This window comes from Acipenser ruthenus, chromosome 38 (genome assembly GCF_902713425.1).
Source record: "Acipenser ruthenus chromosome 38, fAciRut3.2 maternal haplotype, whole genome shotgun sequence".
NCBI lineage: Eukaryota > Metazoa > Chordata > Actinopteri > Acipenseriformes > Acipenseridae > Acipenser > Acipenser ruthenus.
In genome coordinates, this window is record NC_081226.1 from 344,853 (window position 1) to 414,296 (window position 69,444).

Below are 69,444 nucleotides of genomic sequence, written 5' to 3' on the forward strand. Positions count from 1 at the left end.
GTCATGGTTTGAACGTGTAGTTAAACGAGGCTGTGAATTTGAAAGGGAAGGTGAAGCGCATGCGCGCCAGGCAGTCACAAGGTTTGTTTGTTTTTTAATATAAAAACAAAAGCAGTATATTCCAAAAAAATATTCAAAAAACTGTATTGGTGTGTTATCTGTGTTTTTAAGCTGTAGCCGCGGCTGTGAACGAGGAGGCGGTAGTCCGAGCCCAGCCCCAGGTCACGGTAAACACGGTCAGTGCTGCCTCAGATAAAGTCTTGTGGTCGTCAGGGCTGTACGACTGCATGAAGGACATCAAAATCTGTAAGTATGTCAAGATTGCTAATTAGTATAATGCTAGTGTTAATGCCTGTACATTTACTCCAGTCACTTCCCTAGTGTTAATGCCTCTGTGCATTTACAGCATTCAAGTACAGTAAACTTCCTGGTTCAGTCCCAGCTCAGCCACTGACTCACTGCGTGTGACCCTGAGCAAGTCACTTATTATTATTTATTTATTTATTTATTTATTTATTTATTTATTAGCAGACGCCCTTATCCAGGGCGACTTACAGTCGTAAACAAAAATACATTTCAAGAAATCACAGTACAAGTAATAATACAATTAAGAGCAAGATAAATACAATGACTTTGGTTCTAGCAAGTACAAGTATGACAAAATACGATTCAATAACGGAGCAGATAACAGTGTCAGTGATAGTTACATCAGGATATAATTAAATACAAAATACTACAGATTAAATGACACTTGACAGATTACAGTACTCTAAAGTACAGGATTAGATGCAGTAAAATAGGGGGCAGATAAGAGCAAGTAAAGCGCATTGAAGGAAGAGACATCAGACATACACGGTCCTATTGTAAGGGACTCTGCAGCAGCAGCAGCAGCAGATCTTGATGCAAAGTTCACCCCCAAGTCTGTAAGTCGCTTGGATAAAAGCATCTATTAAATGTCTAAATAATAATAATACTACTACTGTTGTGTGAGCTGCCCATGGAAAATTGTAGCGGAGCTCAGTTCTGGCTCACCGACCCCCCTGTTTGTGTTGCTGTTTGCAGGTCTGTGTGGCACCTTCTGCCCCTGTATCCTGGCATGCAACGTAGCTGAGGGGTTTTGGGGAGTGCTTGCTGCTGCCCTGTCTAAGCGGGACCCTGATGGCAATACGCACTGGGATGAGAGAGAGGCACCACATAGCAGTGAGACACACAGCAGCCCTGCCCCCCTGCAGCAGCATTTTCATGTTACATTTTTCAAAAAACTGGCACATTTTAAATTGCGTCCATATGTCTCGCTTCACATTTTTCTCATATATCTGGCATAAGTTACAGCTATGGCCAAAAGTTTTGCATCCCCTAAAATTTTAGGTTTGAGACATTTAAAAAAAATAAATAAATAAATAAAACTATGTTAACAAATGTATATGTTTTATTTAACATCATGTAACTACAAAATGGGATCGCAAATAAAGTCTGTCAGAAGCCATAATAGTAGTCCAGTAGTATTTGATGTTAGATTTCGAAATGCCACATTTTTCCATTTTTATCCATTTAATGATAAGGAAAACTACAAAGCAAACGCCATGCAGTTCAATATGTTAACGTGTCATTATTCCAGCGGGTTTCATTCGACTTGGTGAAGTAAAATGAGTTCATTCTATAGGGGGATGCTGCAAAACTTCTGGCCGTAGCTGTCAGTGGAAATTGAGTGTTTGTACATTGCAGCTAATCTAAACAAACAGTGTCAGCTCTTAGGTTGTGTCATTACAATGAACTTGGTCAGGACATTCTTCAACACAAGATCAGAATATAGAGGCACCTGTCAGACACGGCCGTCCGCACTTGAAACTTGACTTGATAAAACTCGACACACTGAGAAAGAAGGTTTCTCATTTCCCTCTCTCCTGTTTCTCTGGCTGCTGAGGGGGTTCCAGTAAAGGGTTCTCGTCCGCGTTTCTCAAAACATTTCTACCCGTATCTGAATACTCTGCTGAGCAGGGTCGGGGGACAATCCCTGTTTAAAATCTCAACTCCATTCCTTTATAGTCCATTCCAGCGCTTCATCTGTTAAAATGGAGCTCCTCGCAGAGGCAACAAATTCACTTCAATTGAAGAAACTGCAGAAACATACTGTGGTATACTTTATAAGGGTCGCTATACCAGTAGTGTAATTGTACTATGAGAAGTTTCCTGGCTGTGTTATACTTTATAATCTATCTATCTATCTCTCTCTCTCTCTCTCTCTCTCTCTCTCTCTCTCTCTCTCTCTCTCTCTCTCTCCTCTCTCTCTCTCTCTCTCTCTCTCTTCTCTCTCTCTCTCTCTCTCTCTCTCTCCTCTCTCTCTCTCTCTCTCTCTCTCTCTCTCTCTCTCTCTCTCTCTCTCGTGTGTGTTTCAGGGCACAGTGTGCAATGACTGGGTGGCGTTTACTTGCTGTACTCCGTGTGCTTTGTGCCAGCTTGCCAGGGAGATGAAGTCCAGAGGAATGGCGTGAGGAAGAGTTCCACTTTGTCTGTCTTCGTCTCCGTCTCCTGATGCAAGCCAGCAATCACTGGTAACGGCTGAGTTAATCTCCCAACTGCAGCTCCTGTACAAAGTATCGTGCGGTGTAACTGTAGTCCAGTAAAGCAGCGTACAGCTATGGCTAAAAGTTTAGCATCACCTACAATTTTAAGATTGAAACCCCCAAAAAAATATATGTATATGAACATAATTTAGATCTACAAAATGATATTGCTAAAAGTCTAACCGGAAGCCATAATAGTAGTACAGTAGTATTTTTAGCGGCGGTGTGCAGTTCAATCTGTTAACGTGACGTTATTCCAGCAGGTTTCATTCGACTTGATGAAGCCAGGTGAGTTCCTTCTATAAGGTGTGCAGCACTTTGAGTCAGAGCTGTACAGTGGTTGTCCCTGCTCCTCAGCGAATGACAGAGACCGTATGGTTCTGGGTTCATATACATGCCGATGTATTCACATGCCTTTTACATTCCTTTCTGTGAGCTAGGCAGGGACTACAAGTACCAGCATGCATTTGGATGCAAGTTTAAAACCCTGGACCCTGGCTCACTGTCCCAGCTATTCAGTAGCTGGATATCCTTTACACAATCAATTCTCTAGCCATAACATCCTTCCAGTGTTAGGACAGCAAGTAGCACAAAAAATACATGCAAATAATAATAATAATAATAATAATAATTAGTATCCCCCCCCCCCCCCCCCCCCCCGTGGTTTACAATTGTCAAAACAGCAGGATCTCCCCTATTTGAATCTTTTGAATTTGTTTCAGTGAATATTGTGCCCCCTACAGAACACTGTAATACACTAAGACTCAAAACTACCCAAGTATGTTTGTTTTGTTTTTTTTCACGGTGGTTGTAATTGCTTTGCATATATATATATATAACTAAATTACTTGTATTTTAACCATATAAAAATATGCAATGTTCTAGTTCTGGTGAGCAATCTGTAAATTCTGTTCAAGTGTTTTTTTTTGTTTTCTTTTTACTTCATCTGCAAGTGTTTGTTGTAGGGTGATGAAAGTTCAATAAACTGTTGAAAGTTTAACACAGAAAAATGTAATAAATAAAATACTAGTCCTGGCTTTTGTGTGATTAATGCAGACAAAGTCTGTCCCCGCTATTCATGGTTGTATTAAAATCTTCAACAAATAATAGTATTAACTAAATAATACTGAATTCATATTGTCTTGGTCCTGTACTTCCGCATGGACAGAAACTGCATGTAGAAGGTTATATGTTTTTATTATTATTATTATTATTATTATTATTATTATTATTATTATTATTATTATTATTATTATTATTATTATTATTATTATTATTTATTAAGAAGGACAGCCTTTTCCCCTTGTGAAATTCACATCCGAATGTGGAATATATTTGATCATTCTAACAGCATGACTTTGATCCAGCAGGACGGGACTCAGTACTAAGCAAGCGCTACCGGATATACAGAGCTGCGGCCAAACGTTTTGAAGCCTCACCCTATAGAATGAACTAATGCTGCTTCATGAAGTCGATTGAAACCTGCTGAATAACGTTACGTTAACGTAACTTGCGTACCGTTTGCTTTGTCGTTTCCCCCCATACATTTAAAAAAAAACACGTGACATTTCGAAATCTAACATGAAATACTACTGTACTACTATTATGACTTCCGGTACACTTTTTTTCGGTATCATTTTGTAGTTTCTTTGATTACAGGATGTGAAATACAAGGTCTACCTTTATATTTATATATATTTCCCCCAATCCTAAAATTCTAGGTGATGCAAAACGTTTGGCCACAGCTGTAGGTGTGGTGTTCTGGGGGGGGGGGGGGGGGTGACATCTGCACACAGATTAAAACGTGCAATATTCAAATTTTGGCAGATACTGTTTCCGACATGTGATTTGTAAATCCGAACTCATTGTCGCTGCTGGTTCACAAGTGCGTCACTGGATTTCGTGACTCGTTGCGATAGCTGTCTGTCTATTCAAGCCTTAATCCCATTCAATTGAAATAAATCCTTTTTTTTCTTTTTTTACAAGGTGTTAAGAGCGTAAGACCACTTGTTCAAGTGGTTGTAAATAAAAGTTACATGTACTAGACAAAGTTTAGAAGGCATCCTTACACAGGTTTACCATAGTAGAAACACGGTAAAGCATAGGGAAGCATTGCAAAGCACAGAGAGGTCTGGTAAAGCATAGGGAAGCATTGTAAAGCACAGAGGTCTGGTAAAGCATAGGGAAGCATTATAAAGCACAGAGAGGTGTGGTAAAGCATAGGGAAGCATTATAAAGCACAGAGAGGTCTGGTAAAGCATAGGGAAGCATTGCAAAGCACAGAGGTCTGGTAAAGCATAGGGAAGCATTGTAAAGCACAGAGGTCTGGTAAAGCATAGGGAAGCATTGTAAAGCACAGAAATGTCTGGTAAAGCATAGGGAAGCATTATAAAGCACAGAGAGGTCTGGTAAAGCATAGGGAAGCATTGCAAAGCACAGAGGTCTGGTAAAGCATAGGGAAGCATTGTAAAGCACAGAGGTCTGGTAAAGCATAGGGAAGCATTGTAAAGCACAGAGGTCTGGTAAAGCATAGGGAAGCATTATAAAGCACAGAGAGGTGTGGTAAAGCATAGGGAAGCATTGTAAAGCAGAGAGAGGTCTGGTAAAGCATAGGGAAGCATTGTAAAACACAGAGAGGTCTGGTAAAGCATAGGGAAGCATTGTAAAGCAGAGAGAGGTCTGGTAAAGCATAGGGAAGCATTGTAAAGCACAGAGAGGTCTGGTAAAGCATAGGGAAGCATTGTAAAGCACAGAGAGGTCTGGTAAGCATAGGGAAGCATTGTAAAGCACAGAGAGGTCTGGTAAAGCATAAGGAAGCATTGTAAAGCACAGAGAGGTCTGGCAAAGCATAGGGAAGCATTGTAAAGCACAGAGAGGGCTGGTAAAGCACAGGGAAGCATTGTAAAGCACAGAGGTCTGGTAAAGCATAGGGAAGCATTGTAAAGCACAGAGAGGTGTGGTAAAGCATAGGGAAGCATTGTAAAACACAGAGAGGTCTGGTAAAGCACAGGGAAGCATTGTAAAGCACAGAGAGGTCTGGTAAAGCATAGGGAAGCATTGTAAAGCACAGAGGTGTGGTAAAGCATAGGGAAGCATTGTAAAGCAGAGAGAGGTCTGGTAAAGCATAGGGAAGCATTGTAAAGCACAGAGAGGTCTGGTAAAGCATAGGGAAGCATTGTAAAACACAGAGAGGGCTGGTAAAGCACAGGGAAGCATTGTAAAGCACAGAGGTCTGGTAAAGCATAGGGAAGCATTGTAAAGCAGAGAGGTCTGGTAAAGCTTAATACAAAAAAATGGATGGCAAATTCACAGTATAGCCATTGGAAAGCATGGTCGGAAAACTGCAAAAAAATAAATACTGTGCAAATTTAGCAAGGTAAATTTATTAGGACGTAAGAGGATACAGCCAGTTAATGCTATGGAGGTGGAGTGCCATCTAGAGGGTGTTTGGTTAATTGCAGGTAGGTCTCTGCGATGTGATTTAACAGAAATGTCCAAATATATATATACATATATATAGACTTTTTTTTAAGTTGAACAAGAGGGTTCAATTTAATTCTCATCCCAGGAGAATTTCAAGTCAGTATCCTTCATCTCTTCCCGGTAAACAGAGTTAAAACGCTCTTCGTTGGCCGCACTGAAGTGGTTTCTCCAGTCCCCAGAAACACCTGATTTAAAAAGAAAGAAAAAGAAAGAAATATAAAAAGGAAATAAAATAAAGGTTTCTGTTTGTGTTCTTTAATTCAAAAGCAATCGGACTCTTGCATTAGGATGGGAGAGGATTAGAGACTGACAGAGCCGTGTTCCCCAGACCGGATGGATCAATGAAGTAACGCGAAAGCTGCTGTTGGGTTCTTGGGGTTGTTACAAAGCCAACAGTATGTACAGTTAAACAGCACAGTACAGTTAGGCCCTATTCTGCAGCTGAGTCTCAAACGTCCCGCGAAATGCCGGACAATAGATACGGTGGAAAGCAGGAGCGCTTTTGCCTTGTAAAAGAAATATCGCAAAAGTCAAATATCGTAAAAGAGCCAAAATCCTCAGTCCGGATGACTGAAAAAAAGTCTTGAACCCCTGCCTGTTAATGTCGCTTCAAAAAAAAAATGGACCCGGGTACAAATCGTGACCGCAAGACCCACCTTTTCTTAAAAACTCGGACTTGTCCTTGTTGAAGACCTCCCCGGGTACCAGGGAGTAGTTGGACATGGCGTTGTTTTTCATGCTTTCGAATCCCCCTTTCTCGACAATCCTGTCAACAGCCTCCTCGCTCAGAGGCCTCCCCAGAAAACGGCTCAACTTTACCACGGCGCCCCTTAAGTCCTAGAAATTCAAAAAGGCACGATTAATACACGGCAGGACCGGTCATATCCGATCCTGAAAGATACGACACCCTCTATTAACCGCACGTTTTATTATGGGGTCTCAAACAGTAAACTCAGCTCTGAGCAAGGCAGAATGGATTCAGTCGTGTTTAATAGCAGCGTGTTCACAGCGCTGCTTTTGACATCCAGCTGAACGAGGGCTTGCAGTCCGAAACGTTCTGAATAATAGATTTATTATTTAATCACATTGTGTGTATACTAAAGGTTTAAATGATTAAGAAATAATTTTAGCCACAGAATTATTGAACAATCACAAATTTACTGCACTGGGGGGTTGCTGTTCTTGCTAGACAGGTGAAGGCTTTTTGTCCGAAACGTCCTGAGAAACACACACACACACAGAGTATATTATTAGTTCGAGGTAGAACAATTGTTTGCGATTATTTTATTGTTGTATTGATATTTCACAGAGTATGGTCTACTTGGATCTCTTTGCATTTGTGCTGGCTCTATTCTCACTTAGTTTACACGCTACTTCCGGGGCGTAAATAGCAGGTAAAACATTGAGAATAGTAAACTGAAGGAAGCAGAGAGAAATGTGCTTCTGTACCTCCAGCATCTCCTCATACGTAACATAGAGGATGCGCTCCTTCAGCTCCGAGCTCCTCCAGCCTTTCACATGGTCAAACCACTTCCCGAAAAGCACTGGCAACACAAAACACATTGAAAATTGTTGAATGATCATTATATATAAAAAAAGAAACAAACAGAAATACAACAATCGCATTGTGGCGCCTTTCGCGACCACGTCCTCTCAGCGAAAGCTGTGGAAAAAAAAATTAAACGTAATGAACACTACAGCGTGTGACCACTAGGTGTCACTGTGGTCCCTGTAATGCTGCCCTGCAATATCCTGTTCAATGCGGGTGAATGTTTACTGCATTCTTCCCTAGCAAGACTGTCAGCACATCTCCTACATCAGAGCTTACGTTTGCCAGCCAAGAACTTTTCCATGAATTCCTCAAAGGTGCCGGGATCCTCCAGGAAGGTAGCCATGCCGTGGAAGTGGAAAGACGACACCAGGACATCCTTAGGGTTCCGAGTGACATAGATAACCTGGAAGAACGACCACAGCATCAAAACCAGGGTGAGCAACAGCAGTAAAGCAGAGGGAACACGAAGCCGCTTTCTTAGGAACAGTTCGCGGTTCCTGTATCAACCCCTTCAAAGTCTCCCTGCCTGGTGTGCCGCGCAGTGGCCTGAAACCTCGTCTTCTGAAACTCAGACGACACTGCTGCTGTACCCTTGAGCAAGATACTTTACCTAGATTGCTCCAGTAAAAACCCAACTGTAAAAATGGGGAATTGTATGTAAAAAATAATGTGATACTTGTAACAATTGCAAATACTGATACGTAAAACAAACAAGGTCCTATTGGAAGCGACTCAGCAGCTGTTCATGGTGCATAGTTCGCTCCCTAGTCTAAGTCGCTTTGGATAAAAAGGTCTGCTAAATAACAATAATTATGAATTAGTTATCATCATTATTATTATTATTATTATTATTATTATTATTATTATTATTATTATTATTATTATTATTATTGTAGGATTTCCATCTTACAGCAGGAGCCCGGGTGACATACCTTGGCCTTTGATTGGCTGAAAGAGGAGGGCATGAGCTGGTATGGTAAGTGGGTGACGATGCCTCTTGGGGAGGGACGGGCATCTAGCAAGTGCAGGGCTCGCTTCTCCTCGAGCCAGGGCATCCGGTCCCAGTTCGGGATGGTCTGTATCGGGGACAGGTCCCCGCCGCTCAGAATCACGGGAACGATCTCCTGCATCCACGTCGTACCTGAAAACAGAAGGAGAGATCGAGACGGGATCGGCCGGCAAACCGACCCCACAATAACCGAGGCGTGGGGGAAAATCCCGTTCGGACAAATCTGAATTTTTACAGAAAGGTCAAATCGAAACTCGCCTACCTATCCTCAAACAAAGGTTTCATTTGAAACCAGTTGTTGGATTATCTGGTCCGTGTTATTCAAGATACAAATAAATACAAAGACTCGTAACTTAGAAACGCCAGGTTTATACAAATTCCACATCTAGTAACGTGTCATTTTCTTTTCTTAGAGCTGGCTCAATACATATTGTACTTGGCATCCTGTTCTGCGCCGGTTCAATGCTTTTCTCCAGAACGCTGTAGTTTGATTTGTTCGAAGTATTATTTTCATCCACCTGCCCCTTTGTTCCAATAGAACTACATTGAAACTCAAGAAGTTCCATTTGTAATCCACCTTTATTTAAAGCAGCGAGTCACCCGAGATTCACGTGGAACAAACCCACCTAAGTCAGTGTGAATGCCAGGTTGGGGTCCGTGTAACGTGATCGCTGCCAGTAATTGCATGGGAGACCGATAAATATTTTATTTCATGGACTTGGAGACATGGAAAAAAAATGATTAGCTAAGAATGTGCTTTAAAATAAAATCAATTTAATACACAGAGGTGTGGTAACGCATTGGGAAGCATTGTAAAGCACAGAGAGGTCTGGTAAAGCATAGGGAAGCATTGTAAAGCACAGAGAGGTCTGGTAAAGCATAGGGAAGCATTGTAAAGCACAGAGAGGTCTGGTAAAGCATAGGGAAGCATTGTAAAGCACAGAGAGGTCTGGTAAAGCATAGGGAAGCATTGTAAAGCACTTTGAAGCATTAGGAATACCGTGCTTTAATAATAATAATAATAATAATAATAATAATAATAATAATAATAATAACAATAACAATAATAATAATAATAATAATAATAATAATAATAATAATAATAATAATAATAATAATAATATTTTTTTTAAATACAGTGGTATAAATCCTTACAGTAATGCTAAACTCACCCGATTTGGGGTAGGTTACAACGAAGACATCATCGTCCCTGACCTGAAAGTCCTCGGCGTATTTCAGGCTTTCTGATGAGTGTACCGCCTTCGGGAGCGGGATCCCTTTGTAGATCAAATTCTTCTCCTCGTTGTCCATGTCGGATTGCTACTCTGGAAGCTGAATTAGCGCAGCCTGCTCCGTATTTAAAAATGGATCCAATTGCTCGGCGAAACGGCACTTTATTTAATCAAGTCATTCCAGCGTTATCTGTGCATCTCCGCACACTATTCCCTATACAGCCAATGAGATTCTGCCTGAGCTTTACCACACCTCTCTGTGCTTTACAATTCTTCCCTAAGCTTTACCACACCTCTCTGTGCTTTACAATGCTTCCCTAAGCTTTACCAGACTTCTCTGTGCTTTACAATGCTTCCCTATGCTTTACGAGACCTCTCTGTGCTTTACAATGCTTCCCTATGCTTTACCAGACCTCTCTGTGCTTTACAATGCTTCCCTATGCTTTACCAGACCTCTCTGTGCTTTACAATGCTTCCCTATGCTTTACCAGACCTCTCTGTGCTTTTCAATGCTTCCCTATGCTTTACAAGACCTCTCTGTGCTTTACAATGCTTCCCTATGCTTTACCAGACCTCTCTGTGCTTTTCAATGCTTCCCTATGCTTTACCAGACCTCTCTGTGCTTTACAATGCTTCCCTATGCTTTACCAGACCTCTCTGTGCTTTACGATGCTTCCCTATGCTTTACCAGACCTCTCTGTGCTTTACAATGCTTCCCTATGCTTTACCAGACCTCTCTGTGCTTTACAATGCTTCCCTATGCTTCACCAGAACTCTCTGTGCTTTACAATGGTTCCCTATGCTTTACCAGACCTCTCTGTGCTTTACAATGCTTCCCTATGCTTTACCAGACCTCTCTGTGCTTTACAATGCTTCCCTATGCTTTACCAGACCTCTCTGTGCTTTACAATGCTTCCCTATGCTTTACCAGACCTCTATGTGCTTTACAATGCTTCCCTATGCTTTGCCAGACCTCTCTGTGCTTTACAATGCTTCCCTATGCTTTGCCAGAACTCTCTGTGCTTTACGATGCTTCCAGTCTTTTGGCTGCGAGCGCAATCTGTTGTTGCATTTTCGTACTCTCATGCACAGCACTTGTCTGAAGAGCGCATTGCCGCTTGCTTTCCTGTGCTGCAATCCTAACGGGCGGAATAAGTTTCTCAAAACTGCCCTGCTTTCCTGTCCCAAATGCAGGGGGAAAGGGGGCCCCCGTTGCTTCTTTCACAATGTGTGTAAGCTAACGGCGATGGCAATACAGCATTTCCTTGCACGCTATGTAACTGTAACCCCTGTATGCAAAGCGGCACGCGTCCCTGCTTTCAACCCATCAGCGCTCGTCCGGTTTCCAGTAGCTGGTTGATCTAAAAACCTTATCAAGTCGGGTTTCAAAGGATCCAAATGATTCAGCCTCAGCAACATGAATAGATGGTAACCCTTGCACACCTGTCCACTGCCCCTTATTTTCCGGGACTCTCCAGTTTTTTGGTCACTAGAAACATAAGAAAGTTTACAAACGAGAGGAGGCCATTCGGTCCATCTTGCTCGTTTGGTTTTTAGTAGCTTATTGATCCCAGAATCTCATCAGAAGGATCCAGCAGGACTTGGCTCCAGACAATTCTCCCAGACAGCTCCCAGGACAGATTTTCTGTAGTCTAGTCTTACTGTTAACCCCCCTTATGTCAACAAACCTTTAATTTCTGCAAAAGTCATGTATGGTGTGGTTACTGAGATCCCCGACTGTACCCAGCAGTGTTTAGGACCCAAGGGATCCTGTGGCTTCTACGGTGACTCCCGGTAAATATAAATAAATAAATAAATAAATAAATAAAATATTGACACAATTTCAAGCTTCTTGGACAGCAACATAATCTCACAAGCCTAAAAAACGTTGGGCTGATTTTAACTGTCCGGTATGGGACCAATAATGATATTTGTGGTACACACGAGAGATCACAAAAACACCAACCAAGCGAGTGACGCTCAGAAAACCAGCCCTTCAAGAATATTTTTCGTTGCCAAAGTCATAACGAAAATCTCGAAAAATGACCATTTGCAAAGCCCTTTGCGTGTTGTGACGAGTTCAACAGATCTGTACAACATCGGCTACTTGTAATAAATTAACAAGTCGTAACAAAAAAAAAAAAAAAAAAACATTGGAAACAAAAAAATTCAAAGGTCTTTGTGACCCAGCTACTGGCAGCTCTCTATTCAACGGGCTGACACTGCAACCCTTCATCCTGGCCACGTGATTACACGACATGTCTGTTCAATAGAGGCAGGCAGGTTCGTTGCCATCCCAACCAGGCCGGACTGTGCAACCACTTTTCAGTAACCGCAATGGAAAACCCAATTCATCCATCCCTGAATAGATGGTGAAGCACAGAGAAGCATTGTAAAGCACAGAGAGGTCTGGTCAAGCATAGGGAAGCATTGTAAAGCACAGAGAGGTCTGGTCAAGCATAGGGAAGCATTGTAAAGCACAGAGAGGTCTGGTCAAGCATAGGGAAGCATTGTAAAGCACAGAGAGGTCTGGTAAAGCATAGGGGAGCATTGTAAAGCACAGATAGGTCTGGTAAAGCATAGGGAAGCATTGTAAAGCACAGAGAGGTCTGGTAAAGCATAGGGAAGCATTGTAAAGCACAGAGAGGTCTGGTAAAGCATAGGGAAGCATTGTAAAGCACAGAGAGGTCTGGTCAAGCATAGGGAAGCATTGTAAAGCACAGAGAGGTCTGGTAAAGCATAGGGAAGCATTGTAAAGCACAGAGAGGTCTGGTAAAGCATAGGGAAGTATTGTACAGCACAGAGAGGTATGGTAAAGCATAGGTAAGCATTGTAAAGCACAGAGAGGTCTGGTAAAGCATAGGGAAGCATTGTAAAGCACTTTGAAGCATTAGGAATACCGTGCTTTAATAATAATAATAATAATAATAATAATAATAATAATAATAATAACAATAACAATAATAATAATAATAATAATAATAATAATAATAATAATAATAATAATAATATTTTTTTTAAATACAGTGGTATAAATCCTTACAGTAATGCTAAACTCACCCGATTTGGGGTAGGTTACAACGAAGACATCATCGTCCCTGACCTGAAAGTCCTCGGCGTATTTCAGGCTTTCTGATGAGTGTACCGCCTTCGGGAGCGGGATCCCTTTGTAGATCAAATTCTTCTCCTCGTTGTCCATGTCGGATTGCTACTCTGGAAGCTGAATTAGCGCAGCCTGCTCCGTATTTAAAAATGGATCCAATTGCTCGGCGAAACGGCACTTTATTTAATCAAGTCATTCCAGCGTTATCTGTGCATCTCCGCACACTATTCCCTATACAGCCAATGAGATTCTGCCTGAGCTTTACCACACCTCTCTGTGCTTTACAATTCTTCCCTAAGCTTTACCACACCTCTCTGTGCTTTACAATGCTTCCCTAAGCTTTACCAGACTTCTCTGTGCTTTACAATGCTTCCCTATGCTTTACGAGACCTCTCTGTGCTTTACAATGCTTCCCTATGCTTTACCAGACCTCTCTGTGCTTTACAATGCTTCCCTATGCTTTACCAGACCTCTCTGTGCTTTACAATGCTTCCCTATGCTTTACCAGACCTCTCTGTGCTTTTCAATGCTTCCCTATGCTTTACAAGACCTCTCTGTGCTTTACAATGCTTCCCTATGCTTTACCAGACCTCTCTGTGCTTTTCAATGCTTCCCTATGCTTTACCAGACCTCTCTGTGCTTTACAATGCTTCCCTATGCTTTACCAGACCTCTCTGTGCTTTACGATGCTTCCCTATGCTTTACCAGACCTCTCTGTGCTTTACAATGCTTCCCTATGCTTTACCAGACCTCTCTGTGCTTTACAATGCTTCCCTATGCTTCACCAGAACTCTCTGTGCTTTACAATGGTTCCCTATGCTTTACCAGACCTCTCTGTGCTTTACAATGCTTCCCTATGCTTTACCAGACCTCTCTGTGCTTTACAATGCTTCCCTATGCTTTACCAGACCTCTCTGTGCTTTACAATGCTTCCCTATGCTTTACCAGACCTCTATGTGCTTTACAATGCTTCCCTATGCTTTGCCAGACCTCTCTGTGCTTTACAATGCTTCCCTATGCTTTGCCAGAACTCTCTGTGCTTTACGATGCTTCCAGTCTTTTGGCTGCGAGCGCAATCTGTTGTTGCATTTTCGTACTCTCATGCACAGCACTTGTCTGAAGAGCGCATTGCCGCTTGCTTTCCTGTGCTGCAATCCTAACGGGCGGAATAAGTTTCTCAAAACTGCCCTGCTTTCCTGTCCCAAATGCAGGGGGAAAGGGGGCCCCCGTTGCTTCTTTCACAATGTGTGTAAGCTAACGGCGATGGCAATACAGCATTTCCTTGCACGCTATGTAACTGTAACCCCTGTATGCAAAGCGGCACGCGTCCCTGCTTTCAACCCATCAGCGCTCGTCCGGTTTCCAGTAGCTGGTTGATCTAAAAACCTTATCAAGTCGGGTTTCAAAGGATCCAAATGATTCAGCCTCAGCAACATGAATAGATGGTAACCCTTGCACACCTGTCCACTGCCCCTTATTTTCCGGGACTCTCCAGTTTTTTGGTCACTAGAAACATAAGAAAGTTTACAAACGAGAGGAGGCCATTCGGTCCATCTTGCTCGTTTGGTTTTTAGTAGCTTATTGATCCCAGAATCTCATCAGAAGGATCCAGCAGGACTTGGCTCCAGACAATTCTCCCAGACAGCTCCCAGGACAGATTTTCTGTAGTCTAGTCTTACTGTTAACCCCCCTTATGTCAACAAACCTTTAATTTCTGCAAAAGTCATGTATGGTGTGGTTACTGAGATCCCCGACTGTACCCAGCAGTGTTTAGGACCCAAGGGATCCTGTGGCTTCTACGGTGACTCCCGGTAAATATAAATAAATAAATAAATAAATAAATAAAATATTGACACAATTTCAAGCTTCTTGGACAGCAACATAATCTCACAAGCCTAAAAAACGTTGGGCTGATTTTAACTGTCCGGTATGGGACCAATAATGATATTTGTGGTACACACGAGAGATCACAAAAACACCAACCAAGCGAGTGACGCTCAGAAAACCAGCCCTTCAAGAATATTTTTCGTTGCCAAAGTCATAACGAAAATCTCGAAAAATGACCATTTGCAAAGCCCTTTGCGTGTTGTGACGAGTTCAACAGATCTGTACAACATCGGCTACTTGTAATAAATTAACAAGTCGTAACAAAAAAAAAAAAAAAAAAACATTGGAAACAAAAAAATTCAAAGGTCTTTGTGACCCAGCTACTGGCAGCTCTCTATTCAACGGGCTGACACTGCAACCCTTCATCCTGGCCACGTGATTACACGTCATGTCTGTTCAATAGAGGCAGGCAGGTTCGTTGCCATCCCAACCAGGCCGGACTGTGCAACCACTTTTCAGTAACCGCAATGGAAAACCCAATTCATCCATCCCTGAATAGACGGTGAAGCACAGAGAAGCATTGTAAAGCACAGAGAGGTCTGGTCAAGCATAGGGAAGCATTGTAAAGCACAGAGAGGTCTGGTCAAGCATAGGGAAGCATTGTAAAGCACAGAGAGGTCTGGTCAAGCATAGGGAAGCATTGTAAAGCACAGAGAGGTCTGGTCAAGCATAGGGAAGCATTGTAAAGCACAGAGAGGTCTGGTAAAGCATAGTGGAGCATTGTAAAGCACAGAGAGGTCTGGTAAAGCATAGGGAAGCATTGTAAAGCACAGAGAGGTCTGGTAAAGCATAGGGAAGCATTGTAAAGCACAGAGAGGTGTGGTAAAGCATAGGGAAGCATTGTAAAGCACAGAGAGGTCTGGTCAAGCATAGGGAAGCATTGTAAAGCACAGAGAGGTGTGGTAAAGCATAGGGAAGCATTGTAAAAAAAGAACTTGGCATTGAAACGCTTTGGCATTACTTAAATTCCCTTACATAACTGGAGACAGATTTTCGAAATGCGTATCCGGGATGGCAGACTGCAGCTAGAACCGGGTTAGACTGGAAAGAAATGCGTTTTACAAACGGGTTTTGGGGTGAAATATGAATCAAAACAAATACTTTGTAAAGGACAGCCGGTCCTTGACGGTTACGCTTGAGTGGAGTAACATCCGAAAAATGCGTTTCTATTATAAATTAGTAAGATAACAGAAACGAACTGCAGGCACGCAGTCTCTGAGTCTACTAGCGCATACACACCGCGCACAGAGGCGACGCAGACGAGAGATCACCGGTCTAGCGTCTGAGGGGGGAAAAAGCCGATCCATTGATTAGCTCTGTATTGCAGCCACACATGTAGAATGAATGTAATGTTTGGAACTAATGATTGGCGAGCATGGTTAAGATTTGAAACGTGGTGTAGTCTCATTCTGGGCGCGTTAGGGAAGTGAGCAGCTCCGTGAAAGAACGCGCTTAACGGCAAGTCCTGCTCAGAGCGCAGCACAGCGAGAATGAAACCCGCTCCGAGCCGCTCGGTTACTTAACTGAAATGAATGGGTAGAAACTTTGAACTTAAACGTAAAGAAATCAAGTGCAGCGACATCATCATTCTGTTGTTAGTTGTTGATATTATACATGTATACCATGCATGAAAACCTTTATTTACATTTATTAAGATTTTAACACTGGAAGGACCGAAGATATACTCATACCTAGAAGCCCCACAGCAGTCTTTCTGACGGCTGTATTCAAAACTTTCTTATATTGTTTCGTATGTGCTCCACGTCTGCCAACTTGTTTTTTTATCATCAGAGCATGCGCATTGAACAATTTGACGTCACTGGAATGACGAGGAAGAAACCTGTGCTTGACATCTTTTGACATCAGACCGGAAAGGGAAAATTGTAATGTCGGAGCTGGTCCGACATAGGACTGCAAAGGGTTAACGCACCCACTGTAAACGTGATAGCTAAAAGCCGGCCGTGAAAGAGACAGCGACCAAGTGGCGAGCTGTCGCCCGGTAACTCGGCGACAGAACCACAGTGTGCTCCTGACACGCATCGGCAATAATGGAAGAAGAGAGGCCCGTATGTTTCTGTAGTGCAGAGCTGTGCTGAGGGAGACAGGGCTGGGGTGCAGACAGATCGCTCACAAACACAAACTGCATTGAAACGAGAATGAAAGGTGTTGACTAATTGGGGTGGGTGACTACCAGATTTTCAAAACCTCTGAAGCTTAGAAATAGTTTTAAAAAACCACACGATTATTATTATTATTATTTTAAAAGAATGTTTATGATTTCAATAAGGTGTTTTTATTACTGGTTTAATATTGGCTTCTGCACGACCGCTGCACCTTCGTATAATGTACTTGTGACCTTTCAGCGTGCGTCTAAACATGCAGGCATTCATCAGTCCATCCATCCATTCAGTCACAAAACGGGGGCTGTTTTGTTTTTTGTTTTTTTTTATCATGGGACGAATTCACCCTGCTCATAATGAACAGCTGCTTGTGAAAGACAGTCAAGTTGACTCAGTGGCTAATGTTGTTGGTGAAGTCCCAAGATTGCGTTGGAAAACAAATGCGAGAATGGGCCAACGCTGCCGCCTGCTGGTGGAGTTAGAGGATAACAGCATTCATTCGAAAGCCTTTTCCCAGTGAGAGCACGCAGTTTATAAATAAATAAATAAATAAATAAATAAATAAATAAATAAATAATCTTCAACTCGCTAGTTTTCAACCGTCAATATTCTGTCGGTCACTTGAATGGAATTATTAGTACTGTAAATATATAGATTCCCCCCCCCCCCCCCAGCAGCTACTAAACAGAATCCCGTGTGCTGCCATGGACAGTGTGAAGATGAAGTTTGTCCAGATTAAAGAGGAGTTCCCTGAACTTGAACTTGTCCCCATTAGAGTGGAGTTCTCTGGGCTGGCTTCCCTCCCCATTAAACAGGAGCTCTGTGAGATGCAATGTGACAGCAGCCAGCCAGAGGTCTCTGAGATTAAAGCTGAGCACAATGAATTGGAGATATTTTCCAGGTTCCAGTCCAGTTTGTTCATGGGTAAAATTTTCCACGGTGTCTCTAATTACTGTGTATTTGCATACTAGTTACTTAGTAAATACGTGTAATTACAATGTATGTATGCATAGTTACAGGGGGCAGCAGTGTGGAGTAGTGGTTAGGGCTCTGGACTCTTGACCGGAGGGTCGTGGGTTCAATCCCAGGTGGGTGACACTGCTGCTGTACCCTTGAGCAAGGTACTTTACCTAGATTACTCCAGTAAAAAAAACAACTGTATAAATGGGTAATTGTATGTAAAAAAAATAATGTGATATTTTTATAATGCAAAATAATGTGATATCTTCTAACAATTGGAAGTCGCCCTGGATAAGGGTGTCTAAGAAATAAATAATAATAATGTACTTAATGTGAAAACACATGTCCATGGTATAGCCCTAACCCTACCCCTTTTCTCATATATATATATATATATATATATATATATATATATATATATATATATATATATATATATATATCTCACTAAATCAATTGAAGACGCGGAGAAAGACATCGAGTCTAAAACGTCTCTCACTGGATTGATTCATTCTGTGTTGGTATTTCTACTGACACGGAGAGGCACACGTTAACTTTGACCCTAACTCAGTCACAGCACCTAGACAGCGGTGTTAAACTCCAGTCCTCTATCGTGAGATCGGTATAGAGTATACTGCAGTACAGCGCTCTCTTCTCTGTCAAAACAAACGCAGCCCTGCAGCACTGAAAGTGCAACGGCCAATAAACAAATGAGCAAACTGAAGCTGTAAACCAACGCCCACCCTCTACAGCCAGGCTGTCCTGCCTCCACCCCAAGCCTGGCCCCTCTTGGCACGCATTGTGAAATTGAGAACGAGAGAGAGAGAAAAGCAGAGATACAGACACAGAGGCACTTACACAGGGAGCGCACGCAACCCCACACTGACAAGACTCCAGAGCTATCGAGGAACGCGTTTTCAGAGATGAGTAAGCAAAATCCAGGCTACCCCGGGCAGTACCCCGAAAAAAGCGACTTTGCCGATTCCCCTCCCGCTTACCAAGATCCCGGGATGGCTGGGTATCAGACGAGCTACCCCGGGCCTCAGCAGTACGTCGCATATCCCCCCGGACAGGGACCCTACCCTCCAGCACAGCCATACCCGTCCCCCCAGGGCCAGTACCCCATGGGGCAGGGGCCGGCGGTCACTATGCAGCCCGCAATTTACGTGCAAAGGGCCCCTCTGGTTCACCCCATGCCTGACTATTTGGGGTACTCCATTTTCACCATGCTGTGCTGTTGTCTTCCATTGGGGATCGCCGCTCTTATTTACTCAATTTCGGTAAGTAGACTTTTTTTTTTTTCTAAATTTGATTCTAAACGATGCCCAAGTTACATAGCATAGTGTTTACTCAGTGGCAGTAGAATTTGTACTGGTATTTTACAATGAAAAGTAAAATACTGCGTTATTAAAACACATTTTTAAAGTTATAAAATGATGAATAAACATCGTAATAGTTTTGTTTCCCGTTAACACACTATATATATATATATATATATATATATATATATATATATATATATATATATATATATATATATATATATATATATATAATGTGTGTGTGAGAGAGAGAGAGAGAGAGAGAGAGAGAGAGAGAAATTCTTTCGTGTACCGCCCACGTTCACAAACCTTTCACACAGGTGCTTATCCAAAACGCCACAGAATATAAAAGAAAATATTTTCTGTTTAGTAATAGTCGTCAACCATTTTGAGTAAGAGACGAACCGAAGTCCATTGGTTGCTGTTTGCTGTTTGCAGACTGGGTGGGTCGCACGCTCAGGATGGCGCAATTCTATCCTGAATTAAAAAATATATATAAATAAATCTTATTAAAAACACGAAACACAACGCGTATAATGTAGAGGGGCTTCAGTTAGGGCTAGTTACAGGTAAATAATTCCGTTTAGGGGCTCTGTGACGTCATCAATTCCAAGTCTTTTTACTGTTTGTATGTCATGTACTATCTCTGCCCTGTATTTCACTGTATTTAAATGCATTGTCTCTCACTATCTTGTCAAGCGCTTTGTGATGGCCGTCCATTATGAGAGGCACTATATAAAATAAATATTGATGTGTAATACACGGATACCCTTGCGATGCTAATAAAGTAGATGATGTCCAGCGGTAGTTTTTTTGTTTGTTTTTTTTTAAACATAGTGTCAGTGTTGTACAGATGTTCTGTGTCGTTATCCGTCGCTTCTGCTTCGTTTGGATGATTGCCTTTATGCCTTTTGTTTTAATTTCCCGTTCCTCTCCAGTTTCTGTGAAATACGAATGTACCAGCCTGACGTCATTTTTTAATGTATTCTTATTGTGTTGATCATTAATGAACATTTCTGTACTGTGGGTGTTGTCGAGTGATTGAAAACGAGACATCTTGTGTTTGAATTGAAAGCGAGGGTCTCGAGGAGTAGAATGGGTCAAACTTCAAGCATAGTTTCCTCGAGAGGAATTATCACGTTTTTTTCGAATGGCTCAGGATGCAAATATAGCCTTCATCCATGTGTGTGTGTGTGTGTATATATACACACACGTGTGTGTGTACATAATATATATATATATATATATATATATATATATATATATATATATATATATATATATATATATATATATATATATATATATACAAACACACACACACACATACAATTACTGAACCGCTAAATAATCCTGTAGGAGACTTTCATTCACACTTTACAAATGAGAATGTTCTCCTTTAAATACACATTCTTACAGTAACTCTGTGAGTCGAGCATTAATCTTATCCCTGTCAAGACTTTTTCACCTTCCCCTCAGAGTCTAGAAATCGCTTTAATACAGTGATAAACCACTATATGTAATTGTAAAATCGTGACAGCGAGAGATTTCTCTTCTACGGTGCACATGTAGATTTGCTGAGCGCTGCTGTCTTCTTGAGACAGTCCATATGCTGTATATCCGTTTGCCATGTGAAACAGTGTCGTTCATACAAGAAATACAATGTTGTGGATTCCAATATTAGAGTTTGGAGAAATATGGCTTGTGGAAGGTCCCAACTAATTAATTAGCACTACTGTCTAGAAGTCTGGTAAAGCATAGGCAAGCATTGTAAAACACAGAGAGGTGTGGTAAAGCATAGGGAAGTATTGTAAAGCACAGAGAGGTGTGGTAAAGCATAGGGAAGTATTGTAAAGCACAGAGAGGTCTGGTAAAGCATAGGGAAGCATTGTAAAGCACAGAGAGGTATGGTAAAGCATAGGGAAGCATTGTAAAGCACAGAGAGGTGTGGTAAAGCACAGGAAAGCATTGTAAAGCACAGAGGTGTATGGTAAAGCATAGGGAAGCATTGTAAAGCACAGAGAGGTGTGGTAAAGCCCGGACTGGCAGCCACACTGGGTTGAGCGGTGCAGGGAAACATGTCAGAAGACCTCATTTTGGACTGCAGCCACGGTCTCTGAATGACTCACGCGAGGCGCAGTGCAGTAGCACTGCATCCACAGCGTTTAAGACCAGTTTATCACAAAACATGCTCCTGGTTTTCAGAGAGCCACATTCAAGCGCACGCCCTGTCTGCAGGATCTGAATGGCTGACAAGCATGTCAATCTAGGGGAAAAGCAGCTGATTGGTTCGTGACAGGACAGACGCCCCCGAAGGGGGTTGGGGGAGAATTATCTATCACTCTCCATGCAAGACTATCAGAAATCAGGGCTTGCAAACGGAGAATGTTTGAAAACAAGTGAAAATACAGTGCGTGTCTGAGGAATGGATTTCTGTTCAAAACTGCGTGTATGAGACCGATATTCTGTCTCCTTGTTTATTTAATAGTTAATTTGAGGATATACGGTTCATGGAAAGTATTCACATCAACAGATTTTCCCTAAAACTAACTAGTATGAATGTAAAAAAAAAACAGCATATTTAAAATGATTTCCGGATCAAGATTATTCTTTCCCACGGCTTGTATCACTTTCAGAAATGCTCCTTTCCTTCTTGTTTCATACCCTCCTCTGATGTCAAGCTGAAATGCATTCGGAGACATTAAAAAAAAGACTTGAAGCCTGGACTGAAAGGGTTAAGGATATTCGGAGTTCTTCTTGTTCCTCAAATTCTGTTTATTTATTTTTTTCAAATCTGGGGAGGGTGGAGAGAAACGACGTACTTATTAGAGAGACACAAAGCGTAGTTTGTCTTTTTTTAAATTTGAATTCAGACTGCAGCCCGTTTGGATGCATCCCAAGTGACTTCGTGCCAGCCTAATCCAATGTAATGCACCACAATGCCTTAATTGAAGTGGTTCTCAAACTGAGTGGGTGCTTCGTGTAGTTTTGCAGAGCTTCTGCTCAGAGCTGTTGTTTGTGCCAAGATTAACCAGCCGCCCCCCTCCCTACCTCTCCATGAACTCTCTCCCTGCTGCAGCTGCTTCCGGTCTATTCCCATAGCACTGACATGCACGGGGGAGGGGGGCTGGTGGGCTGACTTTCTGCCCTTATGCCCCAAAAGTGCCCCTTTTTCTCAGTCACGCGATGCTTGAAAAGCGCCTTTTTTCCCCTCAACGAGCCCCTGCCCTTTTAAATGTCCTCTGCGCGTTACTGCCTCGCTGTAAATATATTAACCTGTCCGGGATTTGAACCTCCTGGTATCAAGCCCCTTTCTTTAACCGCTGGACCGCCAAGCCTCATTATGTATGTATTGCGCTGTGCGAAGGATTGAAGCATAATTTAATACGATAGGTTGAAGTTTTTTTTTTGACATTTCTCATCACGCAACTACTTAATGGAAAAAACTGACAGCAATTGAAAAATTTGACATTACAAAATCTAACATGAAATACTGTAGGCTTCCGGTAGACTTTTGCGATATCATTTTGCAGTTTCTTTGATTTGCTTGATGTGAAATAAAAAGATCTACATTATGTTTATTTTTTTATTTGCATTACTTCTCAATCCTAAGATTGTAGGTGATGCAAAACCTTTGGCCACACAGCAAACAAATGCGCCGCCCCCTCCTTCAGCGTATTGAGGGGAAGCACTGAACTCGCGAGACGGATTGCTCATTACAGTCCTGAGCATGTTTCTAAAAAAAGAGGCAGTTATCTATTCAGGCATGCCAAGATACTTAGTGAGCAAGTCGTCTTCAGATATCCAGCACATTTTTTAAAGAGGAGACCGGGTTAGCAGGGTATTGAGTGTGCAAAGGGTCCGAGTGAGGAAAAATGCGGCTCCCGTGTAAATGAATTAATTGGAGGTGTTTTTTTTTTTTTTTTTTTTTTTTAGACTCGAGATGCCAATAACATGGGAAATGAAGAACTGGCCAAGAAGAATTCCAGACTGGCCCGGAACCTGAACCACACCGGCTTGGGCATCGGCATTGCTATCCTTATCCTGTGGATCGCTTACGTGGCATTCGCCGCGTCACATCACTGAAACTGCGGGATAATCGCTTTTGCAGAAAAAATCCGTGCACTTGCCAAATGAATGGATCATTTCTGTCATGATCCTTCTTGTAATTATAAATATCGTTATAATGTAACTTGCATCCATGCCGCTTTGGTGTTACACATATGTAGGAACATTTAAAACTGCACACAGCTAATAAAATACAGTAAATAATACAGTAGCTAATAAGCATCGCTTGCATTTTCCATTGTAAAGGACGCTACGGTATTTGATTTTTCTTTTTTATTATTGTTTGGTATGTTTTATTCTTTTAATAAACCAAATATTCAGATTGCTCCTTGGATATTCTGTTTCATTGCTGCGTTGCTGTCCCTGCATTCCAAACTTGTGGCTCGGAATTCTCTTTAAGGAACTCAAACTCCCAGAAGCCCCCATGCTTTGGCTCAATGTTCCATCCAGTGTCTCCGCGTTCCTGAAGTGGAATGCTGGGAACTTATAAACACCTATAGAAGTTTGCCAAAATAAAAGCATAGCAACGTGCAATAAAGCATTGTAAAGCACAGAGAGGGCTGGTAAAGCATAGGGAAGCATTGTAAAGCACAGAGAGGTCTGGTAAAGCATTGTAAAGCATTGTAAAGCATAGAGAGGTATGGTAAAGCATAGGGAAGCATTGTAAAGCACAGAGAGGTCTGGTAAAGAATAGGGAAGCATTGTAAATCACAGAGAGGTCTGGTAAAGCATAGGGAAGCATTGTAAAGCATAGAGAGGTATGGTAAAGAATAGGGAAGCATTGTAAAGCATAGAGAGGTATGGTAAATCTTATTTTAAAAAAAAAGCTTGGAAAACTATGCTAAATGCATAATCAGGGGAAACCATGGGGGAACTTCCAAATGACCGCGCAAGATTTACTGTGGTCACTCAGCGTCACATGAAAATACATGCAAGGAGCAATCTGTAAATTAGCCAATAGCTTTGAAAAGCCATGAAAAGTCATTTCATACAAAATGCAGTTTTAAAATGCCTATATAATTTGCGGATCTAAATACCGCAGATGCATATGAGCTAATAGGTAAGATTTACTGGAATTAGTTTGTAGCTGTAGTAACATTATTGGGAGCCACGCATGTCTCTTATTCATACAAATATTACTATGAGAAAAATATCATTTTTTAATAAATGTAGGAAAACAACGTAGCCTAATGCTTTGTCTAATGCCTTAATGATACAAATGCAATACTAACAAACCTGCCAACCATCTCTAAGAAATGGGGGTGCTTAGACCAGGGGTGTCCAAAGTCACTCCTTCTACTCCCTGTCTTTGTTTCAAATCACACACGACTGAAAACAAAGTCTCACTTTTTGATTTCGTGTTTGTTAACTGGGTGTGTTTTTTGCCGTCCTGATTTTTTATTATTATTATTATTATTATTATTATTATTATTATTATTATTATTATTATTATTATTGCTAATAACAATTTAGTTTTGAGATTCCAGCCTAATATCTGTGCCTTAAAGGGCAAGCTTGATGATCCAACTTTCTTCTGTGCTCTACGTCATTTACTACATGTTTTTAAATATATTAACCCCTATATCGTGTGCCTGCAGCTTTGAGAGAAATCTGTTCTTGCCAGAATGGAAAATGTGTATATACCCGTAATGATACAATTGTAATCTGTGGATTCATTTTCAAATAAATAAATAAAATAAAAATAAAAACATAATTGAGATTTTGTTTGCAAAACACTTTCAATGGCATCTTTCTGGACTCTCATAAGAATGACGGTTAACACTTCTCATGAAGCGCCTCTAATGACCGTGTGTTTAGAGAGTAGTCACGTAGTAAATGCATGCCTGCTTACACAGCAATGTTAGCCTGCACAGGTACAATGTACTTAGTGTGTCAATCCCTTAACCTTTTCTATATGGTACAGTATATACTACAGTACAGTCACTAGATCAGGTGGAAGGAAACGCAAATGGACGGAGACACAGATGGATCACATTAGTTTACTGTAAAGCTACGTCTTAGTTGGTGCTTATCTTGGCGAGAGCCGGGTTCAAATCAGCATGAAGTTTGAACATCTTCTCTCATGTGATGGAAATCATTATTACAGTACTGTAGTACACACTGAAATAACTAGTGTAATATAACACTGCTGCATGATATTATGACGCATACTGGAATACACTACAGTAAATACTGCAGTATTTTCTATATTATTATTATTTATTTCTTAGCAGACGTCCTTATCCAGGGCGACTTACAATTGTTACAAGATATCACATTATTTTTTTTACATACAATTACCCATTTATACTGCTGGGTTTTTACTGGAGCAATCTAGGTAAAGTACCTTGCTCAAGGGTACAGCAGCAGTGTCCCCCACCTGGGATTGAACCCACGACCCTCTGGTCAAGAGTCCAGAGCCCTAACCACTACTCCACACTGCTGCCACATATATATCTCTATCTAGTTGTAACGGGGGGGGGGGGGGGGGGGGGTCAGATGTAACATTCTGTGAAGAACAATTACATAAACAACATCACACTTCCTTTAACTCAAGAATTGAATGTTTTATTTAATAAGATCAGTTTCCACATAAAGCAAATGTGTTTGTTTTTATTGAACTCAAAAACTGAATATCTTTATTGAAAAGTAGAAATGTTCACATAAGGCCATTTTTTGTTGTTGATCTACTGTTTAGAGAATGTGTTGCGTTAAGAACCACTTGACACCGAAGGGAAGTGGACTGTGTGAATGGATCGCAGTCTAAATATAGACGTCAAACCCCATTAATAATTATACGCTTTACAGTTTCAGCACCTGCAGTACGTAACCCCAGCCCGGTTCACTTCCTTGTGAGGTGACGTTGCGTCATACACAAACCCCCTCCACAGACATTTCAATATATTATTATTATTAGTTTATTTAGCAGACGCCTTTATCCAAGGCGACTTACAGAGACTAGGGTGTGTGAACTATGCATCAGCTGCAGAGTCACTTACAACTACGCCTCACCCGGAAGACGGAGCACAAGGAGGTTAAGTGACTTGCTCAGGGTCACACAATCAGTCAGTGGCTGAGGTGGGATTTGAACCGAAGGCCTCCTGGTTGCAAGCCCTTTTCTTTAACCACTGGACCACATAGTCGTGTTCAAATGTATTTCAACACCTCGAGATTTTTCATGTATATCCCAGTTGTATGAAAACCTCTGGTATGTGAGAATTTCCATTGTCCGTCAGTAATCAGTGATCTAGAAACAGTAGGCGCTTTGTGCTTGAATCAGGCGTCTTAAACAGCTTCTGAAAAGTCTCATGCGGTTTACCACGCGTGGCTCTGTGTTCCTGTTATCTTTCTTTTTAAATGAACTGCATGCGTGGCCTATTTAAAAAGTAATATAAAAGTAATCAGTAATATATTAATTCTATAGAAGTAGCAGGTGACATTCTAGAGCCGGTAATAAGCGATCGAGTCCTACATATACTGAATGCATGTATTATTACATAGATCTCAAAAGTGCAGTTTTGAACACCGTGTACAGCAGAACGGTTTGGAGCTCGTTAGACCGCTTTGTACTTCAATCAGGACTCTTTAACAACTGCTAGAAAAGTCTCCTGCGGTTTACCACGTGTGGCTCCGTGTTCCTTTTCTCTTAGTGTTTAAAATAGGAAGCTGTGTGGTCCCGTGGTTAAAGAAAAGGGCTTGTAACCAGGAGGTTCCCGGTTCAAATCCCACCTCAGCTACTGACTCATTGTGTGACCCTGAGCAAGTCACTTAACCTCCTTGTGCTCCGTCTTTCGGGTGAGAGGTAGTTGTAAGTGACTCTGCAGCTGATGCATAGTTCACGCACCCTAGTCTCTGTAAGTCGCCTTGGATAAAGGCGTCTGCTAAATAAACAAATAATAATAATAATAATAATAATAATAATAATAATAATAGAAATGAATTGCATGTTGTGTGACCTGTTAAAGTCCAATCAATTAAATTAGACCGTCAGACTTTCAGTTTCCGTAGTTTGACTTCACACGCACAACAAATCAAAACTACAGAAGCAATGTTCAGAGAGAGAGAGAGAGAGAGAGAGAGAGAGAGAGAGATTGAGAGAGAGAGAGAGATTTTGTATGATCTGGGGAAGTTTTATAACATCTGATTGATTGAAACGTGTTATCTCTACAGCTGTCTGTTATATTGATAAAGAAAAAACAATCTAAACGTAATAAGTGATATATTCATTGTGTAAGAAGTAATATGTAACAGGATGACATTATTACATAGATCTGAAAAGCACAGTTTTGAACACTGTGTACAGTCGCACTGTTTGGAGATGAGTAATTTCGGTTCAGATCTCGTTGCAATGACGTCACAGTGAGAGGACAGAGAGGAGGGGGGTTCCCACGTGACTTGGGAAACTTTGAGATTGCAAAACGAATTTCCTGTGTTCGTTTGTTATATTTTATTCTGGTGATAAAAAGACACGGTTTGGCTATAAATCTCAATGCAGAGCGGGGGGGGGGGGGGGGGAGAGGGGGGAGAGAAGGAGAGGGGGGAGATAGAGGGGGGAGAGAAGGGGAGGGGGGAGAGAGAGGGGGAGAGAAGGGGAGGGGGGAGAGAGAGGGGGGAGACAGAGGGGGGGAGAAGGGGAGGGGGAGAGAGAGGGGGGAGAGAAGGGGAGGGGGGAGAGAGAGGGGGAGAGAAGGGGAGGGGGGAGAGAAGGGGAGGGGGGAGAGAGAGGGGGGAGACAGAGGGGGGGGGAGAAGGGGAGGGGGAGAGAGAGGGGGGAGACAGAGGGGGGGAGAGAAGGGAGGGGGGAGCTGGTTAATGGTTACAGTCTGGTGTATCATCCATGCTTGGAAACGTTGTAGAACTCATCAAAGCCACAGCAGACGCTGAAACTTTTATAGGTGAACCAATTCACCAGGATGTAATGACCGAAACAGAAAATGAGACATTTTAAGATGATTTCGTTACAGTACCAAAATGGCTCTTTAACACAGCCCAGTTAAACGCTATTAGCTGAATCAAGGGAAGTAATGTAAAAACTTTACAATGCATTAGTAAGACCTCATCTAGAATACTGTGTTCAGTTCTGGTCACCTCGTTACAAAAATTATCCCGGGTTTAAAAGGCATGTCGTATGCAGACAGGTTAAAAGAATTGAATCTATTCAGTCTTGAACAAAGAAGACTACGCGGTGATCTGATTCAAGCATTCAAAATCCTAAAAGGTATTGACAATGTCGACCCAAGGGACTTTTTCAACCTGAAAAAAGAAACAAGGACCAGGGGTCACAAATGGAGATTAGATAAAGGGGCATTCAGAATAGAAAATAGGAGGCACTTTTTACACAGAGAATCGTGAGGGTCTGGAACCAACTCCCCAGTAATGTTGTTGAAGCTGACACCCTGGGATCCTTCAAGAAGCTGCTTGATGAGATTCTGGGATCAATAAGCTACTAACAACCAAACAAGCAAGATGGGCCGAATGGCCTCCTCTCGTTTGTAAACTTTCTTATGTTCTTATGAAAGGTTTGCCTAATAGTTTCTGGGTCTCAATCGTGTGAAATAAATGAATGACTGTTAATCTGTTGAACCCAGCACATCTATATGAAGTACAGCGTTGTCATCCCGTGCCTTGACTATAGAACACGATTCTGAAGTAAAAAAGGGGTTTTATTTTCAAAGCCTTTCCTCCAGTCTTTAATTAACTCCTAGTACTTATTTTGTTGAAAGAGGTATTCGAGTTTCTGTTTCTCAAGGTGTCTTGAACGCTTGCAGTGTGTTTTAGTTTTTTCGCTTTGCAATGTAAACATGTTTTTCTCCTTTCAAAATAGATCACTGAAAGAATGAAGGAAACGCTTACCTCTGTGTATCTCCCATGGCTGCTTGATAATGAATATCTCTTTACTGGTCATGATGACAAGAATGCGCTTTGTTCTTTGAGGTCTGACTTACACCCACGCACATCAGATGACTGATTTGTGAAGATATCAGTTTTCAAAAGTCAGGGTCCAGTTACACTATAAAGGTGTCTGTCAGCCTCAGGCTAAATTCTAAGACTTTTTTTTTTATTATTATTAATCAATTGTTCAAGAGACAGGAGCTGCTCCGAGGAATAGCCTTGGGGTTGAAAGGGAAGAGCGTTCACGTGAGGGTGAGAACACGCTGCCACTTTGGCAGTTGGGGTTTGATACAGCAAAGTTGTCTCAAACTAGGTCTCCTGGAACCAGGTTTCAAGCCGCTGTTCCCGAAAAAGTGACTTTGTGTTGAACCCAGCTTTATATTTCACAGTGATTGACAGGCTTGCTCATGTTCCGCTACCACAAGCTCAGCTGTGCAGACAGCAGCGTGAACACATCAAGACGGGTCATTGATCTCCTTTATATACCCGCCTGCATGGAACCCTCTGGGGGTGAGGATCTCAGTGATCAGTGATAGAGAAACAACAGGCTCTCATGATGTGTGAAAATGTTCGACCGCTTTGTGCTTGAATCAGGCGTCTTAAACAACTTCTAAAAAGTCTCATGCGGTTTACCACGCGTGGCTCTGTGTTCCTGTTCTCTTTCTTTTTAAATGAACTGCATGCGTGGCCTATTTAAAAAAGTAATATAAAAGTAATCAGTAATATATTAATTCTATAGAAGTAACAGGTGACATTCTGGAGACGGTAATAAGCGATCGAGTCCTACATATACTGAATGCATGTATTATTACATAGACCTCAAAAGTACAGTTTGAACACTCTGTACAGCAGAACGGTTTGGAGCTCAGTCATCTCGGGTTCAGATCACGTTGCAATGACGTCACAGTGGGGGGGGGGGGGGGTCACTCGTGAGACATCTGGGAACAGTTGGCATTGCAAAAACCAATTTCGTTTGGTCTGTTTTTCCCCCCGTTCTGAACAAAAACTTTATTCAGAGGACAAATAAACACACTCTCCCCCCCCCCCCCCCCCCCCCCCCCCCCCCCTCAGAACATCTGAAAACTCTACTGAGGTTTTATTATGAAAAATACTACCCCCGATCCACACTCAAGCAAGCTCAATTAAGAAGTGCTATAAGAAACACAATCCAAGTTTCGACTAGAAGACTTTCTCCATGTCTTTGATGTTGAACTAACCGCTAGGCTGGCTACAGCGCCTTTATAACCTCCTGCCTTTTGCAAGCATTATGCGTCACCTTAAATTGATTATTTGAAAAGCCAATCAAATGCCCTGGTTTCCTCCAATCGGGACACACTGGGATGGAGGGAGCCAGGGAGCGATTTTCCCCACAGGGATCGAGAATTGTAAAGCCATCCGTAGCCAACGACCCTATTTCTAGTGATCACGTGGCACCAGCCACGAATGGGACAGGGTGGATGATTGCACGTCGTGTTGTGTTTGCTGACGCTGGAAATGTCCCGGGTTATCTGAAGGGGATGTGAAATTAAAACCACGCGGAACAGTTTGCACAGGAAGTATACTGCTGCTCAGGATGACGCATTGCAACATTCTTGAGCTAAAATATCCTGTGAAGGGTTTGTTCAGTTTAGGGTTTGGGCACAAACCTTATAACCCATAGTACAAGCACAGCAACGTGCAATCAAGCACAGTGAAAGCATGGTGAAGCACAGGGAAGCATTGTAAAGCACAGGGAGGTCTGGTGAAGCATAGGGAAGCATTATAAAGCACAGAGAGGTCTGGTAAAGCATAGGGAAGCATTGTAAAGCACAGAGAGGTATGGTAAAGCATAGGGAAGCATTGTAAAGCACAGAGAGGTCTGGTAAAGCATAGGAAAGCATTGTAAAGCACAGGGAGGTATGGTGAAGCATAGGGAAGCATTGTAAAGCACAGAGAGGTCTGGTGAAGCATATGGAAGCATTGTAAAGCACAGAGAGGTCTGGTAAAGCATAGGGAAGCATTGTAAAGCACAGAGAGGTCTGGTGAAGCATATGGAAGCATTGTAAAGCACAGGGAGGTGTGGTAAAGCAGTTTGTGTGGGTCGCTGCTCTCTGCAGAGTCTTTAAGAAAAGCAGCGATCATCACAAACCCAAGCAGCTGTTTCTTCACTCGTTTCACTCTGAATGGTGAATCAGCCCAGTGCAGTGTCAGCCCCTCCCTCCCTCCGTGTCAGCCCGCCCCTCCCTCCCTCCTGCACCTGGTCAGCTGCTCCAGTGTCTGGCGGTGCCCGCGGATCCTGTGGATATCCTCACTCGTTCGCTGCCTGTCCCGAACACAGCGCTCCGCGTACGATCTCAAAAGCACGTCCCTCTTCTTAGACTCGACAGCGCGCTCCCAGGTCTCTCTGACTGAATTCTCTGTGAGACACACACAGACAGAGACACAGAGACAGACACACACAGAGATAGACACACACAGACAGACAGAGACACAGAGACACACACACAGAGATAGACACACACAGACAGACAGAGACACAGAGACACACACACACACAGACAGAGACACAGAGACACAGAGACAGACACACAGACAGAGACAGACACACACACACAGAGACAGAGACAGACACACACACACAGACAGAGACAGACACACACAGACAGAGAAAAAGAGACAGACACACACAGACAGAGATAGACACACACAGAGACAGAGACAGACACAGACACACACAGAGACAGAGACAGACAGACACACACACACTGACACACACACACACACAATGGCACACACACACCCTGACACACACTGACACACACACCCTGACACACAATGGCACACACACACCCTGACACACACTGACACACACACCCTGACACACACACAGACACACACTGACACACAATGGCACACACACACCCTGACACACACTGACACACACACACCCTGACACACACACAGACACACAATGGCACACACACACCCTGACACACACTGACACACACACACCCTGACACACACACAGACACACAATGGCACACACACACCCTGACACACACACACCCTGACACACACAATGGCACACACACACCCTGACACACACACACCCTGACACACACACAGACACACACTGACACACACTGACACACACACACACACACACACTGACACACACACACACACACGTAAATGCATGACCTGCTGTATGTGTTACTAGAAGTTCAGTATACAAATGAAACATGATTTCGTAGAATGATTCTTGTTTAAGAAAATCTTTATTTTAGTGGTGTTCCCATACCTTCAGGTTGAGGACTACATCGTTTTATTTTATTTTATTTTTTTAAGCATTGTGAGTCCAAGGGCCAAAAAAAACAACACTTTCTACTCTGTGACGTAGTTGCGTCATCTTAGCGTGAGAGAGAATTGTTTATCCACAGTAAACACAGCAGCGCACGCATTTTGGTTTAGTGGTACTGGGCAAAAAAAAATAATAAACTTTGTTCCAGGATTCACAGAGAGTTCTATTGTGGATTTGTTCAAATTATCAAATGTTGTGGTTTAGCTCCGTCACGCCGATTTTGATAAGTGCTGTTTTATTCAAATTAAGCCAACACAAGCTCGCGGATACAAAGGCATTTCTGATGGCCGTATCGCTTCAATACCAGGGTCCGCTACACGATTGGATTTGTGCACGACTTAACCCTGCCTGATGCAACTGTGTGCTTAAATATATCGTGCAAAAAGCCTTACCCATGAAGTACATTGTAACGATGCAGAATAACATTGTAATCACGTGTCAGCACGCGTGCATTTACAAAGTAACTACGCAGTAAACCGAGACTCATAATGGAAGGGGTTACCAATATCAATACCAAGTTTCATCACAATCTTTTTCTAGATGTCGGGAAAAAACATGCAGCCCGTGTGTTAGGTTTCCCCTGCAGCTCTCAGATAATGAGCGGTTTCCAGCTGACTCCCACACGGAAGGAGAACACTCTGACCTGCCGCTGTTGTTTTTTCTTGTGTAGGGAGGAAGGCTTTAACAGAGAAACGAAAGCTACAGGCAGCCAAGCACAGTTTCATTTAATGAATTCTATAAGCCACCACTGTTCCTGTACTTTCAAATCTACTTCGTGCAGACATTTCCTGCAACGACATTGTTTCATTCATTCAAGCGCTGGCAGTTCATAGAACCTCGCAAACTAATCCCAGGACATATGACCTGATACGCATTCCCATCCCTTATAAAAGATCCCCACAGCAAAGTGTAATCAAACACAGTGAAAGCATGGTAAAGCATTGTAAAGCACAGAGAGGTCTGGTAAAGCATAGGGAAGCATTGTAAAGCACATAGAGGTCTGGTAAAGCATAGGGAAGCATTGTAAAGCACAGAGAGGTGTGGTAAATCATAGGGAAACATTGTAAAGCACAGAGAGGTCTGGTAAAGCATAGGGAAGCATTGTAAAGCACAGAGAGGTCTGGTAAAGCATAGGGAAGCATTGTAAAGCACAGAGAGGTCTGGTAAAGCATAGGGAAGCATTGTAAAGCACAGAGAGGTCTGGTAAAGCATAGGGAAGCATTGTAAAGCACAGAGAGGTATGGTAAAGCATAGGGAAGCATTGTAAAGCACAGAGAGGTCTGGTAAAGCATAGGGAAGCATTGTAAAGCACAGAGAGGTCTGGTAAAGTATATTAAAACAAACAACCATGATACTATAACCACCATTACAGTAAAAGCTATACCCATAGTTAAAGCACAGTAAAGTGTAATAAAGCTCAGTAAAGGCATGGTAAAGCATAGGGGAGCATTGTACAGCACAGAGAGGTGTGGTAAAGCATAGGGAAGCATTGTAAAGCACAGAGGTCTGGTAAAGCATAGGGGAGCACTGTAAAGAATAGTGAGGTATGGCATCCCATAATCTATAAAGTGGCACAGTGTAGTTCAAGACGCTGTTGAAATTGAAGACACTCGTCAAAACAAAATGGTACCGTTACCTTTTAACAGGTAGGGAACAAAAATGAAGCTGAATGATGTATTCGTTCGCGTTCTGAGTTTTTAAAAGCGTATTTCTTACATGAAAATCCTTTTCCAAGCAAAGCAGTCATGCAATTTGGGGGGGGGGGGGGGGGGGGGGCACGCCTTGACCTCGGGGACGGTCCTCCCTCCTCCCGTCTCCCCCGGCTATGAGATTGTTGTTTCTGTAACAGCACATCCGCCTTGTTCCTTGACCTGTAAACAACAACAATTATCCAGACTGCAGAAGATCTATTAGGCTGGCTTGCTGCTCAGTAATCATGCCCTCAAGCCACACCCCCCCCCCCTTCGCATGCCAGGAAACATTCCTTACATAAAGGCACATGGGCGTTCGCTGAGGAGCGTTTCGGGGAAACTCACCGAGGGGCACGTTTCAGTGCGGGAAGGGAAATGCTGACACATCCAGTGGGCTCCCAAAGCACGCAATCATGCAGAATGCATTCACTTAGTCTAAACACAATTCCTTCGCTGCTGACATCATTTCGACATCATTTCTTTTGCTGAAAAAAAAAAAACTCTCACTCGGAAATTGCTTTTGAGGAGTATTCACTTAAAAATCGGCAGGGATTTTAAAAAAGAAATCCATTTGTTAATGAAAAAAACTGTCCTTCCTTCATGTTTACAATCAAGGCACCCCCCCCCCACCCCCCCATCAATGGCAGTTCACTTCCGCATTTCTGTCAGTTTTTTTTACGAAAATGCGCTTCCGATCGGTTTAAACAGACGTTAATCACCTTTGATTGGTACTCAGTTGTAAAGGTGAGGGAAGGACATATTTTCTCCTTTTGAAATCAACAAGTTAATGCATGGGTTTACTGAATACCTGCCGATAAACACTTCTTAAAAGCCATTTGGAGTACAAGCACCAGCACACCCCCTGTTATTCAGTATTACTGTGCAACACAGAGGAAGGTAAGCTGATGCGACAGGCAGCGTTGTGTAAGGCACTACGAATCCTGCCCCCTGTTGGTGAGATGAGATGAAAAGCTCTACATCCACGAAGATCAAATCCACCACGACACCGACGCAATTGGATCAATGGAATTAAACCCAGGGTCTTAAACGGGGTAATTGTTCAAATTCCTAATGAACCCCCTGGGCTGAATCCCACAGGAATCTGAGTTCTGAAGCCGTTCGTTGTGAATGAAGCCTCCCTGTTCATTCCCGTAGATCTGAATTACCCACGCGTTGATTCCGCGTTGCTTTGTAAAGCGCTACGCTGGGACTGCGAGAAGTGTTCATTCATCCGTGAACGTTGCCAAACCCAGTTTCTAGCATAGCTCGAAAACCCACTTTGCTAGCCCCAGGCACAGGACTTGGCTGGCTGCACAGTTTATTTTAGAAAGCGGCTGGGAATGTACAGTCATTTGTGAAAGTGGTTTTAGGAGAGGCAGGTGCGTAATTGTTCATCTGATTAAAGGCAAATATTATACGTTCCTGCACATCCTACTTACCCTGCATGACGTGTCTTGAATCACTGTGTATGTGCGGTTAAATTATAAACACATGTGCACTTTCACATCACTCCAATGTTACTATGCATAGTTGCAATGTAATGAGCAAATCACTTTGCAGGCTCTAACCCTAACCCCTTTCTGATACAATTGTGTACTTACATATACCAGAAAGATCTGCATTGTAATAATGCATAATAGCATTGTAATGCTGTCCAAGCACACATGCATTTACTCAGTAAACACAATACACAGAGACAGCTGGAGATTTCGTTAACGATGTCATGGTGCCCTTGAAAAATGCAGCTTTTGTAAGAGCTGAGAACAATGAATTAAAAAGCCCTAATTAAGCTAATTAGCTCACTTAAGGGTTTAGTAATTGAGAATTGGAATGAAAGCCAGACAGACACGGGGGGTCCTTGGGACCAGGCTTGGGAAACCCTGTTCTGCACAGGAAAAGGGAGGTGGGGAGGAGCGCAGTGGCGCCTCAGAGGGTACGGGAGTCTTTTGCATGATTTAGTTGTTTAGTCGATGGGGAAGATAAGGAGCAGGCAGGATGCACTGTGATTGGAAGATGTCTGGCTGGATGTTGTTTTTTGCAAAGCCTGGAAGAGTCTTCATCTGCTGGGCAGGCGCTCTGTCAGTTTGGGTATTTCATGACGTCTGCAGTGTTTCCAGCTGCTTTACTGAAAATCTGCAATGAAATCCATGCTCCTGTTTATCTGGGGGTTACTGCTGGTTACTACAGCAGGTAAATGTATTATTATTATTATTATTATTATTATTATTATTATTATTAAGTTAATACACTAGTTTGCACATGTATTAGAACACCCCATTGCTTCTGTAGTTTTGATTTACTGTGCCTGTGAAATCAAACCACCGGAACTGAAAATCTGGGAACATTGTCCAAATAGGCAAATTAGTGATGGTCTAATTTAATTGATGTCTTTAACAGGCCACCCATGCAATTCATTTAAAACAGTAAGAGAAAAGGAACACGGAGCCACGCGTGGTAAAATGCACAAGACTTTTTCACACATGCTCTCAGAAATAAATAAATAAATTAACTCACTACTTTTTCTCTTTTTGTTTTTAGAAACCAGAGTAGAAATCATCCCATCTCTTGGATATATTGAACTGAACGAGTCCAAGGTGTTTGTCTGTGCAGGTCTGTATTGTATTCGTTACTTTTCCCATGGTTATACTACACATTTACCACAGCTTACCGTGGATTGCCATGTTTTGTAATAACATTAATTCAGTTGCCGGTTACACTATGTACAGTCGCCTAATAATACCCTTACCTGCTCTAGAAACCAGAAATAACTCCAGATAAACAGAAGCACAGATTTAACTGCAGGTTTTCAGTAACTAGACTTCTTGAAATGCCCAAACTGACAGAGTGACCGCCTGCCTTTTAACAGAGGGTCTGCCCAGCGGATGAAGACACAGTTAAAAAATAAAAATGACACTGTGTTGCTTTTCAGTGGAGGGCGCTGTGCAGGAGATGAAATGGATCCACCCTAGCGGAAAACCAATCAAAGAGGGGGAAGACGAGCGACTCCAAGTGGAACAAGCAGACAAGATGGTCTCTAAGCTGGTGATCAGAGACGCACAGCTGCCAGACGCGGGCAGATACCAGTGTGTGTGCCGTTTTAATGAGAGCTACACGGAGACCGCCTTCGTCACAGTCACCATCATCCGTAAGAAACGCTGTTTGTTTCTGTGAGGTTTCACTGGAGGGTCGTGCAAATACTCCTGAGCACTCCTCTTTAACATGTTGTTAGGAGTTCTTTCAAATGGAAGAAATCCATTTCCCTTATCCTTGTTTTTTTGCCCTCGCTTACACAAGTGCTGGCGATAAATCAATGACTGTGGGTGCGTTAGGAAAGTAAGCCGCTCTGAGCAGTGAAAGAACCCACTTAACACAGTGCCCTGCTCCACTCTCTCTGAGCAGCTCAGAGGGGATTTCCGTTATCTGTTTATTTAGCAGACGCCTTTATCCAAGGCGACTTACAGAGACTAGGGTGTGTGAACTATGCATCAGCTGCAGAGTCACTTACAACTACCTCTCACCCGAAAGACGGAGCACAAGGAGGTTAAGTGACTTGCTCAGGGTCACACAGTGAGGCAGTGGCTGAGGTGGGATTTGAACCTCCTGGTATCAAGCCCTTTTCTTTAACCATAATGTGCCCAGTCTGGTTTAACAGACCTGTAAGATTCTTTACCTGTAAGATTTAATCCCACCACAGTCTCATTCTCCCAGGCAGTGTGGGGTAGAGTGTTGCAGGGGGACAGGTTAACGGTTACACTCTGGTGTACCAGCTGTGCTTAGAGAGAATGTTCCAGAGCTGTATTGTTTAAAACGGTGATGTGGGGGCTCCAGTTTGAAATACAATCGTGTTCCGTCTTCACCGGTTCTCGCTACAGAAAAGCCAACCTTTCTGAACCCCAAAACGTACCACGAGTTCCTGGAAGGTTCGGACGCGTTCGTTCCATGTGACGTCACCGGAATCCCTCAACCCCTTGTGACCTGGAAGCGCAAAGGACAGGATGTGATGCGTACAGAGGACGGTAAGTCGCATACTGTCAAATCATTTCATCATCACTTCAGATGGACCGAGACAAAAAAAAAGAAAGACGGTCTTAATGGCGTGAAGCTTTCCAATCTTGTGCTTGTTTACCAGGCTGTCTGACTGAATAAAACGAGGGATAGTAACCACAGGTGTGCCAGTAACCAAAGTGATATTATGAAGAGCTTCTGCCAATTGAATCCCATTATATTCATGTCAATCTGGTGATAACGAGCACAGGGGGTCATTAAACAGGGGTGATGTAGCTTCAAACGACTTGTATATGGAAAGTACAAATAAATCAATTCAAATCCCCAGGACGATTCCTGCTGACTGCCCAGGGTCTCCAGATTCGGGGGGTCCGGGGGTCTGACCAGGGCCTCTATCGGTGCGAGGGGCGCATCGTGGACAGGGGGGAGGTGCACAGTTTGGATATCTCTGTGGTGGTGAACGGTAAGAACGACGAAAAATCAAGAGCTAATCGATCCGTGATTTTCATTATCGTTTATCAACCGTTAATCATTAAAGAGCTCTTTCATTCAGCTTCAAACTGTATATCATTTAAAATGGTTTGAATTGCGATATGACTAGTTTAAAATGAATTGACTGGCCTCCGTCGCTGCTTCTTAGCTTTTAAATTCGGAAAGTGATGTTTTTAATGCGATTAACAATATAATCAATAACGGTATTGTGTTTTAATTCTGTAATGGGATCCCTACCCCTAGTCTTGCTGTAATTCAAGTGCCAGTACTGTGAATTATACGTTTACTTCTGCTACAGAACAGCGCCTTTCCCTGTTTGGGATCTACCTTTTCAGACCCCCCTGTCTTTAGAAGAGCAAACGGCAAGATTCCGATACGATAACCTGATTGGTCGATTTATTCCCCTCCCCCTCCCAATTCTAGCTCCTCCCACTGCCCGGATTCGAGAGGGGGAGGTCAATGCGATGGCTGGTTCTGGCGTCAATGTCTCCTTGACCTGTCTGGCAAATGGACACCCCCATCCTTACATCAACTGGACCAGGTAGCTAGAGCCGGCTTCAGTGCGGCACACTGCTATGCAATCTCGGACAGTCCTCCTTTATGAGCTGCGGTGTTGTTTCGTGGCTCTGTCCAATCAAACTGCCACATCTACAGCAGCACCTAGAATTTTACAGTATTCCCATACGTTGGTGTCTCTCAGGAACGGAGGTCCGGTTGTGGCTGAACCCGGGCGGTTTGGGTTTAACTCGGACCAGAGTGTTCTGACAATCTACGCAGTGGAGAAGACGGATGAGGGGCAATACACCTGCATAGCCACCAACAAAATCAACAGCTCCAGTGCCAACGTGACCCTGCACGTGTCAGGTACATCTGTATTCTATACCTTTTGGAGACCTCTTAATCCTTCAAGGGGATGCAGCCCTTTTAAAAGTTTCCCGTAGAAAAAACTTACTTCAATCAAGAAACTCCATAGATGATCTCTTTAAGATTAGACTAGACAGCATTACTACATTATACATTTTTTACTGTACAGTCTTTGCTCTTTGACCTCGCCTTTCGAGGTGCCCCTGCCTGTAAAATTAGCTTACAGATAAGCAAGGCTGACTGTAGGAAAGCCATGGGCAAGGGGGGGGGGGCAGGACAGCTGCTCTTCCTCCCCGTTAGACGAAGCCACAAAGCAGGTGGAGGCTGGGGAGGAGGAAGAGGAGAGGGGACGTAATGGATTAGTAATGTATGGCGGGTCATTGGCGAATTCATTTTTCATCACGTTGAGAGCGTGGGATTTAAAGCTGTAGGTAAGTTACTAATACTTTTTTGGGGTTTTTTGCAGCCAATCAAACAGAAGAGGAGTTGCCGTCACCCCACAGCACTCGACACACTGTGCAGGCGACCGACGGGCAAGCTGCTGTCGTCAGTATCCTGGACGGTATGAAGGATCAGCAGGCGGCGCAGCTGGCAGTTCTGCAAAGGCTGGCTGCACAGCAGGAGATCCTGGCGCGGAGAGTGGCAGAGATCGGGGCCGGGATTAGCCAGCTCACCGTTCTCCAGAGTCTGAGCCCTCCGGAGAAAGATCACGACTAGCCGGCTTCTGCCGTGCCCCCGGTCTGATCGCCGGGATCACAGACGGAAGACGTGTGGTTTTGTGCTGGAGGTGCTTCCTAAGAATCAGACGTGCGATAAATCGACGACCTCTTGAGAAAACTCAATCATCCATTGCACACGGCTACAGCCAGAATCTTTGCCTCAATAGAATGAACTCATTTTGCTTCATAAAGTCAATGCCTGGTATTTATACTATCCTGGGCTCAGGACACATGTGACCACAGTCTGTTTTTTGTATCAGATTATCAATAGATAAATCAAGGTGATCATGGTTAATTTTTTACCATATTTCATGCCATACATCAATGAAAACAGAAAGCTTGGCAGATTGTTATTATTTATCTCTTAGCAGACGCCCTTATCCAGGGTGACTTACAATTGTTACAAGATATCATTTTCACATACAATTCCCCATTTATACAGTTGGGTTTATACTGGAGCAATCTAGGTAAAGTACCTTGCTCAAGAGTACAGCAGCAGTGTCCCCCGCCTGGGATTGAACCCACGACCCTCCGGTCAAGAGTCCAGAGCCCTAACCACTACTCCACACTGCTAATTATTAATCAGTCATTTAGCATTTAGTTTTATCCAAAGCGACTCACAGAGACTAGGGGGGTGAACACTGCATCATCAACAACTGCTGCTGCTGCTGCAGAGTCACTTCCAATAGGAGCTCGTTTGTTTTATGACGTCTCATCCGAACATGACAGATATATTGTTCTGCAATACTAATATAACTTGTGTATTGACGTCAGCTGGTGGTTAAAGGTTAATAAAAGGGGCGCACGTGGTTACCGTGGGAACAATGTCACGGGATCTTCAGCAGACGTTAACATTGAGTAGATCGGTCTGCATGACTTATATGACTTTCTCGTGTTAGGGTGGGTTCTGTTAATATTAAACCGACACTGCATAGGAAGGACGGGAAAAAAAACCACAATGAAGCCTTGTATTGTCACAAAGTCCCCGTGCGTGTTTTCACAAGGCGTTGAACAAACACGATAGCATTCTCTGAAATACATACCTGGAGTTTGCACCTTTCCGTCGTTATTCATTTCAAGCACAGGCGCTTTCCATTCAAACACAAAGCGAAGGAGACGAGATACCTTGAATCGCACTCACTAAACAAATCATTAAAACCACACGAGCTTTCAACAACTCAAAAAGTCGTCTTCTTCAGGTGACGTTCCCCTGTGTAATGTAAAATACAGACACGAGAAAACTGTGCCTCAACTGCAGAGTCACTTACAACTACGTCTCACCCGAAAGACGGAGCACAAGGAGGTTAAGTGACTTGCTCAGGGTCACACAATGAGTCAGTGGCTGAGGTGGGATTTGAACCGGGGACCTCCTGGTTACAAGCCCTTTACTTTAACCACTGGACCACACACTGGACCACTCCTATGATCATTCAGAGAAAAAAAGGCACTTTGGGGGCACAAGGGCAGTCAGGCAGGTGTATAAGCCCCCCCTGTGCACGTCACTGCTTAGCAACAACTACACCTATACCGCTGTGGGGTCAGCGTTTGAAACGTTTATAGCAGGGTCTACGTAGTAGACACATTAAATACGTCACTAATCTCAGCTTTGTGTCTGTTTTACGTAATTTACTTAGATGTAGTGACGTAGAACCTGTTCGTAAGTGTTCGGTGGTTATGTTTAATTACGTTGGGACCGAGTTTACGGCACAGTGCGCGAGGTGGTGCCCACAGCCCAAATACTAAACAAAGTTACCTCAGAGATCTGTCCCATTCCGGGAAATCTGGGTGCACAAACCTACCGCAGGAATAACGCCTGCATCCGATGTGTCATGCACGATAACATCTTCCGTTGTTAATGACTTGGAACAAATATTCAAAGTGAAAGTCTGAAGAAATAAACGCTAAAGTTACACAAGTCCTCTTTTTTTTTTTTTAAGAGGAAGCTGCATTGACACATGGGCATTTAAACGTTAAACTTGTTTCTCGGTTAAGAAACTTCAACTACGTTTTCAGAACAATATAGTTGTAGTGAAAGTAAAAATAACGGGTTAAAAAGAACAAATGCTCCAAAGGAATACAAAGTAGCCCGCTTAATATTGTATAGTGTTCGGTTCTGTTTCTGAAATACTGAGATAACTTTTTTTTTTTTTTTCTAGAATAAATCTGTTTCTAAACGCTGGGACAGCAAACAGCCTTTCTGGTTTAATTTTTAAAACACGTCTTTATATGACCTTTAGACTCCTTATTAAGAAAATTGCACACGATATGATGCAATCGGTTCAAACTGCATTTCCAAATTGCCTTACTGGTAATGTACGGCTGCCGGGAAGCAGGCCAGAAAGCAGAGAATTCAAAGGAGCTGAAACACTTTGATTGCATTTGATAGAATGGGCGGATTATCCTGCTGGAGCCGCCTGGTGGACAAAGTACAGAACAACAACAGCAGAAAAGTCCCTTTCACGGCCAGTGACTTAACTAGACCCTCAACTGAACTGATAATTTGCTTAATTAGATCTTTGTATTTGTTTTCAGCTCTTAAACAGCTGCAGATTTCTAATTAGCCCTAACATTTAATTTTTAGGAGACGGGAATAATTAAAAAGGTCTCATTAAGCAAATGACTAGTTCCACTAAGGGTGAAGTCTCGAGCTCAGTTGGAAGACACAGGGGGTCCCAGGATCGGGGTTCGGATTTCCCTGATTTCAACAGTAGCAAAAACAAAGTAAGCAAACACGTAAGGATAAATGTGTTCTTGGAGTAGTTTGGGGAATTGTGCGCATTTATACTGTAGAACAGGGAAGCAAAAACAAGTTCCGGTGTAGTTTTAGAAAGTGGTACGTCATCAGAATGCGGCGCGCGTACCAAAACTTGACCCGTGAAATGTCAGAAAGTGGTACGTCATCAGAATGCGGCGCGCGTACCAAAACTTGACCCGTGAAATGTCAGAAAGTGGTACGTCATCAGAATGCGGCGCACGTACCAAAACTTGACCCGTGAAATGTCAGAAAGTGGTACGTCATCAGAATGCGGCGCGCGTACCAAAACTTGACCCGTGAAATGTCAGAAAGTGGTACGTCATCAGAATGCGGAGCGCGTACCAAAACTTGACCCGTGAAATGTCAGAAAGTGGTACGTCATCAGAATGCGGCGCGCGTACCAAAACTTGACCCGTGAAATGTCAGAAAGTGGTACGTTGTCACACTGAAAGTGGTACGCGGTCAGATTTCAATCAATTCCGAACAGATGGGTGTTTTCCGATTGTCAAACAGAGGTACATTTACCATTAATTACAATATATATATTTTTTGGAAACATAAACTGGAAACAGACAATCGGTTTCTCTAAAATAAATTAAAAAAAAAAAAAAATTCACGAGAAACAAGACAAAATGAGAAACCCACCGCAAAGTCGCACGAGTAAAAAAAAAAACTGTACAAGACCCAATGTATTGCGCAGGATAAATATCTGCATGCTATTTTCATAATGGTGGAAAAATATGATCAATTACATTAACAGCGGTGTAAAAGACTGGAAAATATGACGCATTGTATTTAAAGAGATGTAAAAGACATGACGTACCAGATTCGAACGGGCGCTTCCCTGCTTTAGCGGAAGTTGTTTATGCATGACTTCCGCTTTTCACCCCCTACCTTAAAATAACAATACACCAGTATAAACATGAAATACATTAAAATAAACGCTGTTCTCACAGGCGAGGGGGGGCTCACCCCGTCTCATACTCCAAACATGTCCTTTGATGTCCTCGCTAATCACACCACCAGGCCTGACACAAACGCCGGACGCAGTCTTTGTTCTATTGCGTTTAAAATACTTAAAACATCTTGGAAAAAAAATAAATACATTAAAATATATCTAAACGGGGCTCGATGGGAACAGGCTCCCAGTAAGAATGTCGCGGTGGTTATTATCTCACTTACACCTGTCAGTCACGCGAATCATTATCACATCATTATTATATTATTTATTTTAACGAGGACTGCCTTAGTTTTTGGGGGGGTTCCGGTTGAGACCGCTTAGCTAATTCTCACGGGAGTCCGGTCTTTATTTTATTTTATTTATTATTAATTTATTTCTCAAGGAACGTCGTCGTGATCACGTGTTGGTCAGACCTCTGCACTGCGGGCAAGGCTCGCGTGTTTCTTAGCTGATAACTTTTAAAATGGTAAGGTGTCCCACATTCTAAATGTTTTTTTTCTTTTCAAGTTCAGATAACAAATAGCAGGCACGGAGTTTATCACTTCGTTTGCTGATAAGGTCCAGCTTTTCAGCTGATAAGTTTCTGTCAGAACCTATTGAAGAAACCCGCTCACAGCAGCGATAACGGAATGGAGTCGGGCTGTCCTTGAAGTCACAACGACCTTGAAGAATTTCCAAAGTTTAGCCATGTTTGGTTTTGTATCTAGAATATTTCTCAAAATATGGTAGTTATTTTTAAAGACACGGGGGGGTCCTAAAATAAAGTTATTACGAATGGCCGCCACAATCCCTGGATCTCAATGCAGCTGAGCACGTCTGGGATGAACTTGAACCGGCGTTCTACAGGAAAAGGCGCTATATAAAAGTATAATTGATTGCTTGATCAATGACTGACTAGATTAACAACCCTCACCATACCCTTTTGCCATTGCAATGTAATTCCAGTGCAGTCTAGTCTAGTGATATTAAATTGCAGTTACAGTGCAGGGATGGGAATAAGACTCCCGTTGCACTGCAGTGTGATCCATTCCAGGTTTCACTAGGAGTTTAATAATAAGACACACCTGAGCTTGTGACCTAGACACACTGGGGGCTGATCAAGCTGGTAGTAAAACCTGGAATGGGTGACACTGCTGTGCAATAGGAGTCCTATTACCATCCCTCATGTAGAACATGCAGGTATAGCCTGTCAGACTTGTGGAGGTATACTGAAAATTAATGCAGATCTACATTTAAAAGAGCCGATCAACCTTCATCTAATGAATTGCAGAGGCATAATAAGCGACGCTTTCTCCAATACAGACAATACAGAGAGCTCTTTGTGATGTCAAAGGAACTCTCTGACACGCTTGTGACGCAATAAGTACGCAGGAGTGAGACGCGCGGATTTGTTCTGGTTCTCTGATAAGATAACGCCGCGCGCGGGCAGGCAGGCACATCCTTGCACTCGTTTGCACAGGACTCCTGAAGGTGCGCAGTGGAATCATTCACGCCAGGGGTGCGAGGCTGTGGTTGGCTGGTTTAGAGAGAGCGTGGGCGTGGTTTAGTGGGATTAAAGGGGCTTTTGCAATGTTATTTTTTTTTTTTTTTTTTTTGTAGGTGATTTATTATGATTTTATAAAATGTTTTGAAGTTTTTAAGCAGTCGGGGTGAACTCTATGGAGTTGGAGAAGCTGCTGTTGTTGAAGAAACAAAAACATATGCATTATAAAATAGATACTTAGACAGGAAACTTGGTTCACATCAAGAATTTAGAACAGGACTGGAACAAAGATCAGGGGCCAGCTTTGAGCGGCACTGCTCTTTAGGTTTGGTGGGAGTGAGTGGACTTAGTTTCCTCTCTCCGTTCACTTCCTGTGTTACAAGTATCAAGTCCCCCCCCTCCTGACTCCACATCGGTTCCTCTGTGGGGGACAGAACCCGAGTGCAGAACTCAGGTGGGGTCTTATTTACTGTGACACAGGAAGAAGGTGAACTTATAGTGTTGTGGCAGGAGAGCGTTTTACCTGAATGAAAATACCGAATGAAAAAACACAAGTGCAGCATGGCTGTTAACAGTGGAGCTTGTGTTATGTTCTGTCAGCTGTCTCTACATGCAGTTTATACCGTATATATGTGAGAAATCAAACGCAGCACACAGACTCTCTATCCGGGGAGAATCCGGACCCGACAGGAGACTCATCAAGCACTGGAAATGATCAAAGACGAAGAAGAGTCGATTGATAAACTGAAAACACGCTGTTTTAATCATGAGCTACAGTGACACGGCCAGTCTGCCCCTACCGTGCTCTCTGAAGAAGACAGAAGCTGAAATCTCTCTCTCTCTCTCTCTCTCTCTCTCTCTCTCTCTCTCTCTCTCTCTCTCTCTCTCTCTCTCTCTCTCTCTCGTTAACTGTAAATATTTAAGACACAAATAAATGCTTAGATGAAGCTTACAAAAGGGCTTGTAACCAGGAGGTCCCCGGTTCAAATCCCATCTCAGCCACTGACTGATTGTGTGACCCTGAGCAAGTCACTTCACCTCCTTGTTCTCCGTCTTTCGGGTGAGACGTAGTTGTAAGTGACTCTGCAGCTGATGCATAGTTCACACACCCTAGTCTCTGTAAGTCGCCTTGGATAAAGGTGTCTGCTAAATAAACAAATAATAATAATACTTTCTGATTTGAAAAAATTAATAATAATAATAATAATAATAATAATAATAATAAAATGAAGGACCTTTTCGGTGTATTAAAAGGTAGGTCGCGTATTTAAAGGTTGCTCAATGACAACACTGAAAGAACAGCACGACTCTTTGAGCTGATAAAGCAGCTCGCTATCAGCTGAAGGGCACATAAAGGGTTTTTGAAAACTCCACCGAGCACAACGCCAGGTATCGTGTGTGACTCTGTGCTGGAAGGAGGGGGGCGCGCCGCGTATATAAGCGTCATCTTTCACACCTGCGATATTGTTGTTCAGAGTTTGGGGAGGGCTTGGAGTAAGGAGTTTGGAGAGAAAGAGAGGCTGAGAGTTTGGAAAGTTTTACAGCTCCAAGAACTCGGGAAAACAAGAGCTGCTTTAGGCGGACACGGGATATTTTGTAACGGGACAAGATGGGGAAGAACGTAAGTAGACGTCGACGTCACGCATCGTCTTCATTTTTCAATAAACGTCCATACGATTTGCAATATACATATACATACATATGCATGTATTTTAAAGAGATATAAAAATGTTTGCATTTTACCTTATGGATAATTTACTCAAGTCTGACCTTAATTTTGTTATTCATATTTTTTTCCCTTAAAATATTAATAAACCAAAAAAATGCATGATCTAATAATTAAAAACAAAGTCGTTTATTAGCGACTGTTTCCGCCTTAATCGATTACTTTCCATCTACAAAAAGCTTTTCCAGTGATTGGATATATAGTGTGACGTTTTCATATTCCCTGAAGGCTAGATCATTAATATATTGTCTTCTGTAGCTATTGTACAAACGTTTCGGCTCATACGTTATTTCGTCGCCTTATAATGTAGAAGTTTTTCTGCTTGTTTTTGTATAAATGCCGCTACCCTAGATTGAGCCCAGCAAGTTAGATCATTCGAGATACAATGGGTCACTGCAATAGACGCGCAATTATATTCGCTTGTCAATACTATAGTATTAATATTATCTAAAACCTCCGCTTGGATGTCCCGTTTTTTAGTACCTCAGGAGGTAGCGATAGTTCTCACCCCTGTGTCGTCCCCCCCCCCCCCCCACAGGACTCGTACGAGGTGTTTGTGGAGATGGAGCGGGACGGCAACGGAGAGATGGGCGCCAAAATCAAGAAGAAAAAGGAGAAGAAGAAGGAGAGAATGGAGAACATGAAAAAGGAAATTGATATCGTGAGTTAACAGGGCCAGGCCGGCCGCTGAAGTAGCCGGTCAGCCCTTATATGACGTCAGAATCCACAACGCCAGCGTGTTCATTGAACGCAATACACGTCACCTCGAGAACGCTGTATACGTCAGCGATCATTTATAACGCCATGCCGAAAGAACCGCAGAACACAACGTCATCAACGCTATGATATGTCGGTGGTGAATGCATTTCAAAACGCGTTTCTGTTTAGTTCAGACTGTCACTGATTTTGAGAAAATATTATCTTTGACAACTTCGAAATGGAAAAAAAAATCATAACTGTATCAGAAACATATTATATCTAGATATGAAAAAAGGAACACTTTACATTGTGTCTCTATTGACTGTGTGTTTACATCGATGTTACTTAGTAAATGCAGGGGTGCTTACTAATCATTACAATGTTAGTGTGCACGGTTACAATGGACTTCATGTGAACATGTTTTTGCAATATATCTGTAGTATACACTTATATCAGAAAAGGGTTAGGGTTAGGCTTATTTTACATTGTAACTATGCATAATAACGTTGTAATGCTGGGTAAGCACGCATGCATTTACTCAGAAAGCACTCTGTAAAGACACAGCAATTACAGACGCTTCATGAAAGGGTTACTAAAAGAAAAAATCATTTTAAATGTATAAATTGGTCACCCCTGTGTTCTGTATTACAGCCACTTCCTTCAATTCAATCACCTTTAAAAAGCCTAACGGGCAGAAAATTATCAATGTTTCTATAAACAAACCCTTTGAAACTGTGAGGCTGACGTAGATCAAAAAAAATGAATAGAAACCAAAAATATAGATATAAATAAATAAATAAAAAACGGTTCTCATAAAAAAAAACAGAAAGCTAAAACGAATCACAGCACGGCTATGCTGTTCAATATAAAGTGCTCCTTGTCGCTGTCTCCTCTTCTTTCCTACAGGACGACCATCAGCTGTCTTTCGAGGAGCTTGAAATGAAGTACACCACCAGCGTCACCAAGGTGAGCGACCGCAGGACAATACAGTAAGACTCCCGCTGCAGAGCGGCTTGATCCATTCCTGGTTTCACTGTGAGTTTAATGATAAGACACACCTGAGCTTGTTAGGGTTGGGGTGAGGGCGAGGGCGAGGGCGAGGGCGAGGGTGAGGGTGAGGGTTACCAGTGGTTGAAATGGAGAAAGTGTGGGTACGCAGAGAAATGGGGGGGGGCAGGATAGGGGTAAGGATGGGGAGGGGGTGTGGGGTAACGGTGGTACTGCATGAGTCTGCAACATTGTAACTAAAATATATAACTCGTGAGTGAACTGAAATTAAAAAGCACTCACCAAACAAGGTGATACTACGTGACGCGGAAGGCATTCTGGGGACTGTAGTCCCACAGTATATCATAACAAAACAGATTAGAACCGCACACACCGTGGGGACTACAACTCCCAAGCTGCTGTGCGATTTCAAGCACACTTTCAAAAAATCTCTACAAGCCCAGCGGCTATAATACAGAAGGGCCCGGTAATGGCATACTGGAGAGACACACCTCAAGCACTGCCTGTAACTTCACTGCCTGCCCCTCCTCTCTCCTGTAGGGTATGACTTCCACCATGGCAGCCCAGGTCCTGGAACGGGACGGCTGTAACGAGCTGAAGCCCCCCAAGGGGACCCCGGAATACATCAAGTTCGCCCGGCAGCTGGCAGGAGGGCTGCAGTGCCTCATGTGGGTGGCCGCTGTCATCTGTTTCATCGCTTTCGGGATCTTGATGGGACAAGGAAACCTCACCAGCTATGACGATGTAAGGCTCTCCCCTCCCATGCGTTGCGTTTCTCTCCGCAGTCAAGTTTCACGGGAGTTTCTGTGAAGCAGGAGAGCTGACAGAGGGAAGGATGCAGAATGGTACGGAGGTCGTTTTAAAGAGGAGGTGCAGATTAGAGTTTCCTAACGGTAATGGTAGCAGGCTGAAGAAACACATATTTATACACACACACACACACACACACACACACACACACACACACACTGCATACATACACATTCATAATAATGCAAACATGCATGCATCCATATACATATATCATTTACATACAGAACATTATTTAGTTGTAATCAGTCATATTTTTCTCGAATAAATTAAGTAACATCAGTCTTCATATACATGCACACATGTATACACATTGCATGCTGAACATACATACATGCGTACATACATGCATACATGCATACTCCTAATGCCAAACTGTCTATTCTTGGGTCTTAACAAGACAAAGATCTCTTCTTATTAAATGGAAAAAACAGATCGCCAAAGAGAGAAAGAATAAATATCTCTCTCTCTCTCTCTCTCTCTCTCTCTCTCAGTTATATTTGGCTATCGTCCTGATCGCCGTCGTGGTTGTTACTGGCTGCTTCGGTTACTACCAGGAGTTTAAAAGCACAAACATCATTGCCAGTTTCAAAAACCTTGTCCCTCAGGTAAGTACCTGATTACAAAAATACATAACCTCCGAGCTGGAAATTACCCAAGATTACAACACAGTTATGATCTGGTGCGTCATTAAAGGGCAAAGGTGTGCAGGGGGAGTCGCACAGTCAGGGGAGCGCAGGGGTCCCAGAGGGTCTCCCCTGGTAAAGGCAGGGCTGTGTGGTGTGCAGGGGGGAGTCACACAGTCAGGGGAGTGCAGGGGTCCCCGAGGGTCTCCCCTGGTAAAGGCAGGGCTGCGTGGTGTGCAGGGGGAGTCACACAGTCAGGGGAGCGCAGGGGTCCCCGAGGGTCTCCCCTGGTAAAGGCAGGGCTGTGTGGTGTGCAGGGGGGAGTCACACAGTCAGGGGAGCGCAGGGGTCCCCGAGGGTCTCCCCTGGTAAAGGCACGGCCGCGTGGTGTGCAGGGGGAGTCACCCAGTCAGGGGAGCGCTGGTTCCTGGCTGTGTGAAGTCAACGGTCTTTGCTGGGGATTCCGGAGGTCTGTAGTTTTTTTTTTTCACACACTAAACTTCAGTTCTGGCTTAGATTAGTATCTTGACCCGCCTGCTCTAGCACTGCTACTTGGCTCAAATGAAATCCTGAGTTTTGTGATATCTCACCAGCAAGCGACAGTGTTTCGGGACGGGCAGAAGTTCAACATCAACGCCAACCAGCTGGTGGTGGGGGACCTGGTGGAGGTGAAGGGGGGGGACCGCGTGCCCGCGGACGTGCGCATCGTCTCCGCGCAGGGCTTCAAGGTATTATTATTATTATTATTATTATTATTATTATTATTATTATTATTAATTAGTCAGACGGTTTTATCTCTTTCTTCTCTTCTAACTCTGCTTCATCAACAACTGCTGTTGGTGCTGCTTACAATAGGAACCCCCTGTCATTGACAGTGAATCGTATTGTATAAGAGACCTCATTTCACACAGTTTGAGCAGCCGGACCCTCTCGTCCAGACTGCACGTGATGACGTCTCTCTCACAGTGTCCATCTCCTCCACCAGGTGGACAACTCTTCTCTGACTGGAGAGTCTGAGCCCCAGTCCAGGACCCCCGAGTTCACTCACGAAAACCCACTGGAGACCAAGAACATCGCCTTCTTCTCTACCACCTGCCTTGAAGGTACAAGAGAGAAGTTATGACTTCATTTCCTAACCCCGCCTCTAACCCATAACCCCGCCTCTAACCCTAACTCCACCTCCAGTCCTAACCCCGCCCCTAACCCCGCCTCTAACACATAACCCCGCCTCTAACCCTAACCCCACCACCAGTCCTAACTCCGCCTCTAGCCCTAACCCCTCCTCCAAACCCTAACCCCACCTCTAACCCATAACCACACCTCTAACCCATAACCCCGCCTCTAACCCTAACCCCACCTCCAGTCCTAACTCCGCCTCTAGCCCTAACCCCGCCTCCAAACCCTAACCCCGCCTCTAACCCTAACCCTGCCTCTAACCCAAACCCACCCCTAGTACAGCTAGGACCAAAAAGTCTGCATCACCCTATAGAATTCACATTTGGCTTCATAAAGTCGAATGAAACCAGCTGAATAATGTTGCGTTAACATATTGATTACATATAATTTTAATTATGTCTCAAACCTAAAACTCTAGGTGATGCAAAACTTTTTGTCCAGAGCTGTCCATCGAAACTTTCTTCCCCTCCCTTCCTCGCAGGTGTTGCGACAGGCATTATAATCAACACTGGCGACCGTACGATCATCGGACGCATCGCCAGCCTGGCTTCGGGGGTGGGGAACGAGAAGACTCCCATCGCCATCGAGATCGAGCACTTCGTCGACATCATCGCCGGCCTGGCTATCTTCTTCGGGGCCACCTTCTTCGTGGTCGCCATGACGATCGGCTACCGTTTCCTGGAAGCCATGATCTTCTTCATGGCCATCGTGGTGGCGTACGTGCCCGAGGGTCTGCTGGCTACCGTCACGGTGAGAGGAGGAAGGGTCAGGGGCCAGGTTGAGATCAACCAATCAATCATTCAATCAATCAATCAATCAATCAATCTTTATTTTATATAGTGCCTTTCACAGTGGACCACCATCACTTTAGAAGATAGTGAGGAACAATGGATGATACATTACATACAGTGAAATACAGGGCTTAGTGTGGTCCAGTGGTTAAAGAAAAGGGCTTGTAACCAGGAGGTCCACGGTTCAAATCCCACCTCAGCCACTGACTCATTGTGTGACCCTGAGCAAGTCACTTCACCTCCTTGTGCTCCGTCTTTCGGGTGAGATGTAATTGTAAGTGACTCTGCAGCTGATGCATAGTTCACACGCCCTAGTCTCTGTAAGTCGCCTTGGATAAAGGTGTCTGCTAAATAAACAAATAATACTAATAAAATATAAACAGTAAAAGTCTCTCAGAATAACTCCCTGTCCCCCATCCCCCTGTCTCCCCCATCCCTCTCCAGGTGTGTCTCTCTCTGACAGCCAAGCGTCTGGCCAGGAAGAACTGTGTGGTGAAGAACCTGGAGGCCGTGGAGACGCTGGGGTCCACCTCGGTGATCTGCTCCGATAAGACCGGCACCCTCACCCAGAACAGGATGACCGTGTCCCACCTCTGGTTCGACAACCACATCCATTCGGCTGACACCACGGAGGACCAGTCAGGTAAGAGAAATGTGTCCAGTGAACCCGCACCACGAGAGCATCTGTCTGCCTGCCTGCCTGCCTGCCTGCCTGCCTGTCTATCTGTCTATCTGTGTCTGTCTGTCTATCCTATCTATTTGTCTGTCTGTATCTGTCTGTCTGTCTGCCTGTCTGTCTGTCTCTATCTATCTATCTATCTATCTATCTATCTATCTATCTATCTATCTGATGTACAGCTTTACCAGTACATAGTTGATAGATGCCATGCAGGTGTGTATTATTATTATTATTATTATTATTATTATTATTATTTATTTATTAGCAGACGCCCTTATCCAGGGCGACTTACAATTGTTACAAGATATCACATTATACATTATTTCACATTATACAGATATCACATTATTTTTACATACAATTACCCATTTATACAGTTGGGTTTTTACTGGAGCAATCTAGGTAAAGTACCTTGCTCAAGGGTACAACAGCAGTGTCCCCCACCTGGGATTGAACCCACGACCCTCCGGTCAAGAGTCCAGAGCCCTAAACACTACTCCACACTGCTGCCTCGATGAATAATCATGATGGTGATGATGATGATGGATGATGATTATTATTATTATTATTATTATTATTATTATTATTATTATTATTATTATTATTATTATTATTATTATTATTATTATTACCTACCTTTGTATCTATCATTAGACTGCCATTTGAATTCATATTTCATATCTACAGCTCTGGCTAAAAGTTTTGCATCCCCTAGAATTTTAGGATTGAGACATCATTAAAAAAATAAAAAATTAATATATTAACATAATTTAGATATTTTATTTACATCATGTAATCAAAGAATCTACAAAACGATATCGCACATAAAGTCTCCTGGGAGCCATAATAGTAGTACAGCAGTATTTCATGTTAGATTTCGAAACGTCACATATTTTTCCATTTTCGTCAGTTTTTCCGTTCAGTATCTGGGAAACTACAAAGCGGTCGTATGTAATTCAATATGTTAACCTAACATTATTCAGCAGGTTTCATTCGACTTTGTGAAACAAAATGAATTCATTCTACAGAGTGATGCAAAACGTTTGCTGTATATAAAGTGTGTATAATATATATTTATATATTTATATATATTCCATGCTTATGTTTCAAGGTCAAAGTTTCGATCAGTCCTCGGAGACATGGCGAGCGCTGGGCAGAGTGGCTGGCTTATGCAACAGAGCTGTCTTCAAACCAGGACAGGACGCTGTGCCAATTCCTAAGGTGATTATTGATGAGTCATTTAGCAACTTACAGAGACTAGGGGGGTGAACTATGCTTCATCAACAACTGCTGCTGCTGCTGCTGCAGAGTCACTTCCAATAGGAGCTCGTTTGTTTTACATCTCATCCGAAGGACGGAGCACAAGGAGGTGAAGCGACTTGCTCAGGGTCTCATGCAGTGAGTCAGGGGCTGGGATTGAACCTGGAACCTCCTGGTAACAACCAAGCCCCTTTCTCATCAAGCCTCCTTTTATTAAGTATTAAAGTGTGTTGATAAGGAACGCTCCTACTGGAAGATGATTGGCTGACAGCACTGAAGCGTTTTCTGATCGGAAGAGCATAAGAAAGGTTTACGAATGAGACTTTACGAAGCTCGTCCGGTTCCTGGCAGCTGATTGATCTCAGAACTTGGTCGAGTCGGGTCTTAAAGGATCCCAGTGACTCAGCATCGACAGCGTGAGCCATTCCATAACCTCACCACTATGAAGAAGTGACTCCTTTCCTTCTATCCTAAGTCTCTCTCCACTTAATTTCCAACTGTGTGTCCTCTGGTCCTGGTTTGTTCTAAAGGTAATGGTTCAGGTTGACTTTATCAACTCCTTTTAAGACTTAAAAGACTTCAGTCATGCGCCCCCCTCTGGTTCTTTTGTGTTCCAGGCTAAACAGCTGCAGTTGTGTTTCAGCCTCCATAGCTCAGTCCTTTAAGCCTTACTGGGATTTGTCTGGTAGCTCTTTGCTGGTCTCTCTCTGAGGTCGCGATGTGTGGAGAGTATCCATACACAGCAGTGACTCACTGTTCTCACCCTCGTCTCTTCAGAGAGATGTTGTGGGAGACGCCTCAGAGACGGCCCTCTTGAAGTTTACTGAACTCGCCTTCGGAAACATCGTGGATTACCGGAGCCGCTTCAAGAAAGTCTGTGAGCTCCCGTTCAACTCCACCAACAAGTTCCAGGTACAGTAAACCATCACAAGCGACGGAGGCAGGACAACCCTAAAACAAACCTTGCACCCTAAAATAAAAGGACTTAGCCAAGGCGACTTCCAGGTGTTACAGGGCAGCACAGGGTTACAATGCACGCTTCATACTTCATACAGTGTAGTTTACAGTAAGTGCAAATAATACTACTAGAATACAGTATGAACTAGGATGCAACAAGTTAGGATTACAGCAAGTTATATCTAACTTGAAATAGTGCAAGGATAGTGCATTAGGAGAGGATCCAGTAGTGTGGTGCTGTGTGTGTGTGTGTGTGTGTGTGGCATGCTCTTTATAATATCTCACCTCTCCCACCTCCCTCTCTGTAGCTGTCTGTCCATGAGCTGGAGGACCCCCTGGACCTGCGCTACCTGCTGGTGATGAAGGGGGCGCCGGAGCGCATCCTGGAACGGTGCTCCACCATCATGATCAAGGGCCAGGAGCTGCCTCTGGACGAGCAGTGGAAAGAGGCCTTCCAGACCGCTTATATGGACCTGGGGGGGCTGGGGGAGAGGGTGCTGGGTGAGTGGAGCTAGAGAGAGGGGGAGAGGGTGCTGGTTGAGTGGAGCTAGAGAGAAGGGGGAGAGGGTGCTGGTTGAGTGGAGCTAGAGAGAAGGGGGAGAGGGTGCTGGTTGAGTGGAGCTAGAGAGAAGGGGGAGAGGGTGCTGGTTGAGTGGAGCTAGAGGGAGGGGGACTAGGGGGACTGGGAAAGAGAGAGCTGGGGGAGTGGGACTGGACGTTAGGGGAGAGGGTAAGAGGGTAGCTAATCAGAGTGGGGAGGTCAAAAAATCAAGACCGCTTTCCTGACGTACTGTAATACTGAAGCACTGCTGAACCCCCTCTCACCCCTCACCCCTCACCCCTCGACCCCCCCCCCCAGGATTCTGTCACCTGCTGCTGAACGAGAAGGAGCACCCCCGTGGCTTCGGGTTCGACGTGGACGAGATGAACTTCACCACCAGCGGGCTCTGCTTTGCCGGCCTCATCTCCATGATCGACCCGCCACGAGCCTCCGTGCCGGACGCCGTCATGAAGTGCCGGACCGCCGGGATCCGGGTACGAGCGAGAGGAGGGGTCGGGGAGAGCAGGCATGATCCTCAAAGCTGAGGGAACGCGGAGGGAATTTCAGGAGGCCAGGTTTCAGGCCACTGCACAGCACACCAAGGGGAGACTTGGAGGGGTTTGATACAGCAAGCTTGAACTAGGTCTCCCGGTGGTCTCCTGGAACCAGCTTTCAAGCAGGTCTTCCTGAAAAAGCGTCTTCGTGTTCCCTTGGCTTTAGAGTCCCTTCACCGGTTGAAATAAGCAGTTCCATCTTGGTTTCATTGGGATAGCAATGGAGGTCTATCTGTTCAGGCTTTGTTAATAAAGTACTTGGTGTGGTCTGATCACATCTCAGAAAGATAAAGGACCAGCCTGGTCAGTATTTGACCCTTGAGCCTCCCCATCCTCCTCCGCACACTGACGCGTTTCTCTCACAGGTAATCATGGTGACTGGGGATCACCCCATCACGGCGAAGGCCATCGCGGCGAATGTGGGCATCATCACGGAGGGCAGCGAGACAGTCGAGGACATCGCTCTGAGGCTGCGCATTCCCGTCGAGCAGGTTAACAAGCGGTAAGAGCAGGCAGTCCGTCCGTCTGTCTCTCCGTCTGTCTCTCTGTCCCCATGTCAAGGATCAAGCTTTGCAAAGCCTCAACCAAGATGAGTGGCATCAGTTGGAATCACCTGATACATTATCGTATTTTTATCTGCCTGTCTGTCTGTCTGTCTGTGCAGGGACGCCCGGGCCTGTGTGGTGAACGGCGGTCAGCTGAAGGATATGACGAGTGAGGAGCTGGATGATCTCCTGCGCAATCACCCGGAGATGGTCTTCGCCAGAACCTCCCCCCAGCAGAAACTCATCATCGTGGAGAGCTGTCAGAGACTGGTGAGAGGGGGAGAGGAGCCGGAGCGAGAGCTGGGGAAGGGGTTTTGAGACGTTAGAGCAGGGGTGTCCAATCGCAGTCCTGGAGGGCCATTCAGCAGCTGGAATGAACTCAGGGTCTGGGTGGAGGTTTTAATTGGTTCAGTTAGACGATTTATAACAGGGTTTGGAACACAGACCAGGGAGTGGACGGGCCAGCCTTGGCCGCCCCTGGGTTAGAAGAGTTCGGGGGTTGGAGGTTCATTGTTACCCTTTGACCCCATGCTTTTCCCATGTTTATACTTTCTCTCCCTCTCCCTCTCCTGTTGACAGGGCTCTATCGTTGCGGTGACAGGGGACGGTGTAAACGACTCCCCCGCTCTGAAGAAAGCCGACATCGGAATCGCGATGGGCATTTCAGGTTCGGACGCGGCTAAGAACGCAGCCGACATGATCCTGCTGGATGATAACTTTGCTTCCATCGTCACTGGAGTGGAGCAGGGTACGCTATCACTGTCACTATCGCTATCGCTATCGCTGTCACTATCACTATCGCTATCGCTTTCGCTATTATTATTATTATTATTATTATTATTATTATTATTATTATTATTATTATTATTTATTTCTTAGCAGACGCCCTTATCCAGGGCGACTTACAATTTTTACAAGATATCACATTATTTTTTACATACAATTACCCATTTATACAGTTGGGTTTTTACTAGAGCAATCTAGGTAAAGTACCTTGCTCGAGGGTACAGCAGCAGTGTCCCTCCACCTGGGATTGAACCCACGCCCCTCCGGTCAAGAGTCCAGAACCCTAACCACTACTCCACATTGCTGCCCCTATCGCTATCTTTGATAAGCTTTCATAAGGGCGGTTATAATGGACTCTGATAGTCCTGCTTCTCCTTCATGTAATCGTGGTTAACAGCCCCCCTCCTCCCCCTCCTCTCTGCCGGCAGGCCGTTTGATTTTTGATAACTTGAAGAAGTCCATCGCCTACACCCTGACCAAGAACATCCCGGAGCTCACGCCCTACCTGATCTACATCACGGTCAGCGTGCCCCTGCCCCTCGGCTGCATCACCATCCTGTTCATCGAGCTGGCCACGGACATCGTGAGTCTGCTTTCGAAAAGCGCTTCAATCCTGGAACCTGAGAAACAGCTCGAGAGCAAGTAACGGGGTTCAGCCAAAAAATATACAGCGTCGCTGTGACGGGGTGCCCGTGCCTTGTGTATATTTTATGATTGATTATTGTTTTCATTTGTATTATTATTATTATTATTATTATTATTATTATTATTATTATTATTATTATATGTGTTTGCATGCGGGCGGACGGGAGCCGTCCGTCATTATTATTTATTATTAGAGCGGACATTTTGAGCTTTGAAACAGACTTTAAAGTCATAAGTGTAAAATATTGTCAGGGTGTTAACGATGAAAAGAGAAAAGGCTGGCACGTTATTAGAACAGTTGTAGCGACACGTGGGGACGGGTCACGCTATATTTTTTGGAACCCAGCTACTGTCTCTTTAAGAACTGCATTTATTTGCTCTGTGGAAATTGTCCCGCAGCAAGACAAGATAAGACTACAGGTGCTCTGAGCGAATTGCCAGGAGCAGTGGACCTTCAAGGCGATAGATAATGGGGTGCAGGCGAACAGAGTTTGGAACAAAGAAGCTGCTAACGGGGACATGGAAGTCATGAACCAGCTTGTAGGGAGAGAATGATACTCTATAGGCGTGCACGCTTGCAGTGGTCAGCTGTTTAGAATGTCCCGCTAAGTCCAGACAAAGCGGCCCCCCTGTTATATTCTGCTGTTTTCTCTTCCGGATAAAAAACCACTCATTGACTGACTGCCGTTGCTCCCGAGTGACTTCCTTACGTGAGCGATGACCTCACCTTCCTGTATCCCGCAGTTCCCTTCTGTGTCGCTGGCCTACGAGAAAGCAGAGAGTGACATCATGAATCTTAAACCCAGGAACCCCAGAAAAGATCGTCTGGTCAACGAATCCCTGGCTGCTTACTCCTACTTCCAGATCGGTGAGTCAATTCAGCTCCCTAACCCCTAACCTCTAACCCCTGACCCCTAACCCCAAACCCCAAACCCCAAACCTAACCCTTACTTCCAGATTGGTGTGTCGATTCATCTCTCTCCCTGACCCCTGACCCCTAACCCCTAACCCCAAACCTAACCCTTACTTCCAGATTGGTGTGTCGATTCATCTCTCTCCCTGACCCCTGACCCCAAACCCCAAACCCCAAACCCCAAACCTAACCCTTACTTCCAGATTGGTGTGTCGATTCACCTCCCTCCCTAACCCCTGACCCCAAACCCCAAACCCCAAACCTAACCCTTACTTCCAGATTGGTGTGTCGATTCACCTCCCTCCCTAACCCCTGACCCCAAACCCCAAACCCCAAACCTAACCCTTACTTCCAGATTGGTGTGTCGATTCACCTCCCTCCCTAACCCCTGACCCCAAACCCCAAACCCCAAACCTAACCCTTACTTCCAGATTGGTGTGTCGATTCACCTCCCTCCCTAACCCCTGACCCCTAACCCCAAACCCCAAACCCCAAACCTAACCCTTACTTCCAGATCAGTGAGTCGATTCACCTCCCTCCCTAACCCCAGACCCCTAACCCCAAACCTAACCCTTACTGCCAGATTGGTGTGTCGATTCACCTTCCTGGATTTCATACACACAACCAATCAAAACTACAGAAGCAATTGTTTTTTGTGTTTTTTCTCCCTCATGTATTTGCACACTGCTGTACACGGTCCAGGTGTTTAGGTTGTGACCCTTCTTCGTTGTCTCCCTCCCGCAGGAGCCATCCAGTCCTTTGCCGGATTCACAGACTACTTCACATGCTTGGCTCAGGAAGGGTGGCGCCCCCTGCTGTGCGTGGGGCTCCGATCAGCCTGGGAGAACGCACACAACCAGGAAGTGCAGGACAGCTACGGGCAAGAATGGGTACGCCAGAGACGCAGCTATTCATGCCTGGAGAAGCTTAGGGTCCGCCTCTCTTTGAAGCAGGGCTGTCAAAGTCAGCTCCTGGAGGGGGGGGCCCAGCGGGAGGGGGGCCCAGCGGTGTCTTCTGGCTTTCATCGCACCCCAAGCTCGCAATTCCATTGCTCTAATTATTTGATTAATTTATTGGACAAATGGAACGCTTCTCTCCAGGGGTCAAAATGCTTCTTAGGCAGTGTTACCTTGAATCAAGTGCAAAAAATGTGAACTATGTCCAATTGAACAAACGATTAGATCAGTGATGTTAATTGAGAGCTTAAAAGGGTATTTAAGGAGCTTTTTATTTGATTGTGTTGCATGTTCCCATGTGTTGCTACAGCTGTTTAAGTAAGGTGTGTGTGTTGTTTTAATTTATTTTTTTACATTTTGACCACTTTTTTAAACTTTTAAATTGCATTCCCTGCCTCAAGATGGCTTCACATGGACCTCTCAAACTACATTTCCCATCATCCTCCTGCTCACATATGTCACTGAGATGGATTTACCAGTGAGCAGCAGGAGGATGATGGGAAATGTAGTTTGAGTGGTCCATGTGAAGTCACCTTGGAGGCAGTGGAATACAATTTAAAAGTGGTCAAAATTTAAAACAGTATGCACACCTTAATTTAACAGCTGTAGCAGCACATGGGAACATGCAACACAATAAAATGAAAAGCTCCTTAAATACCCTTTAAGTTGGAATGAAAACCTGAAGACCCCTCGGCCCTCAAGGACTGGAGTTTGACCTGCCCGCCCCACTTTAAAGTGACAGGGCAGAGGCTGGGCGGGAACCGCAAGCGAGAGTCTTAACCGCTGTGCAAAAGAGCCGGGTTCTATATAAAAATATAAAACCTCATCGCATCTCACTGACGGGGAGAATCCGTACCGGCAGCGCATCGCTCATTTCAAAAGCTGAGCCTGCTTTCCACTCTCGTCCGTTCTCTCTCTCTCCTCCAGACCTTCGCGCAGCGCCTGTACCAGGAGTACACCTGCTACACCGTGTTCTTCGTCAGCATCGAAATCTGCCAGATCTCTGACGTGCTGATCCGAAAAACCCGCCGCCTGTCCCTCTTCCAGCAAGGATTCTTCAGGTGAGTCCCTCGGATCCGCGCGGATCCATTTACAGCAGAACCCGTCCCGTCCGATTGAACGTGTTCCAGGGGTCCATCGGATCTCAGAAAGGGACCCCTCTTCAAACGGCAGACCTACTGCACCGCCAGGGAAAGCCAATCAAATAACAAACAGATCCAGGTTTGTTTTATGCGTTGTGAATCAATATTTCGACGTAAAGGAAGATTTTTTAAAAATAAAACAGCAGCTAGTTCTGACTCTCAAGTTTCTGAATGTCGGAGTGAAATATTTATTCAAGTGAAACCATTCCTTCAAATATTCATTCGAAGAAGCAGGACTATAAAATGCATGTCGCTATTGCAAACCAGTAATATAGGGGAATATATGGATTTGTGTAATATGTTACGTTGAAGTCAATGTGTATATAATATTCATTTTTGAAAATAAAATGTCTGTGTCTGTGTGTGTCTGTCTGTATCTTTCTGTGCACGCGTGCATCTGTGTGTGTGTGTGTGTCTGTCTATCTTTCTGTGTCGGTCTATCTTTCTGTGCGTCTGTGTGTGCGCGCGTGTGTGTCTGTGTCTGTCTCTCTCTCTCAGGAACAAAGTGCTCCTGTCTGCCATCGTGTTCCAGCTCTGCCTCGGCACCTTCCTCTGCTACTGCCCCGGCATGCCAAACATCTTCAACTTCATGCCCATCAGGTGAGTGCGGACGCTGAGAACCAAGCCGTTCCGACCCACTGCGCTGCCTCACAACCACCGACGCCTTCCACCAACTGACCCCCAGCCCAGGGGGAGGGGGGTGGACTGGTAACGACCGAACGAAGCCAGCCCTCACTGCTGTCTCTCCCTCTCGCCCCGCAGAGTGCAGTGGTGGTTCATTCCAGTTCCCTATGGGATTCTCATCTTCATCTACGACGAGATCAGAAAGCTGGGAGTCCGACGACATCCAGGAAGTAAGCATTGCCTGCTGTTTTATTATCATTGTGTTTATTTAGCAGACGCCTTTATCCAAGGCGACTTACAGAGACTAGGGGGTGTGAACTATGCATCAGCTGCAGAGTCACTTACAACTACGTCTCACCCGAAAGACGGAGCACAAGGAGGTGAAGTGACCTGCTCAGGGTCACACAGTGAGGCTGAGGTGGGATTTGAACCGGGGACCTCCTGGTTACAAGCCCTTTTCTTTAACCACTGGACCACACAGCCTCCTTTATACAGTCTCTCCCCTTCGCTGGCAACGCTTAGCCGCTGGCTTCTCTCTGTGAGTCAGCAAGGTCTTGATCAGAGAACTGTCAGGGCAGCTCGGTTTGATTGAGTGTCTCTGGCTGTACCACGTTCTTATAGCAGCCAGATAACAGGTGGTTTTGCACAGCTGCATTCAGAATCACGGTTTTTGCATGTTTTCTCATCCTGTGTCTGGTTTTGTCGACAGGCTGGTGGGACAAGGAGCTGTACTATTAAGCGTGGAGGGCGTTGCTGGAGCCCCCGTCCTCTCACAGTCCTGGCTGAACCTCGGCTTTGTGTTTAACTGGCATTCTCCACCACCTGCACACAGGAGACAGAGCTACGGCCGTGCCCACAAGTTTTGCATCACCTAGAATTTTAAGATTGAGACGTAATAAAAAATAAAACTACAGGAATTAGATATTTTATTTAAAATTATTGCAAAGAAAATACAAAATGAGCGTCGCAAATAAAGTCATAACAGCAGTAGAGTAGAGTTTCATGTTAGACTTCGAAAAGGGTCAGTTTTTCCGTTAAGTATATGGAAAACTGCAAAGCGACGGTGTGTGATGCAATATGTTAACCTCCCGTCATTCAGCGGGTTTCATTCGACTTTATGAAGCAAAATGAGCTTGTTCTATAACAGGATGCAACACTTTTGGCCAGAGATGTAAGTCAGAGAGGCTGCTGGGACTAAACCAGTAACATTTTTGGTGTTGTCTGTTTTTTTGCTGGTTTTCAAGTCAGTAATCCAATTAGCGTTCAAACCTAGATTACCAGAGTCCTTTTGTGTCGGTTTTGTTTCCTTTCAAGACTATTTTTGTACAGTAAAAATAAATCAATAAAACTGACCGAGTTGTCCTAATTCAGAGCTTCCCAAACTAGGTCCTCAGGGGTCCCTGTGTCTCCTGGCTTTCCCTCCAGCTGAGTTCTCAATTTTACTGAACTAAACCCTTCACTGAACTAATCTTCTGTTTAATCAGACCTTTTTTTAAAACTGTCCCCCCCCCCCCCCCCCCCAGCTCCTAAAAAGAATTTCAAGTTCCTTTTAAAATGTTAAGTCAACTTGAAAACCAGAATGCTGTAACCAACTCAAAATGACTATGATGTGTTATTTAATAAAATGTGAATTCATACATTTCAATAAAGGCTTCCCCTGTGTTGATGCTGCGTTCTTAACTCTGCGTTGCTGCTCAGTTGTCGACGGTGTTTTTAAAGGGTTCTAATGCTGCAGTCTGTTCGGAGCCTGGAACAAGGGGTCAAAATACCAAACGGGGGACAAACCTAGAACAGGCTCACAAAGAGAACATCGTCTGTGTCCTTACAGACTCCTCGCCATCAGCCATGGGGAAGCAATGTATAATGTAACGGCGAGACTGCATTTGGAATACTGTGTCCAATTCCGGTCGCCACAGCAACCAAGGGACACCGAGTCCCCTGGACAGACAGTCCAGCTAAGAGCAGCCAGACAAATCCCAGTGAGGCTTCAAAAGGACCGAGCTACGGAGACAGGCTGAAAAAAGGGCATCGATTTAGCCTGGAAGCTTGAAGAACCAGAGGGGGCACGATTGAAGTCTTTAAAATCTTAAAAGGTGTTGATATAGTCAAGCTGAACCGATACCTTAAGAACAGAACAGAAACCAGGACCAGAGGACAGAGAGTTCGGGAAATTAAGTAGAGATTCGGATAGGAGGAGACAGTTCTTCACGCAGAGAGGGGTGGGGGTGTGGAATGGGCTACCTAGCCATGTTGTTGATGCTGAATCACTGGGATCCTTTAAGACCAGACTAGACCAAGTTCTGAGATCAATCAGCTGCCAGGAACCGGACGAGCTTCGTAAAGTCTCGTTCGTAAACCTTTCTTATGTTCTTCCAATCAGAAAACGCTTCAGTGCTGTCAGCCAATCATCTTCCAGTAGGAGCGTTCCTTATCAACACACTTTAATACTTAATAAAAGGAGGCTTGATGGTCCAGCGGTTAGAGAAAGGGGCTCGGTTGTTACCAGGCGGTTCCAGGTTCGATCCCAGCCAGGAACCGGACGAGAGCGGACGGTCCGAACGGCCTCCTCTCGCTTGTAAACCTTGTTAATTCTCTCACGTCTCTGAACGCTTCCAACACGTGCGCTGAGAGGACCACCGGCCCAGCAGCGGTGAATCTTGCCAAGGACCTCCTCCAGCAGAATCGCTTGACTGAATGATTACGTGGCAGAAATAAAGCAAGCTAGAATCCTTTTTTGAATTAACAAGAATTTTATTTAATTTAAAGCTCAGACAATTTTTGCTTTTTTTTTTTTTTTTACAATTAAACATGATTTAAAAAAAAAAATACAGATCATGAAGAAACGGGTGTCGCGCCTTCAACAGCTCTCCGGTAACGATGAGATTTTCTCTCCCTGTCGCTCTGTCTCCCCCCTGTGGTGTGTGGAGGTACTGCAGCCCGGAGGTGCAGGGGGAGATAGGGGAGCTCAGTTGCTGTGCACCAGGGTGACGAACAGGAAGAGAGAGCACAGAGAGATGGCTCCAGTCAGCACTCCTTTCACAAGCAGAGCCGTCCAGCTGCCCAGCAGAAACATGTGAACAAACAGCCTGCCGGGACAGGAGATGAAAACAGCATCAGCCACATTCTGTCCCATGTAAACCTCTGCACACTTTCAGGGCAGCCAGCTGGATCAGCTTTTTTGTATTAGAGATGCTGCTTCGGTCAACACATTTTTAAAGTCAAGATCAAACAATTACTTGTATGTAGTTGGCATCTTGTGTTTTTATCGTTTATTCATTTTCCTGTTTTTTTTTTGGTCAATTGTTTTATTGTTATCATTTATTGATGTTAATTTACTTCCTGTTTGGATAATCGAGGTTTCGGTGTACTGGAGACTGTTGGCAGTGTGGATTCCTGAGCCCCCCCCCCCAGCTCCCCCCCAGCCCCTCACTCACTCCATGAGGAACGCCTTGTACACACAGACCCCCAGCAGCACCGTCACAGGCAACCGGAAACTCTTGGGCAGGTCATAGCGTGTGAACATCCACACCAGAGACGCCATGGCAACATAGTGAACCTGCAGAGAGAGAGAGAGAGAGAGAGAGAGAGGAGGGAGAGAGAGAGAGAGAGGAGGGAGAGAGAGAGAGAGGGAGATACAGACAGACAGAGAGAGAGAGAGAGAGAGCGAGAGGGAGACAGAGAGAGAGAGGGAGAGCGAGAGAGGGAGACAGAGAGAGAGCGAGAGCAAGAGAGAGAGAGAGAGAGGGAGACAGAGAGAGAGAGGGAGGGAGAGAGCAAGAGAGAGGGAGAGAGATACACAGAGAGAGTGAGGGAGAGAGATACAGAGAGAGAGAGAAAGAAAGATAGACAGAGAGAGATACAGAGAGAGACAGAGATACAGAGAGAGAGAGAGAGATACAGAGAGAGAGATTAGACTGCAAGCGAGGAGACACTTGACTCTGTAACCTAGACAGACAGACAGACGAGTGACTGAATCACAGACCCACTTTCACCTTCCTGCTGTACAAAAGCACAGAGAAAATCAGAGACAAGTATTCTAGCGAGCTGGCAGAGAGAGAAGGGGGGTGAAGAAAAACTAAAAAATATTTTACTGCACAGCAGTGTGATCCAGTCCAGGTTTTACTAGCAGCTTGATCAGCCCCCAGTGTGTCTAGGCAACAAGCGCAGGTGTGTCTTACTATTAAACTCCTAGTGAAACCAGGAATGGATCACACTGCTGTGCAGCGGGAGTCTTACTTCCATCCCTGATTTTTTTTTTTGACAGTGTATGTGAACCTGCGGTTGCCTGGGTTTCAATTCAGACAGGATAAACAGTTTGCATTTGATTAGACGAAACGGGGAGACATACCAGACTGATGTTGGAGTCGAAGCTCATCTGAATGTACCTCCAATCAAACTCGATCCCGCGTGCTCCTACCCACAGAGGAATGCACCTGAGAGACAGGAGAGGGGAGAAGGGAAGGATGAGACAGCGCGCTCGCTCTCTCTGGCTACAGCTATGGCCAGAAGGTTTGCGTCACCTAGAATTTAAGGACTGACAATTAAAAAAAATATATCATATAAATAATATATAATTCAATATGTTAACGTAACAATATTCTAGCAGGTTTCATTCGACTTGATGGAGCGAGTTCATTCTATAGAGGGTGATGCAGCTGTACAGGTGCAATCTAACTCCTGATAAGGGGAGTGCAGTTCTCCGCGGCGGTCTGTATTGTGTATTCCGGACCGGCTCCTCACAGCACCTGGACATGACGAGCTCCGCAGTGGACCAGCCCATCGCCGCCACCATGATCTTGTACTCTCCCTTGCCAGCGTTCCAGGACATGACCAGGTGCAGCCCCAGCAGATCAGCCAGGTCCACTGTGGCCTTCATGAACTCCTGGAGAAAGAGAGGAGAGAGGGGTGAGCATGAGGGAGCAATAAGGCACGATCATGGGATTACTGGGGTTAGAAACTCACACTAGCCCTGCTGCTGCTGCTGCTGCTGCTGCACCCAGTCCTGGGGTTCAGAGCTCCCCTCAATGAAGTCTATTATTATTAATATTGAAATGATCAGGAGCCAGGAGTTTGAGCAGGGTTACAAACTCACACTAGCCCTGCTGCTGCTGCTGCTGCTGCTGCTGCACCCAGTCCTGGGGTTCAGAGCTCCCCTCAGTGAAGTCTAGTATTATTATTAATATTGAAATGATCAGGAGCCAGGAGTTTGAGCAGGGTTAGAAACTCACACTAGCCCTGCTGCTGCTGCTGCTGCACCCAGTCCTGGGGTTCAGAGCTCCCCCGAGCACATATGTAAAAACGTTTCAGGCGAGACACAAAGTTGTACGAATATCAAATAACATTTGAGGCTGTTTAAACAGAACACTCACGCCAACGTAATCATAAACCCCAGAGCCTCCCTCCCACGTCGGGAAGAAAGTGGCCAGAAACAGCATCTGTGAAGAGACAAGACAGACAGACAGACAGACAGACAGACAGACAGGACACGGATTACTCACCAACACTTAACACTAGAAAAACACTCCTCTCAATTGTTAGCTGCCAATATGCTGTTTGCAGAGAACATCCCTGTGATGCCTGTCTTGTTCCTCGTGTATTGTACAGGCAGGGATGGAAATAAGACTCCTACTGCATAGCAGTTTCAACCACTCCAGGTTTTACTACGATTCTGGGTAACCACTGCGTGCAGGTAACAAGCTCAGGTGTGTCTTACTAAACTCATAGCAAAACCAGGAATGGCTCAACTTGCTATGCAATGGGAGTCTTATTCCCAGCCCTGTACAGTGTAGGGTACATTATTACCATAGGATTTTGCCTGTTTAAAAAGTACAGGAGGTATTTGCAATGCTTCCTACCTTACAGAGCTGGACGAAAAGGTACGTGGCACCTGCTTGAACACACCTCCAGGACGCATTGTATTCTGATCTGCAGAGATACATTAAATACAGTGAGATACAGGGCATAGTATGTTAAATACAAGCAGTAGAAAACAATGAAAATACATTAAATACAGGCATATTGTGGAGTAGTGGTTAGGGCTCTGGACTCTTGACCGGAGGGTTGTGGGTTCAATCCCCGGTCGGGGACACTGCTGCTGTACCCTTGAGCAAGGTACTTTACCTAGATTGCTCCAGTAAAAACCCAACTGTATAAATGGGTAATTGTATGTGAAAATAATGTGATATCTTGTAACAATTGTAAGTCGCCCTGGATAAGGGCGTCTGCTAAGAAATAAATAATAATAATAATATTAATTACATTAAATACAAGGCTAGGATGTCAATTCTCGACATTGTGAATTATACGTCATACAGAATCATACGAATCAGATGGAAAAACCTGACATTTAGACAACAGCTAGTGAGCCTGAGAAAAGTGAGACTCGTCACCGAGCAAAAATTGCAATTAGCAGCATTCGGTTAAAACGGAGCTCCGCGCAGTGTCAGGAAATTCACTTCAACCGAAGTCGCTGTTTTGTTAAGCCGTTACAAAACAAAACATTATTCAAGATGTTTAATTACAGGGCACTTAATCAGGGTTGGAGGGCAGTTCCTCTGTTTTTAATTTTTTTTTTTTTTAATTCAATCATTTCCAAGTGGTCTTAACCAAACAGCACGAAATTTGAAATTGAAATGAAACGGGTACTCACAGCCCGCTGCATTTGTAGGTGATGAAATAGGGAAAGTATGCCAGAGCAAGGCAGTTTCCAAAATGAAACAGCGTCATTTTCGGATTATTATTATTATTGGTATCGGAGTGCTTGAAGTTAACTCGTTAAATTTTGCATCTGACACGAATTTACAATGATAAATGAAAACAGCTCGATGGAGAATATTGTCGTAAGCTGTATAAGCTATATCGCCACGGCGGTTGTGTATATAAATCGTATTAATACTGCAAACTGTAGATAACGTAATTAACGATATAGTGAAAAGACAACGCGACACGTACACTGTCTTGTTTTCAAATGTCAGAGGTCTAAACCGTAAAATAAATCAGATTGTTTTCTATCCAAGTAAGATAATGCCACAGCGTTATGAAAATGAAATCCCAAATCTCCTGTAACTGTCTGTATTCACGGGTCTTCCTTGTTCCTATATTATTTATTGTGTTAGACGAACATTAACGTAGATTAATTTAATTTATAAACGACTGAGTAACTCTGTAATAATAATAAACGCTCCTCGGTTTGAGATTCAATGGATCCTTGCATGACCGAGGAACACACCGGAACTTGGTCCTACTCTCTTATCATTCCGGAAGCTGGTAGGGGAAACACAGACACACGCGATTGGGTTCCGTAGGAAAGCATTGTGTTTTTTCCCCCTCATTCGACACAATATCATTGTTTTAATTATTTTAGTATTCATAGCATATAAAGAAGGTATTCAATTACGTCCATCAACTATTACACTATTCCAGCAAACCAACGTTTTAAAAGTTTTATTTATTTTTTTGTTTATTGGTGGGAAAGTAAAAAAAAAAAAAAAAAAAAAGCACACTT

At 44.0% G+C, this 69,444-nt stretch overlaps 6 protein-coding genes across 7 annotated transcripts in view; 4 read left to right on the forward strand and 2 right to left on the reverse strand.

The window, feature by feature from the left end:
- LOC131706889 (cornifelin homolog A-like) overlaps positions 1–2,713 on the forward strand; it is a 3,314-nt gene extending 601 nt beyond the window's left edge. Inside the window, 4 exon segments of the mRNA XM_059008826.1 lie at positions 172–306; positions 1,063–1,112; positions 1,114–1,200; positions 2,397–2,713. Of these exon segments, the coding sequence (XP_058864809.1) occupies positions 172–306; positions 1,063–1,112; positions 1,114–1,200; positions 2,397–2,492 (368 nt within the window). The 3' untranslated portion in view covers positions 2,493–2,713.
- Positions 2,714–5,927: 3,214 nt separating this feature from the next.
- Positions 5,928–31,606, reverse strand: LOC117434029 (sulfotransferase 2B1). 2 transcript variants are annotated; one of them, XM_059008920.1, is made up of 6 exons: positions 31,429–31,606; positions 8,532–8,740; positions 7,876–8,002; positions 7,497–7,591; positions 6,704–6,884; positions 5,928–6,232 (listed from the first exon to the last, which is right to left on the reverse strand). In XM_059008920.1, exons 2-6 carry the CDS (start codon positions 8,727–8,729, stop codon positions 6,117–6,119), a joined length of 717 nt encoding a protein of 238 aa, XP_058864903.1. In that variant the 5' UTR covers positions 8,730–8,740; positions 31,429–31,606; the 3' UTR covers positions 5,928–6,116. The 2 variants fall into 2 exon arrangements, with proteins under 2 accessions (XP_058864903.1, XP_058864902.1); XM_059008919.1 differs by lacking the exon at positions 31,429–31,606 and adding an exon at positions 9,781–11,319.
- On the forward strand, positions 18,723–23,625 carry LOC117434030 (calcium-binding protein P-like). The gene is made up of 2 exons (XM_059008921.1): positions 18,723–19,190; positions 23,169–23,625. Exons 1-2 carry the CDS (start codon positions 18,834–18,836, stop codon positions 23,316–23,318), a joined length of 507 nt encoding a protein of 168 aa, XP_058864904.1. The 5' UTR covers positions 18,723–18,833; the 3' UTR covers positions 23,319–23,625.
- A 4,488-nt stretch (positions 31,607–36,094) lies between the features above and the next one.
- On the forward strand, positions 36,095–40,648 carry LOC117433815 (neural cell adhesion molecule 1-like). The gene is made up of 8 exons (XM_059009342.1): positions 36,095–36,413; positions 36,762–36,833; positions 37,153–37,368; positions 38,096–38,239; positions 38,557–38,691; positions 39,144–39,261; positions 39,421–39,584; positions 40,051–40,648. Exons 1-8 carry the CDS (start codon positions 36,362–36,364, stop codon positions 40,299–40,301), a joined length of 1,152 nt encoding a protein of 383 aa, XP_058865325.1. The 5' UTR covers positions 36,095–36,361; the 3' UTR covers positions 40,302–40,648.
- Positions 40,649–46,945: 6,297 nt separating this feature from the next.
- LOC117968516 (potassium-transporting ATPase alpha chain 1) lies at positions 46,946–63,455 on the forward strand. Its single transcript, XM_059008933.1, has 23 exons — positions 46,946–47,123; positions 47,767–47,889; positions 48,834–48,893; positions 49,476–49,679; positions 50,240–50,353; positions 50,965–51,099; positions 51,357–51,474; positions 52,029–52,297; positions 52,783–52,981; positions 54,129–54,238; positions 55,055–55,189; positions 55,543–55,735; positions 56,094–56,269; positions 56,695–56,831; positions 56,994–57,144; positions 57,454–57,622; positions 58,089–58,243; positions 59,050–59,173; positions 59,963–60,108; positions 61,102–61,235; positions 61,815–61,916; positions 62,079–62,170; positions 62,650–63,455. Exons 1-23 carry the CDS (start codon positions 47,112–47,114, stop codon positions 62,676–62,678), a joined length of 3,087 nt encoding a protein of 1,028 aa, XP_058864916.1. The 5' UTR covers positions 46,946–47,111; the 3' UTR covers positions 62,679–63,455.
- A 1,215-nt stretch (positions 63,456–64,670) lies between these two features.
- LOC117434017 (BOS complex subunit TMEM147) lies at positions 64,671–69,203 on the reverse strand. Its single transcript, XM_059008942.1, has 7 exons — positions 68,590–69,203; positions 67,796–67,865; positions 67,310–67,375; positions 66,686–66,822; positions 66,289–66,373; positions 65,375–65,496; positions 64,671–65,026 (listed from the first exon to the last, which is right to left on the reverse strand). Exons 1-7 carry the CDS (start codon positions 68,664–68,666, stop codon positions 64,906–64,908), a joined length of 678 nt encoding a protein of 225 aa, XP_058864925.1. The 5' UTR covers positions 68,667–69,203; the 3' UTR covers positions 64,671–64,905.
- Positions 69,204–69,444: the final 241 nt, after the last annotated feature.

What these genes read in the sequence shown, in the direction of transcription:
- LOC117434029 (XM_059008919.1), bottom strand. Translation starts at nt 9,919, where the DNA reads ATGGACAACGAGGAGAAGAATTTGATCTACAAAGGGATCCCGCTCCCG. An exon ending in TCAGCCAATCAAAGGCCAAG is followed by an intron (nt 8,003 to 8,531) that starts GTATGTCACCCG and finishes TCGTTCTTCCAG; the next exon opens with GTTATCTATGTCACTCGGAA. An exon ending in AAAGTTCTTGGCTGGCAAAC is followed by an intron (nt 7,592 to 7,875) that starts GTAAGCTCTGAT and finishes TTGTGTTGCCAG; the next exon opens with TGCTTTTCGGGAAGTGGTTT.
- LOC117434030 (XM_059008921.1), top strand. Translation starts at nt 18,834, where the DNA reads ATGAGTAAGCAAAATCCAGGCTACCCCGGGCAGTACCCCGAAAAAAGC. An exon ending in CTCTTATTTACTCAATTTCG is followed by an intron (nt 19,191 to 23,168) that starts GTAAGTAGACTT and finishes TTTTTTTTTTAG; the next exon opens with ACTCGAGATGCCAATAACAT.
- LOC117433815 (XM_059009342.1), top strand. Translation starts at nt 36,362, where the DNA reads ATGAAATCCATGCTCCTGTTTATCTGGGGGTTACTGCTGGTTACTACA. An exon ending in CAAGGTGTTTGTCTGTGCAG is followed by an intron (nt 36,834 to 37,152) that starts GTCTGTATTGTA and finishes GTTGCTTTTCAG; the next exon opens with TGGAGGGCGCTGTGCAGGAG. An exon ending in TATCTCTGTGGTGGTGAACG is followed by an intron (nt 38,692 to 39,143) that starts GTAAGAACGACG and finishes TCCCAATTCTAG; the next exon opens with CTCCTCCCACTGCCCGGATT.
- LOC117968516 (XM_059008933.1), top strand. An exon ending in ACGCTGTGCCAATTCCTAAG is followed by an intron (nt 54,239 to 55,054) that starts GTGATTATTGAT and finishes TCGTCTCTTCAG; the next exon opens with AGAGATGTTGTGGGAGACGC. An exon ending in GTCGAGCAGGTTAACAAGCG is followed by an intron (nt 56,832 to 56,993) that starts GTAAGAGCAGGC and finishes CTGTCTGTGCAG; the next exon opens with GGACGCCCGGGCCTGTGTGG.
- LOC117434017 (XM_059008942.1), bottom strand. Translation starts at nt 68,666, where the DNA reads ATGACGCTGTTTCATTTTGGAAACTGCCTTGCTCTGGCATACTTTCCC. An exon ending in TTTTCGTCCAGCTCTGTAAG is followed by an intron (nt 67,376 to 67,795) that starts GTAGGAAGCATT and finishes GTCTCTTCACAG; the next exon opens with ATGCTGTTTCTGGCCACTTT. An exon ending in TACAAGGCGTTCCTCATGGA is followed by an intron (nt 65,027 to 65,374) that starts GTGAGTGAGGGG and finishes CTGTCCCGGCAG; the next exon opens with GCTGTTTGTTCACATGTTTC.